The sequence below is a fragment of the Nipponia nippon genome, unplaced genomic scaffold, assembly GCF_047370975.1.
Source record: "Nipponia nippon isolate SJK-2023a ecotype South Korea unplaced genomic scaffold, ASM4737097v1 scaffold_38, whole genome shotgun sequence".
In the NCBI taxonomy this organism is placed as follows: Eukaryota; Metazoa; Chordata; class Aves; order Pelecaniformes; family Threskiornithidae; genus Nipponia; species Nipponia nippon.
The window spans coordinates 1,008,854-1,066,190 of NW_028262356.1; the positions used below are offsets into that span (position 1 = coordinate 1,008,854).

The 57,337-nt window shown below is 49.9% G+C and overlaps 2 protein-coding genes and 1 long non-coding RNA gene across 4 annotated transcripts; 2 read left to right on the forward strand and 1 right to left on the reverse strand.

Annotated features, from left to right (window-relative positions):
* Positions 1–10,590: 10,590 nt before the first annotated feature.
* On the reverse strand, positions 10,591–35,152 carry LOC148053661 (E3 ubiquitin-protein ligase RBBP6-like). Its single transcript, XM_087772927.1, is given in 19 exon segments — positions 10,591–12,172; positions 13,313–15,046; positions 15,939–16,040; positions 16,402–16,609; positions 16,612–16,763; positions 17,942–17,999; positions 18,093–18,171; positions 18,252–18,348; positions 20,081–20,439; positions 20,888–20,991; positions 22,338–22,510; positions 23,389–23,528; positions 24,364–24,460; positions 24,579–24,667; positions 27,035–27,079; positions 30,077–30,113; positions 30,782–30,820; positions 32,505–32,604; positions 34,987–35,152. Coding segments are annotated over 19 exon segments (5,361 nt in total).
* A 12,856-nt stretch (positions 35,153–48,008) lies between these two features.
* LOC148053662 (uncharacterized) lies at positions 48,009–50,713 on the forward strand. 2 transcript variants are annotated; one of them, XR_015707929.1, is made up of 3 exons: positions 48,009–48,323; positions 48,656–48,727; positions 50,204–50,713. It is a non-coding gene; the product is annotated as an uncharacterized LOC148053662 (long non-coding RNA). The 2 variants fall into 2 exon arrangements; XR_015707928.1 differs by lacking the exon at positions 48,009–48,323 and adding an exon at positions 48,351–48,527.
* A 697-nt stretch (positions 50,714–51,410) lies between these two features.
* On the forward strand, positions 51,411–54,246 carry LOC148053663 (uncharacterized). Its single transcript, XM_087772928.1, has 4 exons — positions 51,411–51,721; positions 51,765–52,668; positions 53,439–53,588; positions 54,226–54,246. The coding sequence occupies exons 1-4, from the start codon at positions 51,411–51,413 to the stop codon at positions 54,244–54,246; spliced, it is 1,386 nt and encodes a 461-aa protein (XP_087629054.1).
* Positions 54,247–57,337: the final 3,091 nt, after the last annotated feature.

Consider the following 57,337-nt stretch of genomic DNA (forward strand, 5'->3'; position numbering starts at 1 on the left):
TTCTTCCGAGTAGCTGGTACAGTGCTGTCTTTTGGATTTAGGATGAGAATAATGTTGGTAACACACTGCTGGTTTAGTGGTTGCTAAGTAGTGCTTCCACCAGTCAAGGACTTTTCAGCTCCCCACGCTCTGCCAGGTGCATGAGAAGCTGGGAGGGGGCACAGCCAGGAGAGCCGAGCCAGACTGGCCCAAGGGCTATTCCATCCCATATGACGTCATGCTCAGGATAGAAACTGCGGGGAGTTGGCCAGGGGGCAGTGATCGCTGCTCGGGGCTGGGCTGGGCGTCGGTCGGCGGGTGGTGAGCGGTTGCGTCACTTGTTTTGCCTGGGTTTTGTTCCTCTGTTTCATAGAATCATGGAATAGAATCATAGAATGCGTTGGGATGGAAGGGACCTTTCAAGGTCACCTAGTCCATCCCCCCTGCAATGGGCAGGGACATCTACAACTAGATCCGGTTGCTCAGAGCCCCCTCCAGCCTGGCCTTGAACGTTTCCAAGGATGGGGCATCCACCACCTCTCTGGGCAACCTGTTCCAGTGTTTCACTACCCTCATTGTAAAAAATCTCTTCCTTATATCCAGTCTGAATCTACCCTCTTGTAGTTTAAAGCCATCACCCCTTGTCTTATCGCTACTGGCCCCGCTAAAAAGTCTGTGCCCATCTTTCTCGTAAGCCCCCTTTAAGTACTGAAAGGCTGCAATAAGGTCACCCCGCAGCCTTCTCTTCTCCAGCCTGAACAACCCCGGCTCTTGCCGCCTTCCCTCAGAAGAGAGGGGCTCCATCCCTTTGCTCGTTTTTGTGGCCCTTCTCTGGACCCTCTCCAACAGGTCTATGTCCTTCTTGTACCGAGGACCCCAGAGCTGGAGGCAGTGCTCCAGGTGGGGTCTCACCAGAGCAGAGTAGAGGGGCAGAATCCCCTCCCTCGACCTGCTGGCCACGCTTCTTTGGATGCAGCCCAGGATACGGCGGGCCGCCTGGGCTGCGAGAGCACATTGCCGGCTCATGTCCAGCTTTTCGTCCATCGGTACTGTCCCGGTGCGATTTTGGGCTCGGGGAAGGTTTGTGATGATCCCAAGAGTCAGATTAAGACAGTCCAGCCTCTCACAAGTACCCCCAAGTCCTTCTCAGCGGGGCTTCACACAGTCCCTTCATCCCCCAGCCTGTACTGATACCGGGGATTACTCAGACCCAAGTGCAGGACCTTGCACTTCTCCTTCTTGAACCTCATGAGGTTCACACAGGCCCACCTCTCCAGCCTGTCCAGAACCCTCTGGATGCCATCCCGTCCCTCAGGCGTGTCGACCGCACCACTCAGCTTGGTGTCACCTGCACACTTGCTGAGGGTGCACTCGATCCCGCTGTCTATGTCCTTGATGAAGATATTGAACAGCGCTGGCCCCAGAGCGGACCCCTGAGGGACACCACTCGTCACTGGTCTGCATCTGGACATCGAGCCATTGACCACTACCCTCTGGATGCGACCATCCAGCCAATTCCTTAGCCACCAAACAGTCCACCCATCGAATCCATATCCTTCCAATTTAGAGAGGAGGAGATTGTGGGGGACCGTGCCAAAGGCCTTACAGAAGTCCAGAGAGGTGACATCCGTAGCTCTTCCCTCGTCCGCTGACGTAGTTAATCCATCACAGAAGGCCACTAGGTTGGTCGGGCAGGACTTGCCCTTGGTGAAGGCGTGCTGGCTGTCCCAAATCACCTCCCTGTCCTCCATGGGCCTTAGCGTAGCTTCTAGGAGGATCTGTTCCATGATCTTCCCAGGCACAGAGGGGAGGCTGACAGGTCGGCAGTTCCCAGGGTCCTCCTTTTTACCCTTTTTAAAAATGGCTGCAATACTTCCCTTTTGCCAGTCCCCAGGGACTTCACCTGACTGCCCTGACTTTTCAGATATCATGGAGAGTGGCTTAGCAACTACATCAAGACAAAAAAGACAGGCTGGGACGCTAGAAGTGAGGATTTCAGCCCTAACCATGAGGCTCTGGGCACTAAAAAGGACAGGCGAGGTGCTACAAATGAGGCTTTTGACCCTGCAAAGGAGGGGAACCTCTTGGCTCCTCTATGGCCCCACAAAAGGAAGCTTCCGTCCCTCAAACAGGGCTTTGGGCACTCCAGTGGAGGCTTTGAGCTGTGAAAGAGGGGTTTGGACCTATAAATGAGAGTTTGGACCTACAAAGGGAGGGTTTGGGCTTTAAAAGCAGGGCTTTGAAAATGAAATTGAGGCTTTGAACCCTGAAATTAGGGTTTGTGCCCTAAAATGATGCTTTGGTACCAAACGCTGAGGCTGTTCACACTCCAAATGGGTCTTTGGAGGCTCAAAATGAGGCTTTGGGCCCTCCAAAATGCAGACTCAATCCTAAACATGAGGCTTTGGTCCCTACAAAGGAGGCTTTGGAAGTTAAAAATGAGCCTGTGGACCCTATAAATAAGGCTTTGGCCTCGAAAACTGAGGCTTGGGTCCTTCTAAATCGGCCTGCGGGCCTTGAAAATGACACTCTGGGCCCTTCAAATGAGTCTCTGAACCTTAAAATGGCGGCTTGGAGCTTATCAATGAGGGTTTGTACCCTAAAAACGAGGCTTTGGGACCTAAAAGGCAGGTTTTCAACCCGAGAATCAAAGCTTTGGACTCTAAACATGACGATGGGAGACAAAGTGCTCCCCGCCGCCGCCCCCAGCAATGGCAGGGACTCACGGCTGAGGATGGTGGCCCTCTTGCAGGGCCGGGCGCTCATGGCGGCGGGGCAGAGAGGGGTGCAGAGGTGGTGCCAGGTGGCCTCGCCGTCGCACACCTCGTGGAAGTAGCGGCAGGTCTGGCCCAGTCTCAGCACGTCAGGCAGCGTCAGGAAGGAGATGATGTGCAGTAGCTGTGGAGAGAGAGGCGGGGAGAGCATCGGCCCTGGGACCCCCTGCATGGCCCCGGGACACTGACTCTCTGTCAGCCGGTGGCTCCCATGGGGACGGGGCGCTCTAGAACGGGAGGGGGGGCAGGGGGGGAGGAGAGAGGGGAGAGAGGGGGGAGGGGGGAAGAGGGGCCCCGCACCTGGTCCGGGGGCTGCTCGGCCTCGGGGCAGGCCCCACGGGCGCCATGTTGAAGCTCGGCCTGCCCACAGGCAGAGCCCGCCGCCTTCTCCCAACAGTCGGCACTGGCCTAGGTCGGGAGGGCTGTCAGTCTCCTCCCCTGGGGTGATGCTGCCTGGGATTGGCCCCCAGGTGGTCAGGCTGCGGTGCTGCAGTGCCTGCCCTGCACCTGAGATGTGACCTGGGATTGGCTAGCTGGGCTGTCACTCTGCCCTGGTTGCAGGCCCACCCTCCCCTGCGGTGATGCTCGCTCTTATTGGCTGCCTGTGGGGTCCCTCCCCCTTACCCACCCCAGTGCCCGCCCTTCCCTGCAGGGAGCTTTCCTCTGATTGGCTGCCTGCTCACAGAGCAATCACGTGCCTTGCCCCCGGCTCCTCAAAGGCCATTGGCTGTCCCGGGTCACCGCCCCCCCTTCTGGGCAGGCGTTGCCAGGCGACTCGCTCCGCCCCTGGGGTTGAGGCCCTCAGGGTGAAACCGGGGCCCTGAGGAAAGGCCGTGGGTCCTAAAAGAGACGTTTGGACCCTAAACACGAGGATTTCAGCCCGAAAAAGGAGGCTTTGGGCACGGACGGGATGGGCTAGATGCTAAAAAGGACGCTTTGAACCCTGAGAACAAGGGGAACCTCGTGGTTCCGCCCTGCGCTGGCTTTGGTGCCCAAGAGCCCCACGCAGCGCAGCACCTCTCCTGTCCTGAGTGACCACCGTCACAGATGGAGCCCGGAGTCACGGACCCAGTGAAGCCAATGGACGCTCTGTGGGCATCTGGTGGACATTTGATGGACATTTTACAGGGGTGGTCCATAGACTGAGGGAATGCTAGCTGTGTGTTATGTCAAAGGATGGGAAGGGGAGTGGTGGTTCATGAGGATGTATTGGATCGTGTGGGAGGTGAGCCTGATGTTAATGGTATGGAAGAGGGGCTGGAGAAAGGAGCGTCATGGTTTAACTCCAGCCGGTAACTGAGCTCCACACAGCCACTCGCTGACTCCCCCCAGCAGGATGGGGGGAGAGAATCGGAAGGGTAAAAGTGAGAAAACTCGTGGGTTGAGATGAAAACAGTTTAATAACTGAAATAAAATGACAATAGCAATAGCAATAGCAGTAACAATAATAATAGTAGTAATAGTAATGGTAAAAATAAAAATAATAATATTGTACTGAAAAGGAAAATAACAAAGAGAGAGACAAATAAAACCCAAGAAAGAGAAGCGATGCAAATCGCTTTTATCCTGACGCTCTACTTGCCCATCTTTGGTCTCGTAGGTTTTTCCGTTACGGTCCCACCAGTTTCACCCCAGGCCAACTACTTTTCTCCTTTCACGGTCTGCCATCTCCAGCAGTTTCTCACTTTCTAAAGCGGTGAGTTGCACTTGGAGCCAAGGCTGACGAAGACAAAAGTGACTGAGAGATTCTGTAAGCAATGAGACGGCAGACCCCATCCAAAAATGTCTCTCCTCTCCACTGCGCACCTTAGAAATCTCAAGAAATCTCTAACGGCACAAATAAGGAGCAGCTCAGAAGATGTTCAAATCAGCCGGGCTTGGTTTCGAACCCCGTGGGATCCATGTGTTTAGAGAAGACTTTTCTGAACGACTCCTCAAGTTCTCTGTCTCTTAGGCTGTAGGTGAGGGCGTTGATTAGAGATGTGAAGGCAGTGTAGAAAAGACAGAGAATCTTTCTTTCGGGGTTCCTATTCTGAACAGCATCTGGTAAGCGATACACCCTGTAAGAGTCCCATCGACAGCTGTATCCCCAAAGAGGGACTGGAGGAGAGAAGCAGGCGTAAACATCCTTTGCTTCCTGGTGCTGAGAGAGATTTTCAGAGTGGGGGAAAGGACGTAACTGTGAGATGCCAGAAAGTGTAGAGATGTGAAGAGAGCGCTACACGGAGCGGGAGAAGCAGGGGTCTCCCAGGGAGGTCCTGGGGCCATGCCTGGGCGTGTGAACGCAGGGTTCTGGGACGAGCCGGAGGGTACAGGAAGGTCCTGAGGGGACATAAGGGCAGATGGGGCCCCCTAGCTATAACTGGTTCTGTCGATCAGCTATTAGAAAACATACAGAAGACAGCATGCCTGCAAATGATGTATGACCGGGAACTTAAACCATATCTAAGCTCTCCGATGTTACTACCGGTAGACCCCGAGCGACTGACGCCGCTAATAAGAGGACGCCCCGACTCGCTAAAACCTCTCGGGATCCAATTCCAGGGCAGAATTCAAAATGTGCTTCGCGAGGAGCGAATCGCAGCTGCCCTGGAGGGAACGGTAACCCCCGAACAGCGGCAGTGGAGGAGGAAGATGTGGACCTGGGGGGAGATAGCTCAGGAACTAATAAGCTACGGGAGGAAATATGGGCCAGTGGGCAGGACTTACCAAAAGGTAGAAACTAGGGCCGTGCGGGCAGCGGAGCTGGCAAATAAATGGCTGGCGTTTTCGGGGGGAAAGCCCCGACCTAACAAAAAGGGAAAAAGCCCCGCTCCGACAAGGATTATGGCAAATGGGACTGCAAAAGGTTGTGCCCCGAGACTTGATGGATGGGCTCCCCACCAAAAAGTTAGAGCTCCTGGTGCGGAGGTGGTCCGGGCAAGGACCCCCTCCCAAACCAAACCTGCCTTCTCCGCCGGCACTGGACAGGGAGGAAAGGTTTGTGGGAGGCCTGGCAGGTCGACTATATCGGGCCCTTCCAAAAGGCCGCAGGGAAACGTTATGTGTTGGTGGGGGTTGAAATAGTCTCCGGACTTGTACAAGCCCGGGCTTGTGCGAAAGCGACTGGGGAAGATACCGTAAGGGCCCTTAAAGAATGGTTCGGGACCTTCCCTAAACCGCAGGCCATCCAGTCAGACAACGGCACGCACTTCACCGCCAAAATAGCTCAGGAGTGGGCGGCTCGGGAAGGGATTTTGTGGGTGTTCCACACCCCGTATTATCCACAGGCAAACGGGATTGTGGAACGGACCAACGGGCTGCTTAAGCGCTTTCTAAAACCCCACCAACCGGGATGGGCCGAGCGGGTGGGGGAGGCAGTGGCCAATGTCAATAATTGCTGGGGTACAAACGGGTGCCCGAAAATTGCAGCGTTTTGTCCACAAGCCCCAGCCATGGTACCTGTCTCTCGAAACCCCAGTTCCCCCGGTGCATCATCTTGCTCTCCCGGCCAGCCGGTTCTGGTGGAGCTTCCCACCGTGGGAGCTGTGCCTCTCGTATTAGATACCCCCCTAAACAAATATACATGGAAAGCGAAAGATACCAGTGGGAGAACCCACAAAATCCACACCAAATGGATTATTGCCTCCTTTTAACCCAAGGAGCGAGTTTTCGTCCTGTTTCTGTTTTTAAGGGCGGCGATGTGAGCACGATGCCCCTGCTACTTTGGATCGTTTTAACTCAGGGACACCTCCATGAAAGTGACGAACGAGCACTCCCTCTACCTTCCCCTCCTCCATACAATCCCTTCGAGAACAACGAGTTCGTGTTGCTGGCGAAAGCCGTGAGCCAAACTTTCAACCTGAGCCACTGTTGGGTTTGCGGCGGACCCCTAGGGCTGTCACGCTGGCCGTGGCCATCCGCACCCCTCACCCCAGACCAAATCGTAAGCAAATATAGCGAAACCGCAGACGATCCGTGGGATGACAGTGGGACCTGGCCAGTTCAGTTTCCAACTAAGGGGCAATATTGTTTGAATCGCACCCAGAAGGGAGGGATCGAAGTGGGAGAAAGCAAATGTCAATGGACTCTCACGCGTAAGCCCCTCGACAAGGAAAGGGACCTGTGGGTGTGGCTCAATGAAACCGGGCGTAATCAGGGGTTTAAGGGATACTGGTCAAGCAAGAATGAAGTTCTCCGGCATTACAAGCCAACTTGTGAATGGAGGGGTACTTATGGGGCTTGGTATTGGACCGGCCGAATAAGGGATGGGGCAACCGCCTTTTTCAGCCCTCTGGGCGACAGAGACACAACTTACTTTCAGTTTCCACCAGGGAAAGATGGGCCATTTGCTCAAGGCAATAGGGCTAAAAAGGGACATTATTGGATTTGTGGGCACACAGCATATAAATGCTTACCCGCGGGGTGGTCGGGAGTTTGCTATATAGGGATCATAAGGCCCCTATTTTTCCTTTTACCAGAAACGGGCGGACCCCGACTAGGTGTAAAGGTGTATGATAACCTCGGGGACAGAAGTATTGCCCGTAAGACGTGGTCTACCAAGGTAAATCCAGGTGGGACACAAAAATGGGGAAAGGATGAGTGGCCCCTCGAAGAAATAATTCAACATTACGGACCAACAACTTGGAATCCTAATGAGCCCATTGCGGGGGCAAGAGAACCAATCTATAACCTAAATCGAATAATCAGGCTACAAGCGGCTCTAGAGATCATCACCAACAAAACCGCGGACGCAATAGATCTGTTAACTCGACAGTCACAACAAATGCGCACGGCAGTTCTTCAGCACCGCGTGGTTTTAGATTATTTGTTGGCCGAGGAGGGAGGGGTGTGTGGAAAACTGAATGTCTCTAACTGCTGTCTCGAAATAGACGACGTGGGGGAAGTGGTTCTTCAGTTAACCAAAGATATCAGAAAAATAGCTTGTGTCCCCGTCCAAACCTGGAGTGGCTGGAGTGGCGATTTGTGGTCCTGGTTACCAGGGGCACCACGGGTCAAACAGTTAATATTGTATTTGCCATGTGTTACTGCCGCCCTAATGTTCCTACCCTGTATAATCCCTCGCTTTGTTCAATTAATCCGACATGTCGTGTCAAACGTGCAATGTGTTCCTACCACCTCACCTGATGGCATCAAAGAAAATCCGTGCCCTCCATCGGCCACAACCAACCTCAGTACCTACCTCGGTACCTATCATTTAAACCTATTCCCAATTTCCCCCGGAGGAAGAACTTGCATATTGATACCCCTAGCGTACCTGCCAGCTGGTTTGTATTTATTATAACAATTACCCACCCTGTTGACTCACCCCCCATGTTTACTCTGTAAAGTTAAAAGTTGTTAAAATTGTTCGAACATAAGTTTGCATTGAGTAATACCTTAGTTCAATTCCCGTTAAAGCACTTTCCTACCCGAACCCACGCTGTTCCCTTTTTTTTCCCTTCCCACAATTTTCCCAACTCTCTCAACCCCGCCTTTTCTTTCTTGCTTTCTTTCTTTCTTTCTTTCTTTCTCTCTTTCTTTTTCTTTCTTTCTTTCTTTCTTTCTTTCTTTCTCTCTTTCTCTCTTTCTTTCTTTCTTTCTTTCTTTCTTTCTCTCTTTCTTTCTCTCTTTCTTTCTCTCTTTCTCTCTTTCTTTCTCTTTCTTTCTTTCTTTCTTTCTTTCTTTCTTTCTTTCTCTCTTTCTTTCTCTCTTTCTTTCTTTCTTTCTTTCTTTCTTTCTTTCTTTCTCTTTCTTTCTTTCTTTCTCTCTTTTCTCCCTTGTTTTCTCTCTCCCTCTCTCCCTTATGGCACCAAGCTGCAATGTGGAGCCACGGGGTGGTGTAGAGAACCGGTACCAAATACGGTTTTGTCTCGACATGGCCGCTGTCGCGCCATCCAGCGTCACGCTTCGAGAAAACCCTCTTCTCCACAGGTTTGAGAAAAACAACCTCGTGCGCCGGCGCAGGGACTGAAGGCGCGAAAAGAGTGGGGGCAGGGACAGCACGGCCGTGACAAACCGCACGTACGCATTTGCGATCTGCGCATGCGCGAGAGCCCCTACATAAGGAGCACGCGCTCCTGGACGGAAGAAGACGACTTGTTCTCCGCCCCTACCTCCTCCCTGCCACGTGCCTTCCCGGACCCCAGCCTCGACGAAGCGTGTGACGATTGAAGCCCTGGGACAGAGCCAGTAGAGGATCCCCGGACTCAAAGTGGTGGTGATAGACTCCTTCTTCTCTCCCTCTCTCTCTCTCCTGTCCCCCTCCCCTTCCCTCCTTGCCTTCCCTCCGCTTTCCAACAAATAAAAGTAAAAGGTTGTACGACATCTGACCGGTTCCAGCGTCTTAATCTCGTCCTTGGGATCGTAACGAAACCTTCCCGATACCGGATCGGGACACCATCAGAAGTGCAGGAGGCTCAATCTCTCACCCAGTATTTAAGATCTGATAGTCACCCCCGCTGAAAAGCAAGATGAATTATTACTCTTGCTCTTTACTCTTTCTGTGCTGCTCAATACCCCAGTAACAGCGCCTATAAACAACGACACGTCTTGAACGAAATAGCCTCCGCAAGCAGGAAGCCCTAAAATGCTGCTTTCATTTATAGCGCTTTCCAACAGAACTCTCTGGGGCAAATCCCGTAGGCAAACAGTCGAGGGCTTTCACTGCTGAATTCAGCCGTTACCGGGACGTTCTGCCCCCAGTGCACAAGGAGAAGCATTCCTTACCACGATGGCTTTCTGACCGTGGAGCAACACCCACCACTGCCCCCCCTTTTCTTTTTTTTTTTTTCAATGACATCTGCCTTAAAATTATCAAGCTAGCTAAATTTACATTTCCTAGGTTTCCTGCGATTGTGCAAAGTCGTTTAAAGAAGCCGCCTGCCTTTCTGGTGGGCTTTCTTCTTCTGCCCAACTCTTCTGCCGAACCCCGCTCTCAATGGAAGGGTTAGTTCTGTATCACGGCACCGCCCTCTGAAAGTACGAAGAAAGCAGCTTCTGTTTCAAAACCACAAACATCCTGGTGCTCAGCACCATTACGAGAGGAAATACAGAGCGCAGGGCATCTTCAAGTGTATTTGTCAATGTTTGCTGGCCAATGACAACAGCTTTCTAAACCAACTGGAACAATGTTGAAATGTGGCAGCTTCACATACAACGTTCTTTTCAAATAGTGCCAGCTGTGAGGAGTGGCTCTCTGTTTGGGGCCCTATACTGCCTTCTGCAATACAAACCCAAGTCCACTTGGCACAGGAAAAAAGTGCACCTCTCGGCAGCGCCTCCCCACGTGGCATCCGTTCAGAAGACCGAAAGTCCTGCCGCTCTTTGCAAAATGAAACCCGTGGATGTTATTTTTCATACGTGTCAGCTACCAGCAAGCTTTTACTGGTGGCTGTTTTCTGTCACCAGGCTTTGCTCTGCTGACGTTCAGCTATCACTGAAAAGCTCATCACACCGCCTAGTTTACTGAAAACGTTTTATTGTAATCAAGAAGTGACATAACAAGGCTGCAATGTATTCTGCAAATCCTTCTGCTGATCTTTTATAACTGATACCAGCTGCTTCTGCCAGGCAATTAAAAGAAAATTCAACTGGGAAAATTTTCAGGACAGAAAACTCCAGCCAAACTAATTCACGGTGGTTAAAAATCAGATGCCCCAGCAACGCCTTTCATGTGACGTGGTCACAACTCACAATTCTGTACAAAATGTTCGCTTTTTAAAGCTCCGATGTAAAAATCAAACAATCCAGTGGCAGTGCAACGCAGGGTCTTTCATGTCATCATTTGCAATGCTTGAATTCGTGCACATTTTAACAAAATTTAATACAGATGACTGGGGAATTAAGTCTTTGTTTATTATCTGTCATTCTGTGTAGGGACAGATTGCACTTTTTGGTCATCTTGCTCCTTGTCTTTGCTCTTCTTCCATTTGTTCTTCTTGTCTTTGTGTTTGTGGCTCTTTTCCAATTCCCTTTCATGTCCAATGTGTTTCTTCTGCTTCTTGTGTTTCTTCTGCTTCTTGTCCTTCTTCTTCTCCTTTTTCTTCTTCTTTTTCTTGCTGTCTTGCCTCTCTCCTGAGCTGGCACCGCTCCTGTGGCCTCCAGTCTGACTCTCAGAAGGGCTTTGGCTACGGCTGCGCCTAACGCTGGGACTGCTTTGCCTTGGACCTCGCCTTGCTTCAGGCCGGTCAGCTGCAGCAGGTGCTGCTGTATCCTCTTTCACCTTATCAACAGCCTTTTCCTTTGGGTCGTCACGAGTTTTCCCTGCCGCTTCCTCGCCTTTTGCAGATACATTACTCTCCCTGTCACTTTCATTGCAGTCTGGTACAAACGCCGCCTCATCAGTCTCTTGCGTTCGATCAGAAGAGAGCGGCGAGGAGCTGCTTACCTGAGGCTTAGGCTGGGCAACACTTTGATTGTTTTGTCCAGTCACCTTCTCTTTCTCATGTTTTACAGCTGGCGATTCCTCCCTCCAAGGTGCTTTAATACCGCCTGGCTCTTGCTCTTCATTGCTCTTTACTTCTGGTACGTGCTTCTCTTTCTCTTCTCCTGCATTTTGATCTAGAGGTTTGGGTTCCTCCAGCGTACGCTTGGAATCGTGAGCAGCTTTGGGATCAGACTGCTGCCGCTCAGGCGGAGGGCTGCAGCTGCTCCTTTTGGCGTCCCCAGTGCACTTTTCGCACAGCTCTGCTCCTTCGTCTCTCGGCTTACTCTTCTGGACTGACGTAGATTCTCTGTTTTGAGAAGGGGACTCTCTTCTCCTTGCTAATTCACTCTTTTCATCTCTACGCTTGGAACTAGAATAATCTCTCTCGCCATCACGGTCAGAAGTTTTGTCTTGGTTAGGAGGAAAGTCTTTAGCAGCGGATCCATGGCCAGTATCAGGCTTCTCTGAAAATCTGCCGTCTTCGGAAGATTGAGAAATACTTTTTCCATCTCCTTGCTCGGTTGCACGTTCTGAGGGGTCTTTTTCTTGCTGAACACTGCTCTTTCTCTTCTCAGAGGTGTCTTTGTCTGACAAAGAATGATCCCGGTCTTTGCTTTTTCCTTTTTCATTTGACATCGAACTTTTTGAACTTTTTGCGTCATGCTGGGAGCTTTCATAACTCACCTCTTTTGTACTTTTCTGTCTTTCCTTCAAAGGCTCCGTCTCTTTTTCACTCTCTTTTACAGGGTTTGGTGGCTTAGCACTCGCATTTTGTATAACATTAGCAGGTTTTCCTACGGTTGCGGGCACCTGGGTAGATTGAACGTCTTCCTCTTCAGACTCAAAGTCGTCCTTATCCCACTTTGACTGAGGGACCTGGATCATCATAACGATGTCTTCCTCAGGGGCTGTGATATCATGATGATACTCCTCCATGGTCTTAATGACAGTTCGTTTTGTGTCTGGCTTTTCTTCAGTCTTTCTAACGGGGCTTCCTCCAGTAGAACTAGTGCTAAGAGGAAAAAAGCTGACATTAACCATGGGTGAGATATACGCGCCGCCATCTTTTCTAACAGTTTAGAAAACAGCTTTTGTTCCCATTCTAAATCTTCCGTATTTTTTCAAAAGATGTTCCATTAAGGGAACAGACGAGAGAAAGGATGAGTCCACTAGCTAAGACTAGGAGCAATCAGTTAATTTAGTATCTTCCTCCTCTCCATTTAGTTAACAAAGACACGAGATTATCAGATTGGGGACTGTCCGACCTGGGAATTCCTTCATGTCCTGCTTCTACCAATGCTAGATAAACTAGGTATACATTCTTGTTTCAACATCTAAGCAAGCAATTAGGGAGAGGTATACACAACCACAGTTTTATTCTCACGTCCCAGTGTTCTTCTTCAGAAAAATGTACATTTTAAAAGCTTTTTAGAATATCAAGACACAATCTTAAGTCTCCAGGGACGTCTGAAATGGTTTGAGTTTGAGCTGTCCTGCTGCTTTAGATGCTGAAATGTACGTAATAACAGCTTCACACTAGATCACTTTTCTTCTTTTCCCATGTCACACGATGGAATAGGGAAGAGAGATGTCCAAGGTAAGTGCCAAAAGAGTTGGCACTGAGCTGGAAGCAGTGTAGCTGTGTCAAGACGGCACTGTGCTCAAAGCTCAAAGCAGTACAAGATATTGGCAACCAAGCTGCTATTTCTGCAAGGTATCCTTTCATCTCATGCTGACAAAAGTAGATCATTACAGCACCTTGCAATTTTAAAAAGGCAAAATATTGCCTGGTATAGACATGTCTGTTATCCTTGCCTTTAGCAGTAAGCTGGATCTGAAGGAAGACCTAGAGGGGACTCCTCAAAGAGTCAACATATAATGAATAAGAAGGGGGGGGAAAAGTCCCCAAAGTAAGGGTCAAACACGTCCTCAATGAATTAACCTTATTAGCTGTCTGGGCAGTACAGACTGCTTGTTTTCTTTCACAAAATTGGATTTTGACCCAAGTACAGCTTAGCAGGAAAGATCACAGATTATTCACTCATTTAGCACAGATTTAGCTGTTCCTTTCATTAGTCACCATAAAGACTTTTATATTTGTTTGCGAGGGGCAGGGAGGAAAGAAAGAAGAGGAAAAGAAAAGATGAGGTACCTGGTGCAATCTACTGGAGTTGCACTAGATCCATCAGCTGCCGTTACTTTGCTTCTCACTTTTCCCTTTGCTTTTTCTTGTTTAACTTTGCTGCTGTTCGGCTCAGGTTTCTCAACAGGTTCTTTTGCAGGTAGCACATTTTCTCCACTCACAACCTTTTTGCCAGTTTCTTGGTTAAGTTTAATCTTTTTGGCGGGGCTGTCAAGAAAAGCAGGTTTATCCTCTTCTGGAGTTTGCTCTCCTTTTTCACCATCAGGCTCAGTCTTCCCCTTTGGTGGTCTTTTCGATTCAGCAGCTTCGGGTTTAGAGGCCTTTAGGGAAGGCGCTTCATGTTCTGCAGCAACCTTTTCATCTACTTTTCTTTTTCTTTGCTCAGGTTTTGCATCAGAGGGCTTGCTTTTTTCAGCAGGTGTTTTTGACTTGCCCTCTCTGTTGGAGGGCTTCTCCGACTTGCTTTCTTTTCGATGGTCTTTCTTTGCCGTTTCCTCCTTGGCTGCTCTGGTTTCTGGGTGATCTTTGGTAACTTTGGGCTGAACTTTCCGTGGGGAACCAAGAGCCTTCTCAGCCTTTTGAGAGGAAGAGGTTTTAACGTTGTCTCTCTTTGGCAACTCCTCCTTCACTTTTTTCACAGCAGGTTCCATTCCAGGAGATTCTTCACGATCGGTGTCCACCTCCTCTTGGGAAGCTTTAGCTGGTTTGATTAGACTGTCTTTCTTAGGCAGAACAGCCACTTCTGCTTTCCGCTTTGTCTTGTCTATTTTTGCTTTTGCCTTCTCCTTCTCTTCTTTCTCCTTTTCAGATACCGGTTTGAAAGCAACAGAATCTGCTTCCATAGGCTCATCTCTCACAGGGGTGGCATCATCTCGGCTTGGGAGCATGAACAGGGAGTCCATTTCAACATCTGCTGCTGGAACTGGCTCTTTGGCTTTCCTCGCACCTTCTAACAACTCAGCTTTGGGAAATCCTTCGTTCTCATCCCCTTTTCTTCTCTTCTGGGGGTTTCTCTCTTTATTTCCTTGGCCATCTCCCAGTGGATGTTCCACCTCCTGCTCTTTGGATTTTGTAGCATCTCTGATGTCACGGCTCTCTCTTCCAGAAGGTTTTCCAGAGTAATTGCCAGCTCTATTACGATTTCTGTGGCTCTGCCCACCAGGATAATCCTCCCTGCGTCCCCAAGCATGTGGCAAATTCTCTCGTCTGGTCCCAGGCGGACCAAACCTATCCGGAGAAAAGTTCCCCCTGTTTACTGGAGGCGGAGGTTGAGTGCCAACAGCAAAGCTCTTGTGAAACTTTTCGTACCGTTCTCTAGAGTTCCTTTCCCATTCTCTGTCTCTTTCCTTTTCAAATGGATCTCTCAAGTCAACAGATCTGCCATAGCAAGCTTTCATATCATGTGGAGGAACTTCTCTGTATCTGTTAAAATGCTCCCTTCCTCCTTCCCCTCGAGGTACGGTCCGTTTAGTGGGAGAGTGGCCTCTAAATACTGGAGACCTTGATCGTGAACGGTATCTTCTTAACCTTGAATGGTGATAACCCCGTGACCTTGACCTAGAACGATATTTATGGCTCTTCCCTTTGCCTCTTCTTGAATACCGTGGTGATCGTGAGCAGGAACGAGAATGGGAACGACTAAAGGATCGAGAGTAGGAGCGAGAGCGGGAAGAACCTGATCTTGACTTGGAGTATGTATAATAACTTCTCGAGTAAGATGAAGCACTGTAGGGAGACTTGGACCTTAAAGAAAATACAACACACACAAAAAATGAATTTAACTCAAAACAGTTACTCTCCCCAGTTTTTTTCCTCCCAAATTTGGTTTGTTTTTTTTTTTCCTCTCCACAGGCTAATGCCAAAGCTGCTTTCAGCTGCTGACATAATGCTACTGCAAATTGAAGAACTTGATCATACGTAAAAGTTTCTGCTTACCTACTGCATTACTAACAGAGTAATGCAGTAATTCAGACTCCCGCCCAGGCGATTTTGGGGGAGGGAAAACATCAGCTACCCTGAGTTTTGTCTTCACAAGTTTTTCTTGTATTATCTTTTAAAGAACCATCTCACATTATTCCACATAGGTTCATTCCTCCTCTCAAAGTCCTTCACCAATTGCAGATTTCCTTAAAACAAGACTGATCTTTTAATTCCTAAGGAAAATTCAACCATGTCAACAAAACACTAGTGAAAGCCCCCAGTTTGCAGTCCAGCTCAAAATCTCTCTATCCACATGAGGTAAGCGAAAGAGGAAAGGAAGACAATTTCTCTCACATATCTCTCTCTTCTCAAGTGCTTTGAGGTAATGGTTACAATCAGAAGAGGGAGACGCAGAAAATCCAGCAACTACACCTATTCAGTTTCTAGCCCCTTGCGGCTGTCAGGAGGTGAAGGATGTCATTGCAGAGAAGCTTTAGGAAAAGAGACGCCTGTTCCTTCACAACTGCTGCCAAATTATAACGATCAGTCAAGTGTAATCTCGGCCACATTGGAGCGAGGAACCTACATAGGAAACTCCTGTCGCTGCTGATCCCTTGACTCATCCAATCCATCTGACGATGGAGAGGTGGAGTCGAACTCCTCCTGATTCTTCTAGACAACCCGCTTCTCCATTACGGACGTGTAAAGCAGTTACCTGGAAAACGAACGCCTACGCTCCTTTTGCATCTTCTTATATTCCATCAGTTCTTTACCAAAATCCTTTGTAAACTCATCACACTTGGACTTTTTCTTCTCCCTGTTAAAAGAAGTTTGACCTTGATTACAGTGATAGTTTGACCTTGATTACAAAAAGACATCAAGAAACAAACCCTGGCCGACAGCAGAAAATGTATACTGCATGCAAATTGAAAAAGTGAACATCCTAGTTAAGCAAAGCCAGTTTCGAATGCCTAGAAGTTTCAGGGAAAGCTTTAGAATGACATTTGTCTGGGTTTAGTTCTGCATGGTTAGCACCTGCAATGAAAAAGAATATGGCAAAAAACACTAGGTCATTTTTGCTTATGTCAGATGCACTTTAGTGTAAGTGCAGCCCGATATACTATCGAAAGAGATACAAAAATGAAAACCAACGCAACTTCATTGAGCCAAATACTTACTCCTCTTTAGGTCTCTGTTGTTCTCTGTCAAACTCCTCCCTAGGTAAAGGAGGTGCTTGTGTCGTTGGGATGGTATTTGAAGGAGCCGTTGGTCCTGCTGTTGGTACCCAAGCTGGCGACCTGTTGGCAGGAGCTGGGGGATATCCTGGAGGGGGGGCAGGGCACCCAGCAGCTGGAGGCTGACCAGGGGGAAACTGAGGAGGCAACTGGGGGGTGGTGCCCACGGTGGGAGAGGAAGGGCATGGGGTGGTGGAGGATGCAAGGGAGGTGGAGGCACAGGCACAAAGATGGCTACTGATGGTGGGAGTGCTGGGGCCTGAGTCCTTTGGGTACGTTCGCTAGGCGGGCGTCCTCGAGTTGAACTTCTAAAGAAACCCAAAAACATGTGTCACTCTTTGTTACACTCGGCCCCAATTTTAAAGAGGAAAGCGAAGGAAGCGGGAGCACGGTGGCGAGCGCTTCTTGTTCTCAACTTAAGCCTTTCTCTCCCTGCTCTCTGTTCATTTGAGACTGCCCTCATTTCTTGATCCTCACACTCGCCTTCCACATCCCCAGCCCCAACGCTTCCCTCACTCTTCTCTCCTTAGACTCAGCCTTGCGACTGCGGATGGAGGCTGCCCAGGCTTAAAAGAGACTCCCATCTCCCCTGGGCCAAGCGCCCACCGCTCCTCTGCCACTCCTTGATATGGTCAATACTTCACACTTCTGATCTTCAAAGCACTGCACAAATATGAACTCATCTTCTCTCCAACTTCTTTTAACTTCTTCCACATAAGCCTCCTATGTTGTTGCCTCATGAGGATGTGTTTGGCCTGCTTTTGTCCCTGAATCGTTATTTTCTTGCTTACTGAATTTGAGATTTTAGACAATCTGTGGGAGGGATCCTGGGTTTTGGTTTTATTTATCTTTAAGGTATTATGAACACAATGCCCCCTTACAATCTATCTATAACAAATGTGTACCAAAAGGAAGGACTAACTTGACACTGCACTAATAGAGAAAGCAGACTCCTCTCTCTCTCCAACTGAGAGAAAGCAGCTTGGCTATTTGAGAGGACTAAATTGAAGACATTCAAAATTGTCATAAATAACACAAAACAGCGTTGACTTTTCCAATAATTTGCTCAATCAGTATCAACTAAGTTGGTAAAAAAGAAGGTTGGAGGCAGATTTCTATGGGGAAATCAATTTCTCCAGCCCTATTCAGCCAGGGATCAAAAGGGTGGCTTTCCACCTCACCCTTTAATCCTATTTCATTTTTATAGGTAATTATGGTTTCCTCACAAAGTGTTCATTTTCCAGAGTCCTCTTCTCAATCATCTGCTGGAGTTTTCTTTTAAATACTCTTACTGCAAGCACAGATCCCCTTTGTTAAAGCCAATTCAAATGAAGCCATTTACAAATGAATTACCACTTGGATTCTCCACAACTATCTGTGCACACTTATTCCATTAGAAATCAGCTGTTGTATAACTTAGGTGTTATGGCCTCGTTTAACAGGTTACAATTCGGAATATGTGGAATTTCTGTGGCATACTTACCGCTCCCAGCCTGGTCTGCCAGCTGCTGAGCGAACTGGGCTGGCTCTCCTGGGATGACCTTTTGGTGTGGAGAGAGGAAAAAGAAAAAAACCCCATTCAGATGATCTGAAGATAAGTTTTGAAAAGAAATTCTCAAGTTCTAGTTGCTTACCAGTTGTGTGTATTGAGGGTCCTTGGGGGCCCAGAAGACTTGGTAACGCCGGTTGTCTTACTCCAGGAACCCGACAGCCCTTGTGAAGAAATGCAAACAGTTGGAAAAGAAGCTCTGCTAAAATACAAGCAGCACTGCACATGTTGAAATAAAATTTACCTTCTCTTCCACCAAACTGCTGACTGACTGAAAGGAAGATTTAGAAAGCCCAGCAGCACTCACCAGCGCAGCAGGAGGTAGAACAGTATCGGCATCACTACAAAAAAACCCAAATTTTTATTATTCAAACAGTGTTTTGAAGTGCTACTTGAAATACAAAGTCCAAAGTGAGAAAAGGCTGACTGTTGTAAATGGGGAAAAAAAATGAAAAACTAATCTTCTCCAGGTTTCCAAATGGGAAGTTGGCCGATTCCAAATGAAGCACTGACGAGAAGGCTGTTTGGACTAGTGGCATTTAAGGAGAAATAGAACAGAAGAGACTAGACTATTTCAGTTGGAAGGGACCCACAACGATCACCTGCTCTGACTGCCTGACCAAGTCAGGGCTGGCCAAGTTAAAGCATGGTATTAAGGGCATTGTCCAAATCCCTCTCCAACACTGACAGGCTTGGGGCATCGACCACCTCTCCAGGAAGCCCGTTCCAGGGTTTGAACAACCTCTCGGTAAAGAAAGGCTTCCTCATGTCCAGTCTAAGCCTCCCCTGGCGCAGCTTGGAACCATTCCCACACGTCCTATCACTGGGTCCCACCGAGAAGAGATCAGCACCTCCCTCGCCACGTCCCCTCCGCAGCAAGCTGCAGAGAGCAATGAGGTGGCCCCTCCGCCTCCTCTTCTCCAAACTGGACAAACCCAGAGTCCTCAGCCGCTCCTCAGAGGACATTCCTCCCAGCCCTTTCACCAGCTCTCTTGCCCTCCTCTGGACGCACTCAAGGACCTTCACCTCCTTCTTCAATTCTGGGGCCCAGAACTGCACACCGTGTTCAAGGGGAGGCCGCACCAGCGCTGAATACAGCAGGATAATGACCTCTTCTCACTGGCTGCTTCTCCTGCCTTTGATGCATCCCAGGATGCAGTTTGCCCTCTTGGCTGCCAGGGCTCACTGGAAAAATAGTTTAGTAAGCTGGCTGCACATGAAAGGATTGGCGTACGTATAGCCCAGACACTGACTCTCAGTCGTGGCAGATGCGAGAACTGAAATTCTCTTGGGAAACGTTTATGTGCTGGCTCAGAGGCTGCCTTAGAGGTTCTTTTGACTTGGGACCTTTGTAGTCACTGCTACAGCTGCGCCTGACAGTCTTCTGGACAGAGTGGCTATTTGCATTCCAGGCACAACATTGAAAGGACAGAAGCCCTCAACAACAGTACAGATTTTCCATGTACTTTCAGACCACTTCACTGGCTTGCCAACTTAGACTTTGTTGGTAAATGTTTGTAAAGACTTCACATTTACACTGTTTCAATGTTTATTATCCAAATCTGCCTGCGGCGCTGACTACACGGCATTACTGCGAATGACTCTGGCTTATAATACTGATGATAGAAATACTGTAGAAAAAAATAATGCCAAAACACCTGGTCAGTTTTACCTCTCCTTGGGCTTTTTCACTTTGCACGAAACGATTATTTCCTCAGTCCTAAAGAGAAATGAATGCACTCCAGAAGCTTTGACATAACCCAATGGTTACTTCAGGAATTGCTAGCCACTTAAACTCCAAGGGCTCCTGGGGAACAAAAGTGCCTCTTTCAGGGGCAACGCGTACTGAATGACTGATAAGAGAACCAAGCAAAAATACTTCTGAGAAAATTCTTGCATGAGCCACGCTTCCAAATTATTACAGCGTCCTCATTCAAAGTAAAAACCAAACCCAGAACTTCCACAGTTCTCTGGAACTGTCACTAATGACATAGAAATCGCTAGCTGAGAAGCTCAAGTAACTTCAGCATCTTGGTGTCTTTTATATTCGTGCTGATCTACAGATTTCCTTACCAAAAAGGTCCACCTGGCTTTTCAGCACGGAGAGAGAGGGACACTGCTGGAGGGAGATCAGAGACAAGGACAGAAGGCGGATTTCCTGGCAGCCCAGCTGCCCCAGATGACTGACCAGGGGCCAACGATGACAAAGCACCAACAGAATGAGAAGCCAGAGAAGCCAATGGACTCAGGAGTGGCTCCCGCTGGCTGGAAATTGTTGGCCAGAGCAGAGGCTGCAGGTTGCAAGCTGTTGTTTACCTCAGGAGTGGTGGTGGAGGTGGAGGCGGTGGCGGCTGCTGCTGCTGCTGCTGCTGCTGAATCTGCTTATAGAGCCCTTTTGTGTAGCCAGTCCCATTTCTGAAGTTGTTCACAGCCTAGAGGCAGGAAAGCATTTACAAAAAGTTAATAAGAAACTTCAGTAGACAGACGAACAAAAGCCTGCACGGAGTAAAATTCCGTGGGTATTCCTGTAAATGCTATCAGTCCTAAAAGAAAGCAACATCCAGATGTCTGAACACATCCCATTGAACACTGACATTCATGACTGGCAACTCAGAGTAGCTGTAGTTAAAGTACTCCAGTGTTAGCCCTGAATGTGAAAGTGAGACAAGCCTGTTAAACACAAGGGTGACCTGAATTTGCCGGATTGTCTCTAAAGAGTTGTAAGCTTCTGTCACAACAGGTAACGTACTTGAAAAGTAAATTGAGCCTTACTCCATTTAGCCTTGCTTAAGGAGAGGTAAATGAATATCTTCTTCCCTTTCAGCTTTTGAAAAATAGACTTTTTCTTACCAACAGTTTACGTAAAAGTCATCGTGTTACCTGACGTAGGAACTTGTTGGCGTCTAAAGCGTCAGGAGAAACGTCTGTTTGATGACATGTGGGGCACCTGTGTTCCTCAGAGTCCAGTAACGCTGTTCTAATACCTGTGAATCATCAGAATCATCAAAACAGCTTTTAGGCAACCTAAGGAGTATTTGGGGGGTCTAATCAATTATAAACACAAGGGTGTGGTTAATGGGTGAATATGGTCTTGAATTGAGAGCATGGAGCTATAAATGTTCAACAGTGTAAAAAATTTCCAATATGCAGCCAATAACTATACAGTTTGATACTGCACTCTTGTAACACCTGAAGAGGTAGAGGAGGCTGGGCCTTGATGTTCCGACTGATCTTCTTTCCCCTGGCTAGTGCAGTGAGAAGTCACTAACCTCAAGGCTAATGAAGAAAACACATTTCAACACATTAGGAGGTTTGAGTTCTGAAGGTTTTAGCCAGCTCTCCCGTGGAGAAGGCGGCGGATTCAATGCCTGACTATCCGTTTGTTGCAGACCACACCAAATCACCAGAGCTGGCTATAAAATTCTGTAGGAGAGAAAGGGCTGTGGACAAACTAAATGCAGTCAATATCTAATTCTGGGATCACCTGCACAGTTACGCACTCTTCTCAGACTCGTCCTTCCGTATTGTGCTGCTTTGGGCTGGGACAGAGTTAATTTTCTTGATAGTAGCTAGTGGGGGGCTATGGTTTGGATTTGTGCTGGAAACAGGGTTGGTAACACAGCGATGTTTTCCTTATTGCTGAGCAGCGCTTACACAGAGTCAAGGCCTTTTCTGCTTCTCACACCGCCCCACCAGCGAGGAGGCCGGGGGGGCACAAGAAGTGGGAAGGAGACACAGCCGGGACAGCTGACCCCAGCTGAGCCAAGGGCTGTCCCACACCGTACGGCGTCATGCTCAGCATATAGAGCTGGGGGAAGAAGAAGGAAGGGGGGGATGTGGGGAGTGATGGCGTTTGTCTTCCCAGGTAACGGTTACGCGGGATGGAGCCCTGCTTTCCTGGGGATGGCTGAACACCTGCCTGCCCATGGGAAGGAGGGAATGAATTCCTTGTGTTGCTTTGCTTGTGTGCGTGGCTTTTGCTTTACCTGGTAAACTGTCTTTATCTCAACCCACCAGCTTTCTCACTTTTACCCTTCCGATTCTCTCCCCATCCCACCGCGGGGGAGCGAGCGAGCGGCTGGGTGGTGCTTAGTTGCCGGCTGGAGTTAAACCACGACACGCGTGTAAAGAGATTTAACGAGCTACATAAAAAGGGGAAAAAGCTTTCTGCCTTTTCTTTTTCCTTAATACAAGGAGAGTCCTTTCCTAGTCAGGCTATACTTCAGTCTTAAATCGAACTGGTAACAAAGTAATGCCCTTATCTCCTATTTCTGCTTTCAGAAGATCAGATTTGATGTTGGGGATTAACAAACATGGGAGTAACACTTACATTCGTCACAGTAGCTGTTTCTACAGCAGGGAATGACAACCGCATCAGTCATTGTCTCTTTACAAAGGAGACACAGCAGCTCCTCGGGAACGGGATCATGGGAGGAGGAGGGGGCGGACGGCTCCTCAGGTAAAAAGGGCGGCTTTTCCTTCTTCCCTCTGGCATAAGCTTCCCTGGAGGGGGGTGGGGAAGGAAAAAGAAAAAAAGTGAAAGACGACGAAAGGAAAACTTTTCCAAGCGTAGCATTTTATCAAAGGAAGAGAAGAGATGGAATTCTCCTCGCTCCACACTAGCCTTCTAAGACGTAGGCATCTCGTTTAAACTGCTTTTCTATAGGCACAACACCAGAAGAGGGAGGGGGGAACAATTTTCCTTCTGCAGAACTCTCCCACTCATTGGATCAACTAAGAAATTAGCTCAAATGAAATGAATCCCACCTCTCCTTTGCCAGCGGGTAAAGGTAAATTGCAGGCTCAGGATGAAGTGAGTCTCCGAGTAATTACATTTTATAAATAAGGGCAGCCTGTGTTACAGCTTCTACAAAAGGAGATCCACGACAGAAAACCAGAAGTGCTACCAAGCGCATTTCATAACAGCCCCTCTTGTCAGCCCACGGCAGGATTTTCTGAGTTTATAGCAACAGGGAAACTTCAGCCTGTTTCACACGTGAGCTTGGATAAAAGCCAGAGGGGGAGGAAATCTCAGTGCAACGGCGATGGGTTCAATTTTGCAAGAAGCCTTTGAAAGATAAACCAGCAGCAAAACGAGCTTTCAGAGAGAACAACTCCCACTGTCAACACTACTGCAATATTTTGCAGAAATACAGATTCTTAGCACAGCACAAGTTTAACCAGCTTCCAGGGCCATGAGCAGTAGGGCCACCCTGTCTTAATCTTAGAAAGTATCACAGATTTTAAGGTTCGGATACAACGACAATGCTTCCTCCCCCGCAATTACAGAGGCTGGCCGATTTGGTTGCGTGGCCACTCAGACATTTACGCACAGCTTCTCTCGTTCGCTTTTTGGTCAGTCCAATGAATTCCCTACTTACGCATTAATAGCTGGTATTGCATACGTCCCAGTGTTGGTAAGCATAGCACCCTTTGTATTGGGATCTGCCACCTCTATCAGGAAACTCCGTGGAATTCCCGTGCTCCTTTTCATTCTGGGAAGAGACTCACCATTTTTGCCCTGTTAAGAAAAGAAAGGCAAACATAGCTCATCGTAAGACCCACACTTAAAATGACATTTCCGTCATTATTCTAAGCAGCAAAAGCCTTTAATCCTCTCCTTTTACTTAACATAGGGTTGCTTGACTAAAATACTTATTCTCCTAAATGAATATAGCCAGGGTGTTCCAAGGCTTGAGCAGTGTTTTGAACGCCGTCGACACTCTTGGGCTTAACTTCAGGTTCCTTAAGGGTGAAATATCCCTTAGCCCGCCCTCCACTCAGAAGACATACAAACCCGCTCCTCCTCCAAAGCGCAATTCCCAGGGCGAGCTCAGTTCAGTGCTCTGAGCCAGGCACTGGGGAACTTATATTCACCACCTGTATACGAAGGTTCAGTTCATACCTCATGCATATACAGCCAGGGACCAATGTTAAATGGCATGCATACTCACCCAGAGGCTTGTGACATTAAAACAGGCAAATATTCAGCAGGTGGGGTCAACAGAAACGGCTTGGGTTTATAGGAAATACTAAAAACTGTGAAGTGTCCTTCAAAAGAGTTAAACCCAGAAACATTTCCAATGATATGGGAATATATAGAAATATGCATGAAAGTTCACAGAGAAAGATCTATGGACATATTTAATGCCTACGACCTGGAAAAAATAAGATTTTACATTTACAACTCCAGGTTTCCCTTGAATTTTGAAGGGCTTTGCAACATTGCCATACAACCTCTATATTTCACCCCAAGAGAAACAATTCTGAAGATGAGCAGTCACGTAGTTGTTAGGGAACTGCCAAGGTAAAAAAATTAAACCCCAAGGAACACCAGAAGTCCCCCTCAATCTTACCCCATTGGTTGGGCAGTTCTTTATATAGTGGCCAGCTTGTCCGCAACGGAAGCACGTATATGATGGTGGAGGCAGACCCAAGGGTTTCTTCATGTAACTAAAAGGTTTTTGGGAAAAAAAGAAGAAGGTATGCGTGTGTCTCTCTTGTTAAAACAAACATCTCTACCATTTTTCCATAGTCTTCAAAGAACAGATTGGACGTTATCAACACTTACTTGACTGGATGATACTCATGGCAGGACTGGGTCATCATAGCCTTGATTTTATCTTCTTCAGAAGCATTGGCCTCCGCCAGATTGGCAGTCTGTTCAACAGGCAATTATTGGACACACACATTAGAAACACATTTCAGCCCACACGGCCAAAGACAACACCACTCCCCCGGTCCTGCAAAGAGCAGCACAACGCGGGCTGAGGTTGCATGAAAACAGCCGCTGATAGAAAACAGAGCCGTGCTGAAGATGCTCTGGGGAGTCCTTACGCCACTGCAGGGGGTTTCTGGGCCTGCGAACCTACGTGAAAAGAGCCGACTTGGGCACTCCAAACCTTGGCCTCACTTTGTACCTTACCTAAAGACTCCTGGAACCAGTCCAATGTGCTTCCAAGCAGACTGCAGCTCTGCGCAGGAAAAATTACACTCTCCAGAACTTTTAAACTGATTTTTAAGCCCCAGACTATTGGAAGCAGAAGACAGCCACTGGACATTTCATTGAGAAAGATGCAGGCAAGTACCATTATTTACATTTCGCAGCAGTAAAAGGACACACAAGAGTCGGGGAAGCTGGTTTTGCTGGCTGAAATGCAGCTTCAGACACAGAAGCATTAAAAGGAATCAAGCTTTTTATAATCCCTCAGCAAGACAAAAGATTCTTGTCAGTGGAAATTTGACCACGATGTGCTGTAGGCAGTCCCAGCTGCACGTGTCCCCCCGCTAACCTCTTCATATTCAGTGATTTAACTACAGCAAGCAAAACCTGCAGGTTTGTCCAGTTGACTGTGTCCTTTTAACACACAAATCACAATATAAACCTTATCCAGAATTACTGAAGGTAGCTGATTTTTATGAAGTCGTGTTTGCTCAAATGTTTTTATTACACACCACTCCAGACACAAGCAGGGCCTGAGGGAGTGACTGGAAATGATCTGGACCTTCAAGCACCGATCATGCAGATCAACCACTCCTGCTTTTCTTTTTAGATGCATTCGCTCCCAAAAGCAACCAACCCCGTTCAACCTTCTATTAAATGCTTGTTTCATATACACAGTGTTTTCTCAACAGTAACATAATGCAGATCGACATCTATGAAATCATTAACATTTGCAGAAAACTTTACAGATACTCGACTCGTTTGTTTGAACCCAAACAGTTTGCAAAACACACCCAAAACCCACAAAACGTTACCAGGAACAGACCAAAATTCAAATAGAGCATGTCATACATAGAAATAATAAAACAGAAACCTGCTAACACATTGCCTCCATGCTAAGCCAGTCTGCGCTGAAGAGGTCAGAGCAAGTAACAGTTTTGAGCTGCTTTATGCTATGTTCCTGTCTTTATCTGAAATACTTAAATTTTCTCCAAAGCTTCAATGTGTGCCCTATTTGGACAGGTTTTCCCATTTCAGAGTAAAACTTCACAGGAGTTACAGAACCAAGGACACGTTCAGAGACAGCACCAATGGAGACCAATTTCTTTTGGTGGCTGCCTTCCAAACAAATTTATTTTTTTTCCCCCAAACGAACACAATTAAATTTCTGCAGTAAGAGAGGGAAGAAGTTACCCGTGGGAAGAGATTTCTCTTTCTCGGCAATGAACTCCAGCCTGTATTTTCAGAAGAAAGAACCAGCTCCTCTGCATTAAGCCCTGCCTTCTCTGATCTTTCTAACTTTGAAGACTAGGAATTCAATTGGCTAGCACTACGCCTGTCCCAAAGGGCCATCACTAGTGCTTTCCCCGACAAAGTTACACCTGCTTGAGCAAAACCACCAAGCAGTTCCATAGCAACACAGGGCATTACAACCGGTTCAGAAGGGCCCATCTGCTAATACGCCACACATGCGCATCGGCATATTCCTCTCGACAGTTAGGTACATTGACGCAATTTACACAGTCTGCATTCAAACAAATTAGATTGTGCTGTCCACTGTATAGATGCTGCAATTGATGACATTGTGCAGCGTTCACAGAATGCATCTAGAACTAGAAGGACTAGAAAGTCAGAAATAGCCATGCAATTGTCCGTGTTCCAGAAACGCTTCTGTTTTGCCTGTTGCAAACCCCCTTGAAAGGGCCATAACTTACAGTCAATTCAATTCTTCTGTAACAAGTGTGTTAGTCTCCAACGCAAAATTAACAAAACATATGAAAAACGGTAAACGGACTCCGAAGCGCTGCTTCTTTGTGTCTTGCAGATGAGTAATACTGCAGCATTATGTTGAGGCTGAGAAGGTACTCCCCTTCGATCTTCCCAAACGGGCAACTCCTCTTTACAGGAGAGTACCAAAATAGACACACATTGTAAAGTTCAAATAAATACTTTAAATTACTAAAAATTCAATTAAAGTTTTGTTCACATTCCAACCGTCATCCAGCTATAGATCACGGTAGAAGATTTAAAAATACGAAGCTAACACTTCTTTTTTTAAGGATTTGACAAGAATATGTACCTACCTTAGCAAGCTGGCCCAGAGAAATAGGTGCAGAAGAGTCGTCAATCTGTTCACAAAAAATGAAACACAGATTCAAGTTCTACAGTCAAAACACAGCAATAGTTAACCTCTGCTGTAGCCTGAGAGCCTGCGCTATGTCCTCTGAGTGTCACTCAAAGAGGCATTTCTAACCTAGTCTCATTTGTATCTGCTCAACACAAAGTCCAAGCCTATGACAGCTTAAGAGTGCCTATGTGGTTGATGAGAAGAAACTAAAAGAACCAAACCCGCTTGCGATCAACTCATTGCTCCAGAATATCTCAGAGAAGGACCCCTGTCCAATGTTCACCACTGCTTCAAAGTTGAACGGGTAAGGAAGCTGTCACTTTTCAGCTCAAAAGGATGCAAAAAAATACTTGAGTTTAGTTGAGAAGGAAGCCTCACTACAGGAGACTTCTTTTCAGTGTAGTTTGTAAATTAAGCAGTGAACGTCTCATCATGTAGAAATGCACACGGTTTGGGTTTATGAACACAGTACAGTTGCCCGTCAAAAGAAAGCACAGGCGTATCAGCCCTGAAACATCAACTCTGCCCCTCCTGTCCATCACTTTAAAAATATTCACCATACCCCACCAAACCCAAAGAAGAACACCAATCCAAAACATCAGCCATACAAGGAACCACCACTTTGCCTAGACAAAAATAAACTGCTCCAATTATTGAAATAAAGCTGTTGACCATTACAGAGTAGCCTATGAAAACGGAGAAAAACCGTTTTTTGTGTTGCATTAGACCACAGGCCATAGGATCCAAATTAGTTTGGGAAGCGTGAGAATTTAATATGATTCTCCTTGCTATCAGGCCAAAACCAATTTTTAAGGATGATGAAAACATGGATTCAGAGCACAACCCTGTACAGTTTTTCTCCATTGCAACCACGCTCCTCCCTCCCAGCTACCTACTGGAACAGCTTGCAGCAATGAACTTCTCAGGCCACTAGTTCGTAAAAAGGGTCCCTCTTTTCTTGGTCCTTTTCCCCTGTATTGAATTATATGATGCCACAAGCCACAGTCTAGCTGACACTAGGAAAACCTTATTAGAAAGACACCTGAAGCACTGCTCATTATGTCCTAAGTTCTTCAAAAGCGTAGAAGAAAATTTCACAACGTAAACTGAACAGCTCTCCTCAAGAGGTCACTAAACGGATCACAAGAGAGATTAAAACCCTTCCTTGGAAAAAGCTCTTGTCCTTTGTTACCTAATGCAGTGCAAGAATTCAAGGCAGCAGTTTTAGCAGACTCTGGGGGAAAAATATCGACATGCAGGAGATGATTCCTCACTCCAGTTAATCATTCCTTCTCCATACGTTTAGGAAAGCACATACAACATTACTGTCTGACCAACTCAAAAGTCCTTGAAAACGTGCCTTTGGAGAGGAACACCAGATCTGGAAAAAAAGACCTTCTTTCCATTGCAAGTCTGACCAGAAGATTCAACTTGCCTTCTTTTCAGAACAGTTTGTACCTAGTTAGGGGAAAAAGGAGGTCTGATCAAGCATTTTGAAGCTTCACGCTCCATGTGCCACTCTTTTTCACATGTGGAGAAACAGGCCTATGTTCTCTCCTGGCAGGCGCAACCCCTATCCTTTTGCCTTTCTTCAGAAGCAAACAAGAAATTAGGAAAGCTCTCGACTGGAGCCTGGCATTAAACAGTCTAGTATTGACCAGGAACTGAAGCACAACAGTTCATAAACTATTCATTACTTCTTGTGTTGTTTGAGGAAGCAGTTATTATACGGCCTGCAGGCAACAGTCCCATTTCTTAAAAGAGCTGATAGCACTCCTTCCTACTGAACAGTTATCCAAAGCAGCAAAGAAGAGAATGAATGCATTATTTAGTACGTTTGCCCAACGGCCATCTTCCAATGATCCGACATTCCTGTGTCTTTTTTTCTTCTTGACATTGCTACTGAAGTAGTTCCTGCCAGTCCCTCCAATCAAAGAAACAACATCTCCATGAAACTTGTCTACAACCCTAAGATAACAGGCTTGCAGAAGAATTGGGGAAAAAACCAAACCAAACCAAACCAAACCAAACCAAACCAAACCAAACCAAACCCCAAACCCCCAAATCAACAGACCAGGTATTAACTCCCATTTGAAACAGAAGACTCAACAGAAACTAACACAAAGCAAGTGGGAAAGGGGACAGAAAAGAGGAGGCAAAGACTAATCTCACTGGTGGATCGCTACAGTGAAATTACAGGGCTTTCCTAAAACCACCCCGAGAGCTTGGCCAAACTAAAAACTCAGCCAGGAAGGATCACAGTTGTGCCTGACGGTGCTAAAACAACGGCCATGGCTCTCTGCATTTCTGCAGCCTCGAAGGACAAACACCAACTAGAGATCCTTGCCGTTCCTGAAAGAGTAATCGAAGTCAAAAAGGATCCACTTGCTTGCTTTGGGCCTAGTAACAGTAGGGCAGCAGCACAAATGTGGAAGTGGAGAATGACAGCTAACATAAGACAAGACAAGGAAGAAATATTCAAAGTGTAAGCTCTTGTGCATCCTTTTTAAAAAAACCTTAACTCATTTCAATTTTGCTGCTTTACTCTTCAACAACAATTGGCAAGCTTCCCAGTGCTTTATTCCCGAAAGAAACAAAAAGCACACCACACGCTGTACAAACATACATCTTGCCAGCTCTAGGCAGCCAGCTGTAGAACACGGCACCACCTTCAGTTGTGCAAACCCTGAACCTACATGATCTAAAAACGATCACACGTCCTCTGTACAACACAAAGTCATCCAGGAAATGTTCTAGCAGACTCAGTACGAAATACAACGCATTACTGGGCACAAACACCAACGTTCACATCAGAGCTGTGCAAATAATGGCATCACTCAGTTTTTACTATGCCGGATCCAAGACACCGTATTTACAACATATGCTATGTTTTACTGGAAAAGATATTAAGTTAATGTTTGGAAAACTACCACAAAGCTGCATTGTTTAGAATTAAGGGCAGTGTGCAGAAAAAAGTGTGAGATTGTGTTTTACGTACCGCTCTTGATGGGCCACTCGCTGGCTCAGTTCGACTTCTTCTAGAAGAAGAAATAAAGGTGATCAGAACTTCAAAGAAAGCACTTGTACCCAACGTCAAGTACTGAAAACAGATTATAAAACCTGAATATCTAAACATTATGTCCCGATACTCTCGTGAATGTGGAAATTTATTCATATACACAAACTGATCTCCCTTCGTACATGCAGTGCAACTAAAAAAAAAAAACACCCAAAATCACATTTCTACTTGGTCACCAATTACTCTTAGGCTTACAGCTATAGAACACAGCAGTGCAAGAGCGAGTCCTCAGGTGTTTTGTCTCTGCTATGGAAGTATCAAAAATACAAAGTCTGTCCTACAGGTCTGTCTTCTTCCATAATCAGCCATCAAAACACAAAGGTCACTTGAGCCAATCTGTGTGCCCCCAGCGTTACAAATAGGCACCAGATACAGCACTTTAGTTTCCAAGAAAGAACAGGGACAGTCTAGACACTTTGAAGTGCAAGTGCACTTATGTTAAAAAAATCAGCCAGCTGACAAAGAAATACCAAAACTGTCAGCAGCAGAGGCTTTAGAACAGGGTTTCTTGGTGGAAGCCCAAGCCCTGTGCCCAGACATCTACCAGATTTAGCTAGGAAAGTGCCAAAATATTAAACGTGCTATGTATGCTATATTGACGAAAAATAGTAATAGAAATGTCACCTGAAAGCAGTCCCTAGGGCTTTGTGCGATTTAGGAGTCCTGCAACAAAAGAAAAAGGTCTTAATTGCCAGAACTTGCTTTAAGATAATTCTGAAAACGCTACAATAGTTTAGGAAATATTTATTACATTGGAAAACTTGCTGAGATTCCACACACTCATTGATCTGTACCTGCATGCTACTCATCATGGATCAGACATGCAACCGCTGATAGCGTTAGCAAACAATTCATACATCCTCCAAAGTGTGCCATGAGCAGAGGCAATTCAAAGGCTGCTGTGGAATTTCAGTACAAATAGAAAGTGCCGTTCTTTCCTCATCCCCACATGCAGGCATTTATTTGATCTTTGATGCTAGCAGCATCTCGCCTCTCCTTTTAGGGCAGCATTACAATACCAGGAGAGGGTGCCATCCAACCCGAAACGGAGGATGCATTGTCAAGACGGCGCTAAGCATACGCATTGAAATTAACCCCCAACACAAGGCCGTGTTTATAAGCACAACGCTGTGGCGTCCAGAATTACCAGGTAGCGCCTGAGAGCACTGTAACAGCCACGGCAGTAACATGCCCAAAGTTTACATGCAGAGCCACATAAATTCAGGGTTTTTTGCTTGCAGATGCTTCCTGGGTACCAGGATGCTGCTGTACTGTTGGTTCAGACACACTGTAACTCATCAGTCTATTTATTGAGAACCAACAGTAGAAAGACGGGGCAGAACCCCAAGCTAATAATAGCAACTAATTGTGGTGGAGAGGCGTATCTTTAAGTAGGCTGGCAAACAGGACCCTCCAAACAATGCCAGTGCAGCTAATATAGAACTGGACTGTATGAATACATACATGACAGCAATAATCCTGTAGTCGGGACTGCATTTGAATGGCTGTCATTGTAATCCATACGCCCGGTTCTCTGTCCTCCGTAAATCTTAGGAATACAGAACTAAAACCTGGGGCACCGATATCAGCTTAGAGTAAAAACAGACTTAGAAAGATAACTAGTAACATTTGGGACTGTGCTAAACTGCTTACTGAGTTTCAAGTTTGGAAAGGATTAACTATTCCTTCATCGGACTCGCCCCAAAGGCAATATACTTTAGGATATTGTTGTTTTTCTCTTGCCTGAAACGGACATTGTCTTTAGGAAACTACTAGGAATCACTTCTGAACGGAACTTCTTGTTTGCATGCTTCGCCAGCTGGCAACCCTTGGTCTGTCCTCTAGAGCTAGCACGCAAAAGCCCCAGATTTGGGGGGTAGGAAGAGCTGCCGTATCCCTCCTCCCTCCCCCCCAAATGCAAGGAAGAGTCAAACCCCGAGAAGCAGACTCTTCGGAGATGGGAACAAATTCTAAGTTTACACACAGACAATGCCTATCTGTCTTTACTATAAAAGCCATCAAAGCAAACACATACAATAAGGAATCTCTCCATGGAGAGGAAACAGGATCTACAGCTTGGCTCTCAGAAAAATCAACCCCAAGAACAAACCCAATAAAACCGTCTTAAAAGTTACCACTGGGGGAGCTTGAACCCCATGTCCCAGCAGGTCGGAAAATGTAAGTCTGCTCTGGGACAGATACCTTAAAATTGACCCCATTACAACCAAAACTAACAGCAGCTTTCACAAGAAAGATACCATCGGAATGCCTCTGTAAACTAAGAGCAATGAAAAAGTTCACACACTGAAACCCCCAACAAAGAATGCAATGCTTTATGGATGCTTACAGCACGTATGGTTTGCTGGCAGCTTTAACTCCTGCAGCAGGGATTCTTCTCACGATGACCGAGCAGTTCTTACGAATCAGGGCATTATCATCGGTGTATTCTGCAAACAACAGAAATACAGACAAAAACATGAGTCAGTTCCTAAGAAGGTGTATTAGTAGCTAATTACACAGCACTTCAGAGAATCCCCTCACAGATAGCAAAGCAAAATCTCCTGTGTAACATCGCGCTTTTATCATCTCAACACACAGTACAGTTCAAGAAATGTTCAGGTCTGATAACCAAACACAAGCAGCACAAGCTTGTTCCTTTTTTAAAATAGTTTGAATGCCAACAGCAAAATGGGCCCAAGGGGCACTAAAGGAGAGCCTGCTAATGCAGGAGGTTCTTTCCTGACCTAGCTGAAGTGGCTTTTGCTTCTCTTAGGCTCCAATCCCAGCAGCTCTTTGCAGAAAAACAAACAGCAGCAAAGTCTCACCTGCATCAACCAGATTCTAAAGCCTCACCAGCCTGCCCTGCAACAAAACAGGCGCTGCGCTAAAGCATGGAAACTCTGCGCCATTGCTTCAGTAGCCGTTAACTAAAAACGCTTCACCTACGCTGCTGGCGCTCAGGACGCACAGAACACAGAAGAGAGCCTGCCATCGCTGCCTATTTCTTGGAGCTTCATCCATCAACAGCCACACTTCTCAGCTGCTCCTTACACTGAAATGGAAACGGGGCTGGCAGGTCTAGAATGTGGATCACAGAAATGTTGGGTGGTTTCTGAGCTTGCTTTCAAAGCAGGGCAGAATGGGCTCCAACTAACGCGGTATCTCCCCTCTTCAGCTACTCATCGCGTTTGAATGAACCAAAGGAACGTGAATACTTTCCATTCACTTTTGGCAGAGCAGAGACTCCAAGGAAATTCCTTAAGAAGGCAGCCTCGGAAAGCCTCTCGAAAACAGCGTGTGCCTGAAACTACCCATGCTCTGCCTTGGCTCACACCAGCTCAGTCTGCTGAAGAGGAGGAAAGCCTTCTGACCTTTTACACAAGGCCCCAACAAAAAACCAACCGCCTGAGACACTGGGACTGAGTCAGCTTAAAATGCAAAGATCTCTCCATGAGAATGCTTTTTGTATTGCACTTCCACAAGCTGGATATGACTAAATATGTTAAAGCACTATCAGCAGCCATTCCCTGTAATCTGCCTACGGTTTTAAATAGCAAAAGCCCTTACCTTTGCAGACCGAATCAGAACCATGGTCTGAAAACCAAAGGTGCTGCATACCCAGTCAAGCTCTGTCAGGGTGGTTTGGCTCAGTGATCACATACAAAATAGGACTATTTCCCAATTTACGCTCCATGTTTCAGTGTATTAGTCCTAGAAAGGACTACCAATGACCAAACCACAAGCTTTTCCAGAAGTCCCATAGCCTGAAACCAACCCCTAGAGCTCTTCTCCAAAGGAAAATCTCACCACTGCACAGCCCCCTGTCAAGAAAGGCCTGCCCTGGGGCCTTGTGATGGAGCAGGAGCTCCGACAGTACTGAGGCCCAGACAAAGAACGGGGAGATCATGCCAGCTGCACTTCTCGAAGCCCCAAGCTTCAAGGTTTTGACCTGCTGAACGGAGCCGTGCAGAATATTCTTCCTGGTCCAGATCACAAACCACCCGATTTCGATTTCAGAGATACGCGATAAGCAACAGCGGCTCCACAAACAGGCAGGACTTTGCTACGCCTGTGCCCAACTGAGGATTGCGGGGGTTCTGCAGAAGATTGCAAGCGGCAGCACCTCTCCTAGAAAGAGACTCTATATCTGAGGACACCAACCAATGCTTTGATTCACAAATGCTGCAAGCCTGCAGCGGTCAACTTGAACACGCACAACGGGTGTAGATAAACAGCAAGCTTTAGCTCCAACCACTCTAAAGGATAGGGCTGAAGTTACACTTTCCGCGGCACACATATTAGTCTGTGTGAATACATGAAACAGGAAGAGGAAAAAACCCACTAGCTCACATTTGAAAGAAAAGACTGTTGTAAGAGTGTCATAGAACTACCTGGGGAGGGGGGAAAGAAATTTAATGTTTTAGGAATGAAAAGGCTTTACAAGTCTTTTTATTTCTGAAAAATCACAGCCCAAAGTCTTTAATCACCTGCAAACTTACCAAGATGGCAGATTACCAAACTGAAATATCATACTAAGTAATACGAAACCATGATAATCTCTGAGAACCATTCTAATGTCTGAGCACCATTAATTAGATTGAAAAGAATTTATGACTTCTCTGAGAACATTTCTTCCATATGTTCACCATAAATGTTCTGCCATAAAACTTCACTACTGCCCTGATAACACATAGTAGCAGGAGAAAACAAAAATGGTTAGAAATGAATGATGAAATGATGCTCAGTACTATCTGAATGGCAATGTCTTTGGTGTGGAAAAGAAGAATCCTGTTATCGCGTCCCAGCCCGTGCCCACCACCCCCACCCACCTTCTTGGGTCTGGGCGTTGGAGATCTGCAGGTCGCAGTTGGCCGCCTTCAGCTTCTCGCGGACCATGATCTGGCGCTTCAGGTCGCTCAGGGAGATGTGGAGCCCATTGAAGGTGACTGTATCGTAGTTCAGCTTGGAAAAGAACTTATAGTGGACGCACGACATGGTCGGTGCCTGCTCCGCGACGGCGTCTGCCGCAGCAGACGGCGTCGCAGCCTCCGCGCCAGGAGAGGGCCTGCGGCAGCGCGGGGAAGGGCCCCCCGAGGGGGCCGGGGCAAGCAGCACGGGCTGAGCTCAAGGCCGCTCAGAGGCCACAGCGCTCCACCACGGCCAGGCCCCCCGGCCTCAGGCAGACTCGGCTGGTGGAGGCCGAGTGGTGCTGCAAGGCCCCGGCCCTCGCCCCTGCAACGCCCCTGCCCACAGCCCTCAGCGATCGAGCTGGGCCACGGCGGTGGCTCCCGCCCGCTCCTCCTCGCAGTCCAAGCGGGCAAGTGGACGACGGGGAGAGGCCCCCACGGCCCCGGCTCAGCCTCCGCTCCCTCTCTGCACGCAGCGCTCCTCGGCCCAACCGCTCACTATGGTGACTCAGGCGCCCCTAGCCAAACATTCCGCCGTTTCCCGGCCAACAACCACAGGGGCAGCGGTCAGCGCATCACCATGCACGCACAATGGCACACCGTACCCACCACCCCGCGTGTCACGTGGCCGCTGGTGTCCCTGCTGTCCCCCCGGCCTGTCACCGCCCACTGTCCTGCCCCCCTTTGGGCCTGCGGTGTCCCCCTGTCACCCCCTGGGCCTTCACCACCCAGCGTCACCTCCCGACAGCCCCTGGCCTGTGGTGCCTCTCCCAACAGCCCTGGGCCCACCACCGCCCGCTGTCCTGTCACCCCCTGGGCCTGCGGTGTCCCTCCTGTCACCCCCAGCCTGCCACCACCCGCTGTCCCCTCCTCTCAGCAGCCAGCCAGGGCAAGACAGCCTGGGGGAGATGCAGCGGCCTTTGACGGGTGGCGCTCGGCTGCCCGCGCCGCAGGGCCACCGAAGGGAGGGGACATCTCAGGGTGTTTGAGTGTATTTGGGTGCATTTCTGGGAAGTTCAGTCAAAGAAGCCCATGAAGCCCGTGGTTAACCTCTTGTCTCTCAGGCTTAGGTAGAAGACTCTGAACTAAAAGGATTTAGGTGGTTGTATTCACTATCTTGTATTGCTTTGTAATTTATAATGTATGTTTACAGTGTTGCATTACCTTATGCGCTCGACTTATGACTAAAACAATGAAGAGTAGAGTGTGACCCTGATGGTCAAAAGAAAAGGAGGGACTGTTAGGAAAATCTCATTCCCTAACTATTGCACCAAGTAGTCTTTAGAGTATGAGATTGCATGAACTTTCTTAAGATATACATAGTTTACATAGATAAGAAGAAAGGACGCCCCTGCACTACCCAGATCACGCCAGCATCCCAGCCCCTCCGACACCTCCGCCAATCCCTCCCATGATCAGAACAGAAGTGCCTGTGACCACCGCGTGCTTTTCAGTTTGCCTTCCCAGACCAAGCCACACTGTGACACAGGAGCTTTGGGCCTCCCTGTCTCCCACGGAAAGCTAGAAATGGCCTTATCACCATCGAGCTCCTGGGGGATATCAAGAACACTTGTCAGGCAGCAGCTGCATCCTCTTGCGCAGGCTTTGAACTAGCCCTGGCGAAAAAGCTGACCAGCAGATTGGGGTGCATAAGAAAAAGCTCCTATGTCAAGATGGCTTCGAAGACATGCGCAAGAGAGCTTGACCGGCACTGACCTCGCCTATACAAGTGGGTCTATTGGTAGAAGAAACCAGACGGAAACCAGCTGAAGGCAGCAAAGTTGCAACAAAACAGTGCAAACTCAGCTAATAAATAGGCATTGAGCGAGCTTGCACGGGGGGGCTGTGTGTACAAATCCTCAAAAGTGAATGGGAACAGGCGATCTCACGGCCAAAGCCAACAGGTTTTTGAGACCGTAAAAAAGCACATGTGAGTAGCCTTAAGATTGCGTATAAGGAATCAAGAATTGTAACACGGGGTCCTTCTCAGGCTCCCAGCCAAGAGGCACCTTTATGGCCGGCAATAAAAAGGGGTTTTAGCTAGAGTGCACCTCTGCTGCCTTCTTTCCTGTACCCACGCAAGAACTAGAAGAGAAGTGCAAGCAAAGCCATTTCAGTAAAAGGTCAGGCCAACGTTGAAACAGCCAAAACTCTCAATACTTACACTCACCCTTACTTAGAGATTTGTTTTATCTTCCTTTGATATGTAACTAAGCACATTCCCTCCTACCCACAGGCTTCCCTCCCAGCCTCACAGCTCTCCTACAGAAGAAACGTAAGCTACAGAAGCTACAAAAGACAAAAAAACTCCTTTGGTGAACACCAAAACACCCATGACTTGCTCAAACTCTTCACTGCCCCACCTGAGAGTCAAGGGACAGGATCTCCTAAAGGCTCTTTCGCAGGCACTGCCCTGAAACCCCCTCGCTGCTTCCCTGCTAGTGCACAGCGATTAGGAAGAGTTTCACTTTTAAGTCTCTGTAGACAATTTCTGAAATTGGACAAGTCACTGTTAACGAGGACAAGCCCTTTGCCTTGCATCTGGCAACCAACGCGGATGGGGACCCAGCAGCACAGACCACTGCCATGCACAAACCACCACCCCACGCCCAGGGAAAGCACGACCAGGCAGAGGTGGTACCCGATCCCGCTCCTCACATCAGTTCTCTGTATGAGCAGGTTCTTTTAGTCAGACACAGAAACCAGAAGTGATTGCTGCTGCTGCTGGTGCTGATGCAGACTTTTAAGTAGAGAGTGCCAAAGAATGCAAAAACAACCACAAAAAGTGAAAGCAGGTACTTTCATCCTCACTAGATGCACAGCACTGAAGTGCTGCTCACGTTCTCTTCTCTAAAGGGTCCCCACTTCAGATGCATTTGAGTGACATTGCCATTGAGCATACACCGCTACCAGACATTTCTCTGCACTGAAGGCTGGCAGCAGTGTACAAGGACAGTCCTTTGTGGTCACCTCACTCCAGCGTAGAAATACGAGAGACTTCCTTTAAGGACAGAAATCCAAAGAGCTACAAGCAGCTTTTTAAATCAAGCACGGCAAATAAAAAGCAAACAAACAAGCAAGCAAGGACAGGTAAACCTCTGAGGCACTAAAGAGGAACAAAAGGTCTCCCGTTAAGCCCGCTGCCCCTCACAGAACAGACAAGGGGCTTAAAGAGGTGCCCGCAAAGAAACCGCGGATGGAAGATAACCCTGAGAACTCCAGCGCAAGCCACCAACGCTGAAACAGGAGTGCTGACCCTTCTGCTCCTCCTACGAGCTCTTCACCAGCCACGTGAAGAGGCAAAAGCAAGGATGATCGACCCAGGTCTGACAAGAAATTGCCGCCCCCGAAATCCAAAATGATCAAGAAATCTATTTGAAATACGGATTCACATCCACCATCATGGATGATGAACCTCGTCCTAAGCACACGTTGTGCCTTCAGGCAGGAGCTAAGGACTGCATGAAGTCACCGCCACGAGCAGGTGTTCAAACCCGATGCCTCCAGAACACGCACGCAAACACCCACCATTTTTTCAGCCATGGTTCAAGTCACGCGATACTCAACCCACGACTTTACGAAATGTCACTAAACTTAACGACAGCAGCCTCTCTGCAGGTTTCTTACTCAAAAGCAAAAACCAAAAAGCCACATACCCTCAGGGAAACCCTTCTCCTTCCCTGTGGCTGGTGTCTCCCCATGGCTCTCCCTCAAGGCAGGAGAAATGACCATGAAGTTGGAAGTCTACAGAAATGCAGAAGTACACTCAGTCCTCTGGCAATCATTACCTCTGCGCCAGAAGGCCTCTCACCCCTCCACACAAGTGCCCGTTAGTTCTCTGGCAGTCATTCTGCACGAACCGCAAGTCCTCCATACCCACCTACCTACCCACTCACCAGAAATGAGTCGTACCGCACCAGAAGCGACACTGCCCGACCTGCTGTAGACATATTAGACCAGAAATGATGGTTTCAAATCTAAAGCCGCTACACAATGCACCAGAACAGCAAAAAATCAACCAGAAGAAACACCGTACACAAACCAAAGGCCCCTATCAAAACCCTAAAAAGGTAAACAAGCTGTAAAAGGACCCTCTGCAAAAAAAGACCACGCACAACACAGGATAAGGGAAAAATAACCTAAACCCAGGAACCCAGGGCCAACAATCCCACATTCTGTCCATAACAATAACACGCTTTAATCCGAACTCACTTAAACTCCGGCATATTATTACGCTGCCACCCCATAACCCTAGCAAACTCTGAACCTAGCATCCCATAGCCCCAGCGCATTGTAGCCCTAGGATATCAAAAACATTGAACACAAACTCCCTGGAGATCTCTGCCGGGGCCTTCAGGTGGCCCCGGGTTTCAGACAGCACAACTCTGACGTGGGAGTGGGACAGAGCCACTGGGACGTCACCAGCAGCCATCTTCACATCATCCCTCACACCCTGAAAGAGCACCTGGGTCAAACGCTCCCGGGGAGAAAGGCTGAGGCACTCAGAGCCTGGTAACCGGCCAGCCATGACCACAGGGCTTCAGCTCACCATTTCTGTGTCAGAGCCACCAGGCAGATGACCCCGTCCTCCCTGCGAGGCCCCTCGGGGCAGCCCTACCCAGAGCTGGGTGGCTGGAGACGGCCTTTGCTCTACGGGGAGGCGCTTCCTGGGAGCAGGATCTCTCACGGGGGCACTGGGAAGCCCTTCTCAGGCCTGGATGCCTGAGAAACATCTCTGCGCTGCTCCATATTTCACCAAAACCAGGGGCGGAGGAAGGCTGCTCTGGTGGCCTGCAAGAGAACCAGCTCACCTGGGCTGCTCTGCGGCCACGGGGCGCCTTTGCTGTCAGGCGGGTCTCAGCGTTGCTCTGCAATCGGCTGTCACCTCCCTGCAGGAGGACGCTCTCCAGTGCACGGTACGTCTCTGCTTGGTCACCCTGTGGACAAAGATGGGAAGGGAGGGATGGGGTTTGCTTTGTCCCCATTCCCAGGGTGCCACAAGAGAGACCTGCCAGCTCCAAATCACCTGCGTGACGTGGACACCACATCCGAGCTGCAGACGTGGGTCAGGGAGGCGGTGGGGAGCAGGCAAGACATTCTGCGGAGCCCCCGGCGCTGCCAGAAAGCAGAGCTGGAGCCAACGGCAGGAAGCCCAGGGCAGCTGGTGGTGGGGCCCGGCAGGGTACAGCACCCACAGAAATGCCCGGCTCCCTCAGCCTCGGCCCCGCGGCTGCAGCACGGGGGCCAGCACCAGCTGGGGCTTCGCTGGGAAAAAACAGGTAGGGGTGACCCTGACGCCCACACGTGGACCCGGCCCTGGCATCTGGCAACCTCTCCCTTTGCCCATCGCCACCATGGGATCCAGAAAGCAGCGCTGCTGGCCCCGCTGTGGTCCTGAGCCATCTCTCGATGGATGAGTCTTTAACCAGCAGGCCTAAAAAGAGGAAAAAATGCTCAGAATTACGCTGCTCTCAAGGTTTTGCAGGCAGTATGGTTTTTGGAGCTGCCTGGTGGTGCTGTTCCTGGGGAGCGCTCAAGAAACAGGGCGGCTCCCTCTACCTGCAGGCAGGCAGCGGAGTGTGCGCAGCGGGAGCGAGCCATGGTTTGTGCGGCTGCTGAATGAGTTCAGGCTTTAAATGTGTCCAGCCTGGGACAGCGGGCTCATTTTTTCTTGCAGGTTGAATTTAGAGCTTCAACAGGATTTTTTTCAAAGCAAAATCAACAAGCAAACAAACAAACAAACAAACCAACAGCTGGGCGACATTTTTCCTTCCAGCTGGCCTTTTGCCCCCAGCCCTGGACACTCTGCAAGGTGATGAGCGTCACCAATATTAGGGCGCAGGATTGGGCCCAGGTCCGGGCTCTTGCAGGCAGCACGTGTCTTGAGGCTCCCGGGAACGCAGGTCCTGGGGAGTGCGCAAGAAATGGGGCAGCTGCCCATCACTGCTATTTTTGCTCTCTCCCCATGGCTCTCTCTCTGCCTCCCTCGCCCCCTTTTTTAATTCCTCCCTCTCTGTCTTTAGCCCATCACCATTTTCTCCTTTCTCGGACTCCCTGTCTCTGTTGTCTAATTCCCCCCTCTCTCTCCTACAGCCTGCTGCTATTTTGTCCTTTCTCTACAGCTCTCTCCCCCACTCCCTCTCCCTCTCTCTTTTCTCTCACCGGGTCCTGCTTCCTCCCCTTATTCTTCCTCCCTGTCCTGCAGCCTCTGCCCTCTTTCCTGCCTCCATCCCCTGCTCCGCTGCCTCTGCTTCTCTCTGGCCTCCGTCCCGCTCCCCATCCCCTTCTGCTCTTCCTCCCTCTCCACCCTGGAGGCCATCGCTGTTCTCTCCTCCTCCGCCTCCTTCTCCCCATCCGCCTCCCTCTGTCTCTCGTCCCGCTGGATTCTTTCCCGCCCTTCCCTCGCTCTCTGTCCCGCTCTCCCTCCCTGCCTCTCCCTTTCTCCCTCCCCTTCCTTTCCCCTCTCCCCCTTTCCCCTCTCTCCCTCTCCCCCGCTCCCTCTCCCATTTCTCTCTCACTCCGCTCTCCTGATGCCTTTCCTGTCTCTCTGCCCCCCTCTCCCCCTCCCTCACCCTGCCTCTGCCTCTCTGGCCCTCTCTCCTCCTCCCTGACCTTCTTCTTCTCTCTCTGGCCCGCTCTCCTGCTGCTTAGCGCCACTTTTCTTCCTGCACCCCACTCTCCCCTTCCCCTCCACCTCTTTCCCGCTCCAGCCCTGCGCCAGCTCCTCACCACGATTCTTCCTTCCTCCACTCCCTGACCAGCTCCCCACCCCCCGTTCTCGTCCCTCTCTCCGTCCCCCGTCCCTCTCTCCGTCCCCCGCCCCTCTCCTGCCGCCCCACCGCCCTGTCCCACCGCTCTCTCCCGCTCTGTCCCTCTCTCCTCCTCCTCCTCCCTCCTCCACCGGGGCTCCGGGGCCTGGGCCTGGGCCAGCGCAGCCCCGGGGAGGCGGCCATGGGGCTGCGGGGGGATGAGGCCCAGCCGGGGCGGGGGACGGTGGCCGCGCAGGGTCAGGCAGCAGGAGGGGGCGCCCCGCGGCATGCCGGGAGCTGGAGTGCTGGGCACGGGGCTGCACCGCGGCCATGTTGGTTCCCGGGGCATGCCGGGAGCTGTAGTCCTGGGCACGGGGCTGCACCGCGGCCATGTTGGTTCCCGGGGCATGCCGGGAGCTGTAGTCCTGGGCACGGGGCTGCACCGCGGCCATGTCGGTCTTGCGAGGCGCCGACTCTGCTCCGGCTGCGGCCCAGCTGAGGTGAGGGCCGGGCCCTCTCGCACTGGCTCTGCCTCTGGCTCTCTGGCCTTGCTCTCCTGGCGACGTGGGCGAAAAGGGGCAGGTGGACGCTCACTGGCCTGGGAGAGGAGCCGGTGCAGCTGAAGCTGAAGAGACCAGAAGAAGGGGAAGCAGCTGGAGGAGGAAAGGAAGGGGATGCAGCCAGCTGCTGCCTCCAGCTGCAGCCAAGAGACAGCCAGCCTCTCCGCCTGAGGAGGGACCCCTCTGAGCAGGCCTCAGCAGACCAGATTGCCCACGGGCACCGCAGGGCCTCTGGAAGTAAGGAAAATTGCAGCATGGCCATGCAGTGTGTGCGTCTGCGTCTGCGTGTGCGTGTGCATGGCTGTGTATCTGGGAAGCCTGACGTTGTAAGAGCTGTAAGACACCCAGGTGTTCTCTTCCCGGGAGGACAGTCAGGTACCTGGAGCTGGAGAAGAGGAAGGGAGGCAAGGACAGACAGACGGAGAGAGAAGTGCCTGAACTCTCAAATTTGCCCGGCAGTGCAGAGAGCAGGAACTGCAGGCAGTCCTGGGCCCCTGGGGTCATGTCACCCCTCTTCTGCGTCCCAGTCCCTCCCTGCCCCCTCCCCTTGCCCTCGGTGTCATTTTTTCCGCTTCCCTCTGCCTCCCTTCATCTCTAGTATTGTGCTCTGCTCCCTGTCCCCCCGTCTCTTCAAGTCGAGAGCCTTTCCCTGCCATCCTCCTCCTCCCTTTACTTTCCTTGTCGCCCCTCTTTCCTTCTCCCCGAGCCTCTTTGTTTCTGTCTCTCTCTGTCCTGCAGGCCATCGCGGTTTTTCCCTTCTCCAGCTCTTTGTCTTGATCTGCATCCCTCTCTTCTGCCCCATCATCTCTCTGGCCTCTTCCCTGTCTTTCGTCTCTTTCTGCCTGTAGCTTCTGCTCCCTGTCCTTGTCTTCCCCTGTCCCTCCTTCCTTCTGCTTCTCTTTCCTTCTCTCTCTCTCTTGCTCTCTCCTGTTCACCGTCACTGTGGTTTTGCAGTCTGGATCCCACTGTCCCTGGCCGCCTCCCTGTTCATCTCCTCTCTCTGTCCCTCTCTGCTGCTCCCTGGCCATCTCCCACCACCACCCCCACCTCTCTGCAGGGCTCCTGATACCTCTCTCTCTTTCTCCATCCCTCTGTGCTGCTCACCAGCCCTGGCTTTCTCTTTCTCTTTGTCGTTATTCTTGTCTGTCGCCGTGTCCTGCTCCCTGTCCCACCATTTCTCACTACATCCCTCTGGCCTGCTCCCTGCCCCTATCCCTGCCCCTGTTCTTTTCTACTTCCTCTCCGTCTTGCTGCCCACCCTAGGCTTTTTTTGCAATCTCTCTCCTGCCCCCAGCCCTTCTTTTTCTTTCTCTCTCCTGCTCCCTCTCCCTCTTTCTGCCTCCCTTCCTCTCTCCCTGCTGCTTCTTTCTCCACCTCTGTCCAGATCCCTGTCCCTTTTTCCCCCTTGCTCTCCTGCTGTCCTTTACCTCTTGCTGCCTTTCTCTCTCTGTCCCGTTCCCTGTCCCATCCTTTCTCACTGTATCCCCCGGTCCAGCTGGCTGCCCCTTCCGTCCTCTCTCTCGCGCTCTGTTTTTTCTCTCTCCATCTCTCTGTCCTGCTGCCCATCACAGCTGGTTTTTGCCTCCAATGCTGCCCTGCCCCTCTTCCTTTTCTCTTCCTCCGTCACTCTCTCCTGCTCCCTGTGTCTTCTTTTCAATTCTTCTGTCCTGCAGCCCATCACTATTTTGTTCTTCTTCCATCCCTTTGTCCTGATCCCTGCCCCCATCCTTGTCTCTCCTTCCCTTTGTTCTGCTGCCCATCTCTTTTCCCTCCTCGCTCCCTCTCTCTGTCCTGCTCCCTGCCCCTCTCATTCCCTCTCTGTTTCTCTGCCCTTCTCCCTGTCTCTCCCCCACCCTCTTTTCCTTTCCTGCTCCCTCTTCACTTTCTCCGCTCTGTCACTCTGTCCTGCTCCCTGTCGCTGTGATTTCTCACTCATCTTTCTCCTGCAGTCCAATGCTGGTTTTTTGGTCTTCATCTCTCTGTCCTGCTGCCCAACCCAGGCTTTTTTACCTCCATCTGTGCCCTGCTCTCTGTGTCTGATTTTTGCCTGTCTTTCCCTTTCTCCTGCCTCCCTCACCCTTTTTTCTCTCTCTGTATCGCCCTGTCCTTCTCCCTGTCTTTGTGTTTCTCTGACAATCCGTGTCCTGCTCCCTTTCCTTGTCGTTCTCTGTCCCATGTCCTTCTTCCCATCTTCCTGTTCTCTCTATCCCTTTGTTCCTGCTGCTTCTTTCTCCACTTCTGTCACGCTCCCTGCCCCTTTATTCCTCTCGCTGTCCCTCTGTCCTGCCTCCTATCCCCATTTTTTCTCTCTTTAGTTTTCTGTCCCGCTGCTTGTCCCACTGTTTCTTGCTAGCCACCCCTGTCCAGCTGGCTCTCCCTTTCATTTGTCCTCTCTTCCTCTTTCCTGCTTCTCAGCTCTCTTTTCTTCTAGCTCATTGCTGGGTTTTTTCCCGTTCTCGGTCTCTTCATCCAGATCTTACCCTCTCTTTATTTCTCAGTCTCTTTCTTCTGTTCCCTGTCCTCCTCCTTCTCTCTCCATCTCTACATCCTGCTCGCTTTCTTTCTCCACCCCTCCTTCTTTCTTCTCCTCCCTCCCCCGTCCCTCTGCCCTGCTCCTCAATGCTACTTTTTCTTCCTCCATGTCTCACCAGGGCTCCGCATCCCGATTTGTCTTCATTTCTCCACCTCTCTAGCATTTTCCCTGGGAGTTTCTTTCTCTCTCGGCTCCTCTGTCTTCTCTCTTGTTTGATTGGTCTCGTTCTAGTCCTCTCTCCTTCTCCCCATCAGCTTAAACTGAATGCCCAGGGGCCCCTGTGCTCTGCTGTTGCCTTTAGCATTGCCCTAGGGAAGATGGGTGGGTTTAGGGCTAGGGATCATTTAGGAGCTGGTCTCCTTACGGAGACGGCAGAGCTGGGTGTCATTACAGCAGGGGTTCTTCTCAGCGGCTGCTCTCTGCATCTTGTGGAAAGAGCAGGCTGTGGGCCTCATTTTGAAGGCAGGTTTCTTGTTCTGTGCTTATTGCTCCTCGGGAGGCTGCCCAGGAGCGGTGTTGGGGTCTGGAGGGACAGATGGGACCTGCTGTGGTTCCTCGGAAATGTGAACTGAACCTGTCCTAATGCACTTGGATGAGAGCAGGCTGACTTCACAGGGTTTTCTTCCCAGCTCCAGTTCCAACCCACGGGCTCAGCACTAGTGACCAAGAGACCACGTGCTCTCTTCCAGACGTCCGTGGCTGCGGATTAGCTGAGAACATCCCTTACTTGGGTAAGGGGGCGGTGGTCTGTGATAAGGGATATGTACTTGACTGATGGGGCTTTCAGGAATGTTTTCTGCTCTTGCCACTTCCAAGCCCTTCCTTTTCCTGGAGATTTTAAGAAGGCATTTCTTATTCTGGGGTTCAGACTGGAGTTGGACTTAATGTTGAACAGCTGATATAATTCCACAAAATGTGAATAAGAACGCTGCTTTTTTGTTGCTGTTTTCTAACACTGCCTGAACTTTGGTAAGCCAGAGTGGCTGAAAGTCTGTGTTTTGAGAGTAACGTATTCCCATAGCGTGCCCATCTTTGTGCAGTGAAGGTTTCCTACCTGCAGTGTGATTTTGCTGGGCTATGAGGCTGTATTGGAGCAGCAGAGGTAAGAAGTGGTGTCTTTAAAGGTAACGAAGCTGTAGCAAAACTAGTGGGAAAAGCTAGTTTCTTGCTGGAATGCTGCCTGACAAAAATAGTAGCAAGTCGAGGCACTTGAAATTGGCTTTTTTATGCAGTCTTCGTACGGAGCTTTTGATCTTGATTGGTTTCTGGGAAGCAAGGCCTGAGTGCCTGTGCACTCCCGTAAGCCATGTTGCCTCCCAAAATGGGTCCACCCTTCTCCACTTGTGCTCCTTCCACACTCGTGTAGAAGAGGGAAATGCAGTAGTGTGCAGGTTCAGTAATTCCCTGGCAACGGGTGTGCGCTGGGGAGGCCTGGCGGAGGGCATGGCCCGACGGGGCTGTGAGGTTACAGAGCAGCAGCGTGGTGCGAGCGTGGGGGGCCGTGGTTCTCACCTGCCTCCTCCTCCTCCTGGTGGCCCTGCAAGCCCAGGACACCCAGGCGGCTCACAGAGGAGCGCAGGGAGCAGGTAGGCGGGCGGGGGGCAGCACCCAGCCCCGAGCAGTGTGTCATGGCATCCACCGCACCTCAGCGGGGTGGCAGCGGGGCCAGGGCTGGGGCTGGCTGCAGGAGAGCAGCTGGGCTGGGCTGGGCTGGGCCGGGCGAGCCAGGCAGGCACCATGGTGCAGGCAGGGGGGCAGATGCCCTGCGGGGAGGCATAGAGGGGCTGCAGCTGCTTTGGGGGCATTTTCTGGGTGAGCAGGGGAGCTCAGAGCGGCGACACGGGGTAAGAAGCCCGGCGCTGGGTCCCCGTGGGGCTCTCCCTGCTGCCTGGCCCCGTGCCACACTGCCCTGCCCCGGAGCAGCCTGCCCCCAGTGTGCGCGTTGGGCCGGGGGTGATGAGCGAGCAGTGCCGCAGGAGCCAGGCAGCAGCCCACGGCAGCATTTCTCCCCAGGCTGGTTGCAGCCGTGCCCAGGGCCATGGCTCTGCTGCTGCCCAGCTGGATCCTGGCTTCCAGCCTCAGGGAGGTCCCGGAGGGGCATGCTCAGGAGATGTCCGCTCGGGAAAACAGGAGCGTTTCTGCTCTCGCCCTGCTTCCCTTGAATGAACTGCAGGTCCCCAGCCCGCAGGAACACGCAGGGGCAGCGCTGGTGCAGCCTTTCCCAGGCTCTTGTCCACAAGCAGCACAGACAATCGCTTTTTCCTCCAGTTTCCTCCTTCCTCTGTGTGCGTGGAAACTCCTCTGATCTGTGCTTGATTCCAGGGGATGGCATTGGCAGTGCTCATCGAGCTTCTCAGCTGGGTCCTGGGGATGAGCCTTGGGGGCGTCGCAGAGGTAAGTTGTCAATGTCTGCCTGCTTGAGGGAACACTTCTGTTTGAATAGGTTATTCATGGGCAGCTTTACCTGAGATCCTCTTGAGGCCTTCCAGGAGCTGTTTGTGCCTCGGGGGCGTTGCACAGATGAGTCCTGAATATTTATTTCCCTGAAGAGCTGCTAGGTCTCGGCAAACAAGTCACCCATGTTCCTTTTCAGCTGTGGAACCTACACCTCTGTCTGTGTCCTGTGTCATTACCTCAGCCCCTTCCAGTCCCTGCAGGTGACTAAGGAAGCAGTAGATCACAACATGCAATGGAAACTCTCCTCACCTGTGTTCGATTACCTGTTTGGTTCCTGCAGTCCATGTTGATCAGGACACTTGGTGGAATCCTGTTCCTGGGCCTGGGGGGAAGCCCAGAGGTAAGGATTCAGTCTGCCTTTGTTATTGGCGTTTTGTGTTTGTTAATGGTTGGTTTGTTATTTGTTAATATCTTGTTGTGATAGTTCAGCCTCCCAGTGGCCAGCAGGCTCTTCTCTACACGAAGTGTGAATGATCAGCTTGATTACAGCTGTGCCTGTAGGCAGCAGCTACTTGAATTCCCGACTTGAGCCTGTCCGTGAGCCTTGGGGCGATCCCACAGGTGAGGCCCTTGAAGGAATGAGCGTTTACATTTTAATTTTCTGTTCATGTGCAAATTAGCTTACTGCTTTCTTGCCTGCTGCTTGGGCACGCAGAAGAGCAGAGAGGGAATGGGTGCGGCTCAGTGATGTACCCCAGGGCGCTCTGCCTTGCAAAGCTGTCTTTGCCAGCTGCTCTGCCCCTGCACTGGTTCCAGTGCCCGCTGCAAAGCCAGCAGGCACCTTGGGGTTGAGTTGAGAGCTGGCGTGAGCTCCAGGGAGTCCTTTCTCCCGACAGCTCCGTGCCTGGTTAGTGGCCACTGCAGGCACCCGGGAAATGCTTGCAAGATGCTCCTGAGTGGAAGGGAGAGAGGATTGCTCTCGAGTAGCCCTCTGTTTGAATTGCATTCACCGTCATTCAGGTCTGAAGGAGTATATTGAAATATTTCAGAGGCACTGCTCTGTCCTGTGCTCGTTTCCAGACGTGGCTGCAGGCAGTGGTTATCCAGCTTCCCGGCTGGGTGCCAGGGCTGACCCGCAGGCAGGTCGCGTGGGTGCGTCGTGGCTTTTTACTGCCTTTGAGAGCTGCCAGCCCAAAGTCCAAAGTCAGCCAGGCGCCTCTGCAGGTGTGAGAATACAGAGCTGCGCGTGTGTGCCGTGTCATTACGTGATCCCCTTGTATGTTCTGCTATTCAGTTATGACGATACAGATCAGAGCATGTGATGGTAACTTCTCGTGGGTGTTTGGTTGCAGACGTGGCCACAGGATGGGCTTTTCCAGCTCCTCGGAGGGATCCAGGCCTGGATCCCAGCTGGCATCCCAAGGGTGAGTAGTCAGTCTTTACTGATTTTACCGAATAAGCGCTGATTTTCAATATTTTATTAATGTGAAATTGACCTTCATACTTTCTGTTAATGTCCTGAAAGAGGAAAGCCTAAAGCTCAGCTAGGGAAGGATTCCCAAAAGACATCTGAAGGTCCAAAGGAAATCCTGAAAGACTTGGAGCAAGCAGCACCTGGTTGGTGTATTTCCCTCTGACCTTATGACTTGGGCAGCTGAGGTTTTAGATGCGTGTATGGACGTGCTGTAGGGCTCCACAGCAGGAAGGGATCAGTCAGAGCCTCGCTGCAGTGACGCTCGATTTCACGCCTTGCGTGGGGTGGTGAGGCACAGAGATGGTCCAGCACAGCATCTGCTACCAGCTGTGGTTCAAGCTGAGTCCCAGGGGCAGCTGCTGCCCCAGTTGTACCATTACTGGTCAGAGCTGCTTTGTGCAGACGCTGGCATCCAGATGTCAGGAGCCGGCGTGTGCTGAATTTGTGTTCAAGGCAGGAATGATGTCCCAAGAGATCTCGGCTGCCCTTTCCTAATGTTGGAAGTCAGGTGCAGCTGCTGATTCTGCTTGTGATTGACGTTCAGGCTGCAGACTGATAGTGGTGGTAGGACGAGCGTGAGTGGTGGTGGTGCTCCTGGAGCGCGTGAGGGACTTGCGGAGGAGCTCATTGCTCATGAGCCGTGAGAGGGCCAGCACCCTGGCAGTCGCTGGAGGGGAGAGGGCCCTTGGGCAGCGGGGAGGATGGGTAGGCAGATTTGGGTGGCTGGGACCGTGTCACGGATCCTGATTTAGGATCTTGCCAACTACGCCAGTTTGTTGCAAAAGAGTGATTTAGATCGCTTAAGGAATCGCCATCAAAGGTAAGAGCAAAAGTGGTTTTAATCTGATGTTGTAAAACTTTGACTCGACAAAGTTCGATGGCGAGGTTCACTCTATTAATTACTGCATGGAAGAATCCTAGAAAGGAAAAGTGAGTTACACTCGAGTGAGACTGATTCACAGAGAGACCGGGGACACAAAAGGGTAAGGAGGACCCTCCTGGAGAGTCACGAGGTTCAGAGTGGACCCCCTGGCTTTCTAAACTCCTTCCTCAGAGAGGAGACTAGGTGCAGCTGGGTCCAAACCTAGTCTCAGACTTGGTCAACAGTTTACGTCTAAAGGATTGTACATGCAAAGTTTATGTAATGTTTCATTAGCATCAATTCAGCCTGCAATTAAAGTTACCAAGACAAAATCAAAGTTACCATACTACAAGGTTATGCACGATATCGGTCGCTTACCAAAGATCTGTCATTGGTAAAAGTGGTTGAGTCCCCACCCCTGGAGGTATTTAAAAGACGGGTGGATGTGGTGCTTGAGGACATGGTTTAGTGCTGGGCTTGGCAGTGATAGGTTAACGGTTGGACTCGATGATCTTAAGGGTCTTTTCCAACCCTAACGATTCTGTGATTCTATGATTCCAAAAGGTCTCTCTGCCTCGAGGAGCAGCCTTGCGGGATGTCCCAGCTCAAGGGGAGATCACCGCCATGCAGCCACGCTGCCAGCAGGGAGAGATCAAAGGCGGCCCTGTAGAGAACCGGTGCCAAATACGGTTTTGTCTCGACATTGCCGCTGTGGCGCCATCCAGCGTCACGCTTCGAGAAAACCCTCTTCTCCACAGGTTTGAGAAAAACCACCTCGTGCACTGGCGCAGGGACTGAAGGCGCGAAAAGAGCGGAGGCAGGGACAGCACGGCCGTGACAAACCGCACGTACGCGTTTGTGATCTGCGCATGCGCGAGAGCCCCTATATAAGGAGCACGCGCTCCTGGACGGAAGAAGACGACTTGTTCTCCGCCCCTACCTCCTCCCTGCCACGTGCCTTCCCGGACCCCAGCCTCGACGAAGCATGTGACGATTGAAGCCCTGGGACAGAGCCAGTAGAGGATCCCCGGACTCAAAGTGGTGGTGATAGACTCCTTCTTCTCTCCCTCTCTCTCTCTCCTGTCCCCCTCCCCTTCCCTCCTTGCCTTCCCTCCGCTTTCCAACAAATAAAAGTAAAAGGTTGTACGACATCTGACCGGTTTCAGCGTCTTAATCTCATCCTTGGAATCGTAGCGATACCTTCCCGCTACCGGATCGGGACATTGAATTGGCGTCACGGACAGGATCCCTTGAGACGAGAGTGTCGTACAACCTTACGGTGTGCTGAGCGATTGTGTGTGAATGAGACGTGCAAATAAGCACGAAGCGAGTGCGGAGTTCTGATCCGCGGTTCTGCTCTCCCGCGAGGGAAGCAGCCGGAGACGAACGAAGCACAAGGAAGGAGTGAATGTTGAGGTCCTGATATTAAAACTTACACAGTAGTTTCTGGTCTGGCCTCCTGAGGGAGTATAGGGGAAACTTGAATTTTACGGTGTGACCCCCTCAGGACGATATCCCCTTTGTAGGCCCTCCTCTGTCTCATAGTAGATTACGGTCTGACCTCCTGGGAGTGCACAGGGGAAACTTGGTTTTTCTAAGGTTTGACCCTCCCAGGACGAACTCCCCTTTGTAGGACATGGCCGCCCAAAGGGCAGGCGATTCTTGTGAAGAAACGGAGAAATGATATCAGTTTTTAGAAACATACCGCTCTCGCCCCTCACCCCCGGGACGAGATTGGGCACGGGACCACTGGTTCCAACTGCAAAGTGTTATGGACCGAATAGCGGTCTGGCGTAAAGAAGCTAGAGTTAAGAAGGGGAAAGGGAAAGCTGTTGTTTGCGCTGTGCTAGGAGCGTGCTTAGCAGCTGCGGTAGAGGAAAGGAGGCGGGCGCCCTGCCAGGCAGAGGCTGTGGCCGCCTCGTTGCAAGCGGCAGTAACGCCGCTGCGAGAACGATTATTGGAAACCAAGCAGGCGCTAGAGGAAGAGAAGCGCCAAAATTTAATATTGAAAGAGTTCAGAGTTCATCTCCTGAGGGAGGCAGACACCATCGCTGAGATGGAGGGGATGCTAGAAGAGAAGGTGTTGCGCCAAATTTACCCTCAGAGGGACCTAAAAGGACTAAAGGAGGCTGTGGATAACCCCCCCCAATACGTGCCCACTGGTAAAAACAGAATACATATATGAAGACAACAGCGACAACCGTCCCCGAGTTGTCACCAAAGAAATCCCCTTTACCGCCACCGAATTGGCCAAACTACGGAAGGATTTTGCTAGGACGGCAAGGGAGTCCGAAACCGAATATGTGTGGAGGGTATCCCTGTCGGGGGGGGACGGGATCATGCTATCGGAAAAGGAAGCAGAGAGGTATTGGGGCCCCGGCGTCTTCCTCACAACGGGCGATCGCCGTGCCCCATGGTCTCTGACCCAGAGGGCTGCATACTGGGCGGGGGGGCTGAACCCATTAGAGAGGGGGGATCCCCTAGCTATAACTGGTTCTGTCGATCAGCTATTAGAAAACATACAGAAGACAGCATGCCTGCAAATGATGTATGACCGGGAACTTAAACCAGATCTGAGCTCTCCGATGTTACTACCGGTAGACCCCGAGCGACTGACGCAGCTAATAAGAGGACTCCCCGACTCGCTAAAACCTCTCGGGATCCAATTCCAGGGGAGAATTCAAAATGTGCCTCGTGAGGAGCGCATCGCAGCTGCCCTGGAGGGAACGGTAACCCCCGAACAGCGGCAGTGGAGGAGGAAGGTGTGGACCTGGGGGGAGATAGCTCAGGAACTAATAAGCTACGGGAGGAAATATGGGCCAGTGGGCAGGACTTACCAAAAGGTAGAAACTAGGGCCGTGCGGGCAGCGGAGCTGGCAAATAAATGGCTGGCGTTTTCGGGGGGAAGCCCCGACCTAACAAAAAGGGAAAAAGCCCCGCTCCGACAAGGATTGTGGCAAATGGGACTGCAAAAGGGTGTGCCCCGAGACTTGATGGATGGGCTCCCCACCAAAAAGTTAGAGCTCCTGGTGCGGAGGTGGTCCGGGCAAGGACCCCCTCCCAAACCAAACCTGCCTTCTGCGCCGGCATTGGACAGGGAGGGAAGGTTTGTGGGAGGCCTGGCAGGTCGACTATATCGGGCCCTTCCAAAAGGCCGCAGGGAAACGTTAGGTGTTGGTGGGGGTTGAAATAGTCTCCGGACTTGTACAAGCCCGGGCTTGTGCGAAAGCGACTGGGGAAGATACCGTAAGGGCCCTTAAAGAATGGTTCGGGACCTTGCCTAAACCGCAGGCCATTCAGTCAGACAACGGCACGCACTTCACTGCCAAAATAGCTCAGGAGTGGGCGGCTCGGGAAGGGATTTTGTGGGTGTTCCACACCCCGTATTATCCACAGGCAAACGGGATTGTGGAACGGACCAACGGGCTGCTTAAGCGCTTTCTAAAACCCCACCAACCGGGATGGGCCGAGCGGGTGGGGGAGGCAGTGGCCAATGTCAATAATTGCTGGGGTACAAACGGGTGCCCGAAAATTGCGGCGTTTTGTCCACAAGCCCCAACCATGGTACCTGTCTCTCGAAACCCCAGTTCCCCCGGTGCATCATCTTGCTCTCCCGGCCAGCCGGTTCTGGTGGAGCTTCCCACCGTGGGAGCTGTGCCTCTCGTATTAGATACCCCCTAAACAAATATACATGGAAAGCGAAAGATACCAGTGGGAGAACCCACAAAATCCACACCAAATGGATTATTGCCTCCTTTTAACCCAAGGAGTGAGTTTTCGTCCTGTTTCTGTTTTTAAGGGCGGCGATGTGACCACGATGCCCCTGCTGCTTTGGATCGTTTTAACTCAGGGACACCTCCATGAAAGTGACGAACGAGCACTCCCTCTACCTTCCCCTCCTCCATACAATCCCTTCGAGAACAACGAGTTCGTGTTGCTGGCGAAAGCCGTGAGCCAAACTTTCAACCTGAGCCACTGTTGGGTTTGCGGCGGACCCCTAGGGCTGTCACGCTGGCCGTGGCCATCCGCACCCCTCACCCCAGACCAAATCGTAAGCAAATATAGCGAAACCGCAGACGATCCGTGGGATGACAGTGGGACCTGGCCAGTTCAGTTTCCAACTAAGGGGCAATATTGTTTGAATCGCACCCAGAAGGGAGGGATCGAAGTGGGAGAAAGCAAATGTCAATGGACTCTCACGCGTAAGCCCCTCGACAAGGAAAAGGACCTGTGAGTGTGGCTCAATGAAACCGGGCGTAATCAGGGGTTTAAGGGATACTGGTCAAGCAAGAATGAAGTTCTCCGGCATTACAAGCCAACTTGTGAATGGAGGGGTACTTATGGGGCTTGGTATTGGACCGGCCGAATAAGGGATGGGGCAACCGCCTTTTTCAGCCCTCTGGGCGACAGAGACACAACTTACTTTCAGTTTCCACCAGGGAAAGATGGGCCATTTGCTCAAGGCAATAGGGCTAAAAAGGGACATTATTGGATTTGTGGGCACACAGCATATAAATGCTTACCCGCGGGGTGGTCGGGAGTTTGCTATATAGGGATCATAAGGCCCCTATTTTTCCTTTTACCAGAAACGGGCGGACCCCGACTAGGTGTAAAGGTGTATGATAACCTCGGGGATAGAAGTATTGCCCGTAAGACGCGGTCTACCAAGGTAAATCTAGGTGGGACACAAAAATGGGGAAAGGATGAGTGGCCCCCCGAACAAATAATTCAACATTACGGACCAACAACTTGGAATCCTAATGAGCCCATTGCGGGGGCAAGAGAACCAATCTATAACCTAAATCGAATAATCAGGCTACAAGCGGCTCTAGAGATCATCACCAACAAAACCGCGGACGCAATAGATCTGTTAACTCGACAGTCACAACAAATGCGCACGGCAGTTCTTCAGCACCGCGTGGTTTTAGATTATTTGTTGGCCGAGGAGGGAGGGGTGTGTGGAAAACTGAATGTCTCTAACTGCTGTCTCGAAATAGACGACGTGGGGGAAGTGGTTCTTCAGTTAACCAAAGATATCAGAAAAATAGCTCGTGTCCCCGTCCAAACCTGGAGTGGCTGGAGTGGCGATTTGTGGTCCTGGTTACCAGGGGCACCACGGGTCAAACAGTTAATATTGTATTTGCCATGTGTAACTGCCGCCCTAATGTTCCTACCCTGTATAATCCCTCGCTTTGTTCAATTAATCCGACATGTCGTGTCAAACGTGCAATGTGTTCCTACCACCTCACCTGATGGCATCAAAGAAAATCCGTGCCCTCCATCGGCCACAACCAACCTCAGTACCTACCTCGGTACCTATCATTTAAACCTATTCCCAATTTCCCCCGGAGGAAGAACTTGCATATTGATACCCCTAGCGTACCTGCCAGCTGGTTTGTATTTATTATAACAATTACCCACCCTGTTGACTCACCCCCCATGTTTACTCTGTAAAGTTAAAGTTGTTAAAATTGTTTGAACATACGTTTGAATTGAGTAAATACCTTAGTTCAATTCCCGTTAAAGCACTTTCCTACCCGAACCCACACTGTTCCCTTTTTTTCCCTTCCCACAATTTTCCCAACTCTCTCAACCCCGCCTTTTCTTTCTTTCTTTCTTTCTCCCTCCCTTGTTTTCTCTCTCCCTCTCTCCCTTATGGCACCAAGCTGCAATGTGGAGCCACGGGGTGGTGTAGAGGACCGGTACCAAATACGGTTTTGTCTTGACATTGCCGCTGTGGCGCCATCCAGCGTCACGCTTCGAGAAAACCCTCTTCTCCACAGGTTTGAGAAAAACAACCTCGTGAGCCAGCGCAGGGACTGAAGGCGCGAAAAGAGCAGAGGCAGGGACAGCACGGCCGTGACAAACCGCACGTACGCGTTTGCCATCTGCGCATGCGCGAGAGCCCCTACATAAGGAGCACGCGCTCCTGGACGGAAGAAGACGACTTGTTCTCCGCCCCTACCTCCTCCCTGCCACGTGCCTTCCCGGACCCCAGCCTCGATGAAGCGTGTGACGATTGAAGCCCTGGGACAGAGCCAGTAGAGGATCCCCGGACTCAAAGTGGTGGTGATAGACTCCTTCTTCTCTCTCTCTCTCTCCTGTCCCCCTCCCCTTCCCTCCTTGCCTTCCCTCTGCTTTCCAACAAATAAAAGTAAAAGGTTGTACGACATCTGACCGGTTTCAGCGTCTTAATCTCGTCCTTGGGATCGTAGCGAAACCTTCCCAATACCGGATCGGGACACCATCAGAAGTGCAGGAGGCTCAATCTCTCACCCAGTATTTAAGATCTGATAGTCACCCCCGCTGAAAAGCAAGATGAATTATTACTCTTGCTCTTTACTCTTTCTGTGCTGCTCAATACCCCAGTAACAGCGCCTATAAACAACGACACGTCTTGAACGAAATAGCCTCCGCAAGCAGGAAGCCCTAAAATGCTGCTTTCATTTATAGCGCTTTCCAACAGAACTCTCTGGGGCAAATCCCGTAGGCAAACAGTCGAGGGCTTTCACTGCTGAATTCAGCCGTTACCGGGACGTTCTGCCCCCAGTGCACAAGGAGAAGCATTCCTTACCACGCTGGCTTTCTGACCGTGGAGCAACACCCACCACTGCCCCCCCTTTTTTTTTTGGTTTTTCAATGACATCTGCCTTAAAATTATCAAGCTAGCTAAATTTACATTTTCTAGGTTTCCTGCGATTGTGCAAAGTTGTTTAAAGAAGCCGCCTGCCTTTCTGGTGGGCTTTCTTCTTCTGCCCAACTCTTCTGCCGAACCCCGCTCTCAATGGAAGGGTTAGTTCTGTATCACGGCACCGCCATCTGAAAGTACGAAGAAAGCAGCTTCTGTTTCAAAACCACAAACATCCTGGTGCTCAGCACCATTACGAGAGGAAATACAGAGTGCAGGGCATCTTCAGGTGTATTTGTCAATGTTTGCTGGCCAATGACAACAGCTTTCTAAACCAACTGGAACAATGTTGAAATGTGGCAGCTTCACATACAACGTTCTTTTCAAATAGTGCCAGCTGTGAGGAGTGGCTCTCTGTTTGGGGCCCTATACTGCCTTCTGCAATACAAACCCAAGTCCACTTGGCACAGGAAAAAAGTGCACCTCTCGGCAGCGCCTCCCCACGTGGCATCCGTTCAGAAGACCGAAAGTCCTGCCGCTCTTTGCAAAATGAAACCCGTGGATGTTATTTTTCATACGTGTCAGCTACCAGCAAGCTTTTACTGGTGGCTGTTTTCTGTCACCAGGCTTTGCTCTGCTGACGTTCAGCTATCACTGAAAAGCTCATCACACCGCCTAGTTTACTGAAAACGTTTTATTGTAATCAAGAAGTGACATAACAAGGCTGCAATGTATTCTGCAAATCCTTCTGCTGATCTTTTATAACTGATACCAGCTGCTTCTGCCAGGCAATTAAAAGAAAATTCAACTGGGAAAATTTTCAGGACAGAAAACTCCAGCCAAACTAATTCACGGTGGTTAAAAATCAGATGCCCCAGCAACGCCTTTCATGTGACGTGGTCACAACTCACAATTCTGTACAAAATGTTCGCTTTTTAAAGCTCAGCTATAAAAATCAAACAATCCAGTGGCAGTGCAACGCAGGGTCTTTCATGTCATCATTTGCAATGCTTGAATTCGTGCACATTTTAACAAAATTTAATACAGATGACTGGGGAATTAAGTCTTTG

Coding starts and splice junctions, on each gene's coding strand:
- LOC148053663 (XM_087772928.1), top strand. CDS start 51,411: ATGGACCGAATAGCGGTCTGGCGTAAAGAAGCTAGAGTTAAGAAGGGG. Junction 51,722..51,764: donor GGGATGCTAGAAGAGAAGGT/GTTGCGCCAAAT, acceptor AAAGGACTAAAG/GAGGCTGTGGATAACCCCCC. Junction 52,669..53,438: donor CCAAAAAGTTAGAGCTCCTG/GTGCGGAGGTGG, acceptor TCTGTTTTTAAG/GGCGGCGATGTGACCACGAT.